This window comes from Lynx canadensis, chromosome X, assembly GCF_007474595.2.
Source record: "Lynx canadensis isolate LIC74 chromosome X, mLynCan4.pri.v2, whole genome shotgun sequence".
Taxonomy (NCBI): Eukaryota; Metazoa; Chordata; class Mammalia; order Carnivora; family Felidae; genus Lynx; species Lynx canadensis.
This window is the reverse complement of record NC_044321.2, coordinates 78,890,061-78,951,008: the sequence shown is the minus strand read 5'-3', so window position 1 is coordinate 78,951,008 and position 60,948 is coordinate 78,890,061. Positions and strand designations below refer to the sequence as shown.

At 39.9% G+C, this 60,948-nt stretch overlaps 1 protein-coding gene across 1 annotated transcript; it reads right to left on the bottom strand.

Annotated features, from left to right (window-relative positions):
• Positions 1–1,899: 1,899 nt before the first annotated feature.
• Positions 1,900–15,564, bottom strand: ARL13A (ADP ribosylation factor like GTPase 13A). The gene is given in 8 exon segments (XM_030306145.1): positions 1,900–1,935; positions 5,418–5,508; positions 6,166–6,353; positions 6,891–6,996; positions 7,872–7,905; positions 7,908–8,117; positions 14,960–15,030; positions 15,412–15,564. Coding segments are annotated over 8 exon segments (795 nt in total). The 5' UTR covers positions 15,471–15,564.
• Positions 15,565–60,948: the final 45,384 nt, after the last annotated feature.

Sequence of the window (60,948 nt, the reverse complement as noted above, 5' to 3'; positions counted from 1 at the left end):
ATGCTGACTGTATTGAGGGGATATTCTTTAAATAACTTTGTGATTGATAGACTGTGTATAGGAAAATTTAGTTGACACCCAGGAACACATACGTTATACAAGGGGAAGTGTGCCAATATACTGAAACTGAGATTTATCAGGTTGTTTCAACCTAAATTCTCCAACTTGCCCACATTTATAGGTAGCGCTCCCACCCCCTTTTAACCACACTTCCCTTTTGGCTGAGAAATTATGCCCGTCTCATAAATATACATGCCAGAAAGGCAAATGTAGATGATTCACTTTTCTTAAGAACACTGGTTTGTTGAATTACATTTTCTGTCTGATAAAACCCTTCTTCAGTAGAAATAGTTGAAGAATCCCTGAGTGAGAATGATTGTCAACATAATTCTTGAGTGACGTTTATTAGGCAAATTGGAGGAAAGTAGGTGGGTCAGGAGTGGCCAGAGAAGATCCAAGGAGGAAGCAGTACTTTTGGACAGGAAAGATAGAGTACTGGCTTGGGCACACAGGATATTTGGATTTTAAGAGTATCTCTGTCAGTAATTAGCTTTACAATCTTTGCACTTAACCTCTCTGTACCCCAAACTCCTTCATCTGTTTAACAACTGAGGTTGGATTAGAGGCTCTGTCTCAGAACCCTGTCAAAAACCCACAAGGTGCCTGGGGTAGTTCTTTTGGAAACAAGGCCATGTATAATGCATAATAGCAAATGATGCAATCTTAGTGTCATACCCTCTAGATGGGGTAGTAAGACCGATCATTCTGTGCAAGGTTTCTATCCTTCAGAAACAAGTATGGACTAGTAGGCTTAGAAGTTAAGAGCATGAGTTATGGAGTTGGACCATAGTTTGAAAACCAGTTATGCCACTTCCTAATGGGTGCCCTGGAACAAATGATTTCACATCCCTGAACATCAGTTTCTCCTTCTGTAAGATGATGTAATAAATAGTACCAACCTCATAGGCTTGTGAAGATGAAAGGCAATAGTATGTAAAGCATTTAGCCCAGCACCTGGCAAAATAGAAGTACTCAGTCATCCATGTCTGCTACAACTATTGTCATGCTTATTTCTATCAATGTAATTCTCTTGACTTGGGCATGGCTAGATTTCTGCACTTTTCTGGATATAGCTTTCTCTTTCTGCATGGAATTTGAGAAAAGCATAAGTAGATCTTTCTGACCTAATGCCAACTCTAGAGTCAGACCTGGATTCAAATCCCTGCTCTGCTTCTTACAGAGTGTGGGACCTTGGGCAAATTGTTTAACTTTTCTGCTCCTTAGTTCCCTAATATGTAAAATGCAGGCAGGTGTACTGCCTACCCCTAAAGGTTGTTGTGAATAAGATCATGAATGTGAAGAACTTAGGCCTGTGCCTAAGGCCTGACATCCAGAAGGCTCTCAATAAATGTTGGCTGTGATACTGATGGTGAAAGTAATAGTTGTAATAATAGTAAATACTACCACTACCCTCCATGGGATGGAAGACTGATTGTGTTCAAGTTTGTACAGTTTTTGCATACCTAACCAAAGTGTTGGGAGAGGCAGTAATTGTTCTTCCTGGCGGGATAGCAAGGGAATTGCTGCCAGGCTTCACAGACCATGGCAGGGAGCTTAAAAAAGACTTGTTCAGGTGCATGACTGAAAATGATTCAGCAGGGCATAATTCTCAGCAGAAAAGTTCTATTTATTTCTGCCAGTCCTCTTACACCCAAGAACCTTAGGGGAAAAAATGTAATCACAAAATGACCTTCCACTTCTAAGACTCGATTTCAGTTGGTCACCCATAGCATGTTGTTCATAGGCTTCATGAGGAACATTTGGGTGCAAAGACCTAAAGCCTCTGTTCGTCTTTGCCAAGGTCATCTTCATTCTCAAACGGATGCCACCTAACTTTTCTTAAGCCTCTCCGCAGGTATAAGCTTCATTTGACGGCTAGAACATAGATGTACAGGAACAATGGGAATCCTCAGGGATATGATGTTAGATAGGTGGACTTGTAGGGGGACTTTAGAGGTATTAGTAAGTAGAAGTGAAAAAAACTGAGCAATACTAACGATTCTAGAGATGAGCCCATTTGCTGAGGGAGGGATATGAGATTTTTTTTTTTTTTGATTTCCCTCCAGTTTTCTCTTTAATACCCTGCTAAAAGTCTAATAAGAGAAAGAAAACAGCCAGTCAGTGCAAATGAAGCTAAACACCAGATTTCCTGTCATTCCCAGATCACTCCTGGTTGGGAGGGTGTTGGCCCTTATGCACAAGAGGGTGTAAGACTGCTCCCCTCCAGGCACCTGCCCTCTGCCCCTGGCCCCATACTTTCTCTCAGTCTTGCTGTCTCCCCTCTCCCCTTCATATAAGGAATACTAACCACAGGATCCAGAGGAAGCTTCACAGGGATTTTCCAGTAACATCTCCTCTGTGTCCCAGGTATCCAGTTTTTTTTCCCCCCTGGGTTCTGAGGTTATAGAAATGAAAAATGGATTTCAATTTTAGACCGAGATTTAGGGGTAGTTTCTGACATCTCAAAAAACACTTCCTCTGCTCTTCTACAAGATTTCTCCCACTCAACTCTCATCCTCACCCCTCATCCCCAGAGCAGTGCCTCTCTCCTCCTCAATGGGTCTGGCCAAGTCTAGGCCCCTCCATATAGGTATAACAACCCAAGGCTCTGGGGTGGCTTGAAGGGCTAGATACTTTGGAGAGCAGAGGCGACATAATATTGACAGTTGACCATCATTGAAAATGGGGTCCCAAGGAACATTGAGAAGGAGTGGCCATTAACAACAATGGGCCTAACAGACACATGAAAAGATGCTCAACGTCACTCCTCATCAGGGAAATACAAATCAAAACCACACTGAGATACCACCTCATGCCAGTCAGAGTGGCCAAAATGAACAAATCAGGAGACTATAGATGCTGGAGAGGATGTGGAGAAACGGGAACCCTCTTGCACTGTTGGTGGGAATGCAAACTGGTGCAGCCACTCTGGAAAGCAGTGTGGAGGTTCCTCAGAAAATTAAAAATAGACCTACCCTATGACCCAGCAATAGCACTGCTAGGAATTTACCCAAGGGATACAGGAGTGCTGATGCATAGGGGCACTTGTACCCCAATGTTTATAGCAGCACTTTCAACAATAGCCAAATTATGGAAAGAGCCTAAATGTCCATCAACTGACGAATGGATAAAGAAGATGTGGTTTATATACACAATGGAATACTACTTGGCAATGAGAAAGAATGGAATGTGGCCATTTGTAGCAACATGGATGGAACTGGAGGGTATTATGCTAAGTGACATAAGTCAGGGAGAGGAAGACAGATACCATGTTTTCACTCTTATGTGGATCCTGAGAAACTTAACAGAAGACCATGGGGGAGGGGAAGGAGGAAAAAAAGTTACAGAGAGGGAGGGAGGCAAACCATAAGAGACTCCTAAATACTTAGAACAAACTGAGGGTTGATGGGGGGTGGGGGAGAGGGGAAAGTGGGTAATGGGCATTGAGGAGGGCACCTGTTGGGATGAGCACTGGGTGTTGTATGGAAACCAATTTGACAATAAATTATATTTAATATTAAAAAAACTCTTGTGATTCAGGCAACAACATGGATGACTCTTAAGTACATTGTTCTGAATAAAATAGGCAGACCCCCCCCCCCAAAAAAAAAACAACAACAATGGGCCTTCAAGGCCTCATAGCTTTTTTAAATGCCTTTATTGTTTTGGGAGACATTGTAAATGCTTATTATAAAACCTGGAATTTCCAAAAAAGCAAAAATCCAAAGAAAGTCACCTAGGCCTTTTACTTCTCAAAATCACCTAGTATTTTACCCCTAGAGAAAACCACTGCTGGTGTTTTGGTGATTTCCCTCCAGATATTCTGTGCATGTATACACATCATTCTAAACATGCTAGACTCTGATTTACCATATTCTCTAACAAAATATCAGGTTGTGGAAAACTTTCCATGTCAGTAAATATAAGTCAACATTATCCCTTTTAATGTCTACATCATATTCCATTGTATGAATGCACATTTATTTAGCCATTCCCTATTGTTAGCCCTTTGCTTGTTTTCAACTTTTAGCTATTGCACACAATGTTGGGTTTCCACATTTTTAAAGTTCTTAATATGTATATATACATATTGAGAGAGGGAGAGCAGAAGAGAGACACACAACCAAACTACTCACCATAAAGTAGTGAGTAGTACATAAAGGTTGTACTAATTTGTACTTACACCACTGGAAATCATAACCTTTAAGATAACCTGATAGCTGTGCAAACAAAAATCTTGTGTCACCCACTCAGTGCTGGGGCATCATACTGGGCTGCCAGATGATGGTCCCCAAGCACTCTCCCTGTACTTCATTAACTTCTTCTAACTACTAACCATAGTATGAGAAAAGAGCTTCAGACTCAAAATAGGAATATTCTTGTATAAATCATGAGAGAAGGCCTATATATCTTTCCTGACTAACCAATGGTCCAGCATTACCTTTAAAAGGATCATCTTCAATGCAAATTGGTGCAGCCACTCTGGAAAACAGTGTGGAGGTTCCTCAGAAAATTAAAAATAGACCTACCCTATGACCCAGCAATAGCACTGCTAGGAATTTACCCAAGGGATACAGGAGTACTGATGCATAGGGGCACTTGTACCCCAATGTTTATAGCAGCACTCTTAACAATAGCCAAGTTGTGGAAAGAGCCTAAATGTCCATCAACTGATGAATGGATAAAGAAATTGTGGTTTATATACACAATGGAGTACTACAGGGCAATGAGAAAGAACGAAATATGGCCCTTTGTAGCAACGTGGATGGAACTGGAGAGTGTGATGCTAAGTGAAATAAGCCATACAGAGAAAGACAGATACCATATGTTTTCACTCTTATGTGGATCCTGAAAAACTTAACAGAAACCCACGGGGGGGGGTAGGAAAAAAAAAGAGGTTAGAGTGGGAGAGAGCCAAAGCATAAGAGACTGTTAAAAACTGAGAACAAACTGAGGGTTGATGGGGGGTGGGAGGGAGGGGAGGGTGGGTGATGGGTATTGAGGAGGGCACCTTTTGGGATGAGCACTGGGTGTTGTATGGAAACCATTTTGACAATAAATTTCATATATTGAAAATAAAATAAAATAAAAGGATCATCTTCAATGCGTGGAGCTGGGGGCTGCAAGTCATCACTTCGATTGTCACAAAGCTCAGTAGTGTTCCAAGTTCTGTTTCCCCCAGAACATTCACCTTCCTCCATAGGTTCATCTAAAGCAAATGTTACTGATATGTTCTTTGTAGGCCTTAATCTTAAACCTTCTTTCTGTACAACAAGAAAATGGAGAAAAAAGTCAGTTGGTGCTCTGATAGTTCAGTGATTGGTCCCTTGGACAGTAACATTTAAAGAGCCATTTACCTGTAGGATTGGCTTTAGGGGCCTAGCTTCCATCGAGCATTGTCCTAGATGCTGTCTTTTTTCTTTTGACATTCCCATCCTGGTAGTGTGGCTGGGGAAGACAGGAGAGAAAAAGCAATAGTGCAAACAGACACACTTCAAGTTCCTTAATTGAATGCAGCTATTTCCCCATCCCTGCCATATGCCTTTGGACATTGAAAGGAGGAAAGGACAGAGCAAGAGGACATTTAGACCTTTTATTCCTCAAAACCTTAATCAACTCCTGTTTTCTTTTTTTCCTTTGTGTTCTTCTTTTCCATATTCCTGTTCTCTCTCATCTTTTCTTATTATCAGGAGGATCAGAGAACTGAAAGCAAAGAATGTGGGGTGGCTCCAAGACTTTCAGCCATAGAAGGTTTCCAATAAATTTCTTAAGTGGTTCCTGCTCCTTTTCTCCTCTGTGTGGCCCAATGAAACAACAGAAACCCTGTTTTGGAGAAGGGCTAATAGGCTAATCCTAATAGACTGGCTTTACCTTTATACAACTCATCCCACTAACATGACCACTCAAGTTGTGCTGAAGGGAGGGTATACCTCACAGTGTTGGAATGTTTGTGGTCATTGCCCTAGCCCCATTTGGGCCAGTGGATCTTGAGACATTGCTCAGCACTGCACAGAATCCAAACACTACCCAGAAGTTCCTGCATATGTTGAATATGGACTCCTGCATCTGTTCTTATCAGTACACCTAATAGAGGCAGCTCAGTACCTGTCTGATGAGGGTCTTTCCCCAGAGCTTCTGGTGCCCTTGGAGGTTGGGATGCTTGAGGGGAGTGGCTGTCGGCGAGTACACAGCTCTTCATATTTATCCCCAATGGCAGCTAATAGCCAGTGCAGCCCTTCAATTATGGGCTGATGGTTCCCTCTTTGGAGGTTTTTGATGACTGAAGAGGGTTCCTATGATAAAAAAGAGAAGAGAAGGCTGTAACCCAGGAGCCTGGGACCCCGGAGGTCCAAAGTCCTAATTATTATCAGCCAAGAACAGAGGTACACTTAAGCTCTGCTCTGTCTAGAGAGGCTCTAAGACTTCCTAGGAGAGACTTAGCACTCACTCCTGAGAAAGTAAATGAAAGACAAATGTTAAGGTCTTTTAATAAGTTGTGGTGTAATGTCCTGGATGTCTGACCTTGGGCAAGTCACTCATAATCTCTGAGCCTTAGCCTCTTTATCCATAAAATGAAGTATCCAATACTGAAACTTCTAACTGTAAAGAGCTATTTTGAAGTCCTAATGAGAAAACAGATGTGAAGGTGTTATAAGAATGTGTTATTTACTGTCAGTGTCGAGTCAAAAATCATCACTGTAGATGTTGCCTGCGGGGGAGGCTTTGCCTGAGACCTGGCATATGTGGCTGATTATGGAATGGGCCCAGGGATGCATCAACTGGGCTCAAGAGGGTAAGGGAGGGGATGAGGGGGGTGGGTAGATACTTACCACTCGGCACAGGGACTTGTTATCATTCACTAGCCTTTCTAGGAATAGATATTCAATAATATCACAGGGTAGGAGGGCATCCTTCTTGTCCTGTTTGTTTGCCATGCTAGAGCAGGGCATAGGAGAGAAGGAGGAAACAGAAGAGGAAGAGTGTAACAGAAATAGAGTCCAAGGGCAAGCAAAGAAGGGAAAGAGGAGGAGAACCAATTCTAGTACAACTACTACATATCCAGGAACTAGCTTCAAAGACATAACCAATGAGATGAGTCAGAAATTTTTCCAGCCAACTCTCAGTGGAGGAAAGAAGAGCACAAATAATTTTAATTCAAGATAATTCCCAGGCTTCATCTCTCACTTCCTCTACACTATGCCACAAAATTTTAATTAGAATTGCTAACCAGGATATGAACAGATTTGGAGTTTTTACGCACTCTCCCAACCTTTGTTCATGCTTGAGTTAGGGGTGCTAATGAGGAATGAAAAAGGCAAAAATAGAGTGGGGGAAGAGTGAGGATTGATGGGCCACCGGAATTATCACCTTGGAATGAGTGCTAGTTACATAACTCTTGGGTAGTTAGCCAAAGGAGGAGTCCTTTGGCATCAATTATACAAAATAAGGATTGTTTTCTGCTATCTTCTCAGGGCTAGAAACTGAAGCCAGAAAAGAAAAAAATTCAGGAAGGCAGACTTCCAGAAGAGTTGAGGGAAGGGGTGGAAGATCCAGATATTACTCTCCATTTCCCTTTGATGCTTGCCTTCAGAATTACCTTTCTATAGGTAGGTAACATGTTCCCCCATGGCAATATGTGATAGAAAGTGGCTCTTAAAAACAGCCCCCAGAGGACTGGCCCACTTCCCTTCACTGAGCCCAAGGGAGGAGAAGGTCAAGCTGGGTATGACAAAGGGACCACCCTTCCTCCATCTACTCTTCTGAAGGTACAAAATGGGAAGGGGAAATTGGTCACAAAAGCAGAGTCTTACAGTAGGATAGGTTTCCCTGCCACTCTTTTATCAGCAGACGCGTTAAGATGATCTTCACTTCCTGCATGCGTCCCAAGTCACTGGAATCCAGGACAAAAACAAGTCCGTGTGCCTGTGCATAGTAGTTCGGTCAGGTTTCTTGGCCCTTCATGTCTCCACTCAAGTCATAGATGGAAACTTCATACTCATGCAGTAGGAGTGTAGTCAATTCAGATTTCAGACAATTGTTCATCCTACTTGGAAGTACTATGCATAGGGGAAGAGAGGCGAAGCAACCACAAAGCAGGGGAATTGAGTTAGATGTGAGAATTTGTTAAGCAGTGATTTGAAGCTTGACCAGAGCCTTTCCTGAGGAATCCCACTGAGGCATCCTGCCATCCTGCTCACACTCACAGATTCATCTTCCTAAACCAGCACTTGGTCATGCTACCCTTTCCTGGCTCAGTAACCTTTGGTGAGTGCCCACTGCTCCCAGGATAGAATACACACTCCTTTGCCACCTAACCTCCCAGACCTGACTGGTGTCCACAGTGCTCCTGGTACACACCCAGTTTCTTCCCCTTTCTGCTCCTTGGCTCATGTTCTACCCACCCCCCCCACCCCCTCCCTGGCCATTCCACAAGAATGTCATGCTTTGTCTTGTTCTGGGCCTTCAGAAGATGCTATTCCCACTGCTTAGAACACTCTTCCATTACTCTTTATTTGGCTAATGCCTTTTAAAAAATATATCAATTTAGGGGCACTTGGGTGGCTCAGTTAATTAAGCCTCCCACATTGGCTCAGGTCATGATCTCACAGTTCATGGGTTCGAGCCCTGCATCAGGCTCTGTGCTGACAGCTCAGAGCCTGGAGCCTGCTTCATATTCTGTGTCTCCGTCTCTCTCTGCCCTTCCCCCACTCATGCTGTGTCTCTCTGTCAAAAAATAAACATTAAATAACTTTTTATAAATAAATAAATAAATAAATAAATAAATAAATAAATAATAAAATATCAGTTTAGGGACACCTAGGTGGTTCAGTTGGTTATGCATCTGACTTGAGCTCAGGTCATCATCTGACAGTTTATGAGTTCAAGCCCCGCATCGAGCTCTCTGCTGTCAGCAGGGATCCTGCTTTGGGTCCCCTGTCTCCCTCTCTCTCTCTGCCCCTGCCCTGCTTGCACTCTGTCTCTCTCAAAATAAATAAATAAACCTAGTTTTTTTTTCCTTTTATATCAATTTAGATCTTGTTTTCTCTAGAAAGTTTTCCCTAACTTACACCACCATCCCCTAGTCTAGACAGGTGTCTTTCTTCTGGGCTTAACCACTCTCACAGCACATATTAGTGTTAGAAATTTTATGATTTTGTTATGTGAGTTATAAACTACAACAGGACAGGAACCCTTTCAGTTTCATTCACTATTATACTCATGATGCTGAGCACAGAAGGTGGCATACAGCTAGCACAAATGAATATTTGTTCAATGGATTTTGATGAATGAATGAATGAATGAATGAGTGAGTGAATGAACAAGCGGCCCTTCTCTCCCACCCATTCTTCAAGGCCCAGCTCAAGTAGCACTTTCTTTAGGAAGCCTCTCTGACCTATCCAGCTCTCACTTCTCTCGTTGAGCACGTGGTATATTAAACTTGTTGTTAACCTCATTCTGTGCACGTCCTATGTTCCCAACTAAAATATGAGCTCTGTCATGGCGGGGCTCTGCATTACCTTACATACAGTAGGTGTTCAACAAATGTTTATGGTGCCTGTTACTGTGGATACAAGTATGAAGTTCTCTTCCTCATGTCTCCTCCAAGAAACCATCCTAACTCAGATACATTTACCATTTCAAGACTATTGCCAGAGCATAGTATCCCATAGGGCATTCCATACCTCTTACAGCTCTCATAGAAATGCAGTTCAAAATGACAATCTTTATACACATTTCAGTCTTTTGAACTGACAGTCCTGGCCTAGCTCTCTCCCCACATTAGTACTAAAGTGATTTTATAGATTCTATACACTCATACCTGGAAGTTCTCACACCAACATTGGTAGCTTATTTACATATAGTCTTAGACCTACCTGTGACATTTTTCCATGGCATTGCAAGAATGAGTCATTTAGCTGAGAAGTTAGTAAGATGCTTTCAGATCTTTGGAAATGTATGATTACACACACATTTACATGTATGTGTGTATGTGTGTGTGTGTATTATTATCATTACATTTTAATGTGATCTTATAATTCCTGTTTTCATGTCAGTCAATCATCTTTTTTTTTAAAGTTTATTTATTTTTGACAGAGAGAGAGACAGAGAGAGAGAGAGAGAGAGAGAGAGAGAGAGAGAGAGAGAGAGAGAACGAGTGGGGGAGGGGCAGAGGGAGACACAGAATCTGAAGCAGGCTCCAGGCTCCGAGCTGTCAGCACAGAGCCCAACGTGGGGCTCAAACTCATGGACTGCAAGATCATGACCTGAGCCAAAGTCGGATGCTCAACCAACTGAGCCACCCAAGTGCCCCTCACCTTTTTAATTATAGTTTTCAGATAACATAGTTTTCAGTTACAACTTTGGTGTGATATTTGCTATGTCTGTATTAGACTACTTAAAAATAATGAGTGAAACTAAAGGTAATTTTCAAATCTTGTTTCCTGCATCCAAGCAAGCTTTATATTATTTTTTCCCTGTCAGAGCAAATCATTTCCCCTAGATTTTTTTCCCTTTTACTTGAAAACTTACCAATTCCTTCAGTAATGCAATGTATTGTTGGTGAACCTTAGAAGCCATGAGAAGTTGTTCCCTGATAATTTACATTTCTCTTATTTTCTCTATTAATTTATAAACTCCCTGAATACAAGTGCTGAGTGTAATTCATCTCTGTATCCCTAGAAGAGTATTTCATAAAGGATATTCTTGGGACTGTCTGCTTCAGAGTTACATGGGGGTGATTGTTAAGTTCTACTTTATACCAAATGAATCAGAACCTCTGTGTTTGGGACACTGGCATTTGTATGTTTAACAAACTCCTTTAGTTAAGAAAATCCCCAGGTGATTTTTCTGCACTTCAAAGCTTGAGACTCACTGCCCTAGAAAGCAGTGAAACTCATGCCTGTTGTGTCTCAGCATCATCTGGTGCACTTGTTAAGATTTTGAATCTGTGGGTCCACCCAGACCAAAGTAACTGAACCTCCAGGCACCTGGATCAGTAGGTATGAAATCTCTCCAGGTACTTCTGAATTTTGGCTCTCTGTACTCACTATGCTCCATGATCACCTGTGGAGCTTTTAAAACCTAAGACGCTAGGCCTCATTCTTTGAAGGTTTGATGCCATAGATCTGGGGTGGGGCTTAAGCATCCTTTTTTTTTTTTTAAGCTCCCCAGGTGACTGAATGTATAGCCGATTTGAGAGGCACTGCTCTAAATGCCCTCATCTAGGGCATCTGCTTGTGCTTATGTTGGGGGTTTCTTGCCCCACGTGACTATGCCAGACAAAAAGTTATAGTGAATGGTATCCTTGATAATAATGGCTTATGTCCCAAAATATTTTATAGCTGGAATCATCAAATGTTCACACAAGTTATGACTTGTAGAATGGAATTTCTTTCCTAGGCTGTTGTCTGTTCTTAACAATCATAAACATTTGCAGGAGCAGGTGAGGTGATCTATTGTATTTGGGTACAGAGCAACCTACTAGATTGACTCTGGTTGTCCTGCATGGACAGAGATGGCCTGAGACATTCTTCACAATGTGAAATCAGTAGCACTTTGCTTCTTGACCATTAAAAACTATTCTTTGAATGAAGTTACAACCATAAGCCTATTGGTTTATGAATCAGCCCCCAAGTTAGTCACCAGCCACAAGGCAAGTTATACAGTAACACATTAAATAGACTACAGGCTTTTTCCTCTAGGAATTAGAATGAAAAGCAGGTATATTCTCACAGACAAAATGGTACATGGCTAATTGCAGATGAATGCTTCCCAAAGCTGGCTGGCCATCAGAAACACCTGGGGAGTTTTTAAAAAATAGATTCCCAGGCCTCACCCAGAGTGGATGGGAATCTAGGGGTGGGGCTGAGTTGGGGCTCTGAAAATTATCCCCACTTTTATCAGTTATCTTGTGATTTATCTTGGCTCCTTGATTTTCCTGCTACTGTTTACGTTTCATTTTTCTGCCTATCAGAAAGTTGGGAGAGACAGTGAATCCATTTTGCTGCCTATTAGGGGAAAGGATGGGGAATGGAGAAGTTGTAAAGAGGCAATATGTTGCCTGAGGAGAATGGTGGAATGGGGGAGAACATTCATTCCACAAATACTTTTTGAGTGCCTGCCTGACGGTACTAAAAGTACAGACTAAAGATACAGAGCTGAAAAGATCCATTACTTCTCAAGGGGCTCACAGTCTAGGGGATGGATTTGCTGTTGTACAGTGATGTGTCTTAAGTGCATGATAGAGGGAGGCACAGAATAGAGTGGGATCTAGGAAGGAGGTGCTGAGCATTAGGGGTAGCCCAGGTCACACTGGGGTCAAGCTTAAGCTTGTGACTCAGGGCATTTGATTAAGCAGTTAGGTATTGGAGCGAATGAAATGCTAGGTAATGAGATAGCATGTACAGAGTGTGTGCATGTGAACTAGAATGGTATGATCACAGAAGAATGGCAAATAATTTGTTTTGGCTCTATCAGGGAGCATATGCAGAGAGCATGGGAAATGAAATTGGAGGAGAAGTCAGGGGCCAAATCGTGGAGGACCTTGTATATTGCTAACGAATTTAAGTTTTGTTTTGATAACATTGGAGAGGAATTGAATGGTTTTGAATAAGGAAGCTCCATGATCAGGGTTTTGCATTAGGTCTTTCAGGCAACCATGTGGATTGAATACTGGGGGTGGAGGACAACTAGAGATGGCAAAATCAGCCAGCAGGCAGTTACTGTGGTTCAAGGAAATTGATGCAGACTTCAAGTAGACTAGTAGAGGAGTCAAGTTAGCCCTTTCCTGTATCTTGCTGAGAGCCCAGGTTATATAAAGTTCAGCCACATCATCATGCCCCTTCTTTTATTTAATAAACATTAATGGAGGGCATCCTATGCTGGGATCCCTGATTGACTGGTTAGCAGTTAGATGGGTCTTCACAACTAGAATAGTAGCTTCCTGAAATTCTGTGTAACTTCTTCTTGAAGTGTCAGGGTATTAAACTGGAGATCTGGTATTAAAGTTGCATGTCTCTGAACTGACAACATTTCTCAAGCTCCAACCCTCTATATTAACTGTCACAAAGAGTTTCATGTTATTAAACTTCTTCATCATCCCACACTTGTCTCTCTTATCTAGACCAAATTCCACTTTAATTGAATTCTGAAACTAGACACTGTTTCAAACATGCTATCCTTTATAATTTTTTTTTCTACTTTCTAAATTTTATTTATTTTTTTATATATATATGAAATTTATTGACAAATTGGTTTCCATACAACACCCAGTGCTCATCCCAAAAGGTGCCCTCCTCAATACCCATCACCCACCCTCCCCTCCCTCCCACCCCCCATCAACCCTCAGTTTGTTCTCAGTTTTTAACAGTCTCTTATGCTTTGGCTCTCTCCCACTCTAACCTCTTTTTTTTTTTTTCCTTCCCCTCCCCCGTGGGTTTCTGTTAAGTTTCTCAGGATCCACATAAGAGTGAAACCATATGGTATCTGTCTTTCTCTGTATGGCTTATTTCACTTAGCATTACACTCTCCAGTTCCATCCACGTTGCTACAAAAGGCCATATTTCATTTTTTCTCATTGCCACGTAGTATTCCATTGTGTATATATACCACAATTTCTTTATCCATTCATCAGTTGATGGACATTTAGGCTCTTTCCATAATTTGGCTATTGTTGAGAGTGCTGCTATGAACATTGGGGTACAAGTGCCCCTATGCATCAGTACTCCTGTATCCCTTGGATAAATTCCTAGCAGTGCTATTGCTGGGTCATAGGGTAGGTCTATTTTTAATTTTCTGAGGAACCTCCACACTGCTTTCCAGAGCGGCTGCACCAATTTGCATTCCCACCAACATTGCAAGAGGGTTCCTGTTTCTCCACATCCTCTCCAGCATCTATAGGCTCCTGATTTGTTCATTTTGGCCACTCTGACTGGCGTGAGGTGATACCTGAGTGTGGTTTTGATTTGTATTTCCCTGATAAGGAGCGATGCTGAACATCTTTTCATGTGCCTGTTGGCCATCTGGATGTCTTCTTTAGAGAAGTGTCTATTCATGTTTTCTGCCCATTTCTTCACTGGGTTATTTGTTTTTTGGGTGTGGAGTTTGGTGAGCTCTTTATAGATTTTAGATACTAGCCCTTTGTCCGATATGTCATTTGCAAATATCTTTTCCCATTCCGTTGGTTGCCTTTTAGTTTTGTTGTTTCCTTTGCTGTGCAGAAACTTTTTATCTTCATAAGGTCCCAGTAATTCACTTTTGCTTTTAATTCCCTTGCCTTTGGGGATGTGTCGAGTAAGAGATTGCTACGGCTGAGGTCAGAGAGGTCTTTTCCTGCTTTCTCCTCTAAGGTTTTGATGGTTTCCTGTCTCACATTTAGGTCCTTTATCCATTTTGAGTTTATTTTTGTGAATGGTGTGAGAAAGTGGTCTAGTTTCAACCTTCTGCATGTTGCTGTCCAGTTCTCCCAGCACCATTTGTTAAAGAGACTGTCTTTTTTCCATTGGATGTTCTTTCCTGCTTTGTCAAAGATGAGTTGGCCATACATTTGTGGGTCTAGTTCTGGGGTTTCTATTCTATTCCATTGGTCTGTGTGTCTGTTTTTGCGCCAGCCTTCCTTTATAATTGACTGCAGTACTTAACATAGTTTGAGCTCATTCACACTACACTATGAGAGGACCTTCAATTAGGATATCTTATAAAGGGAGAGGTGACAGACATTACCTAAACAGGCTGATAATACCCAATGAGAGGAGTGTGTGTGTGGGAAGTGTTTATCTTCAAAAGAGCAAAAGAAGGAACCTGAGGGCCATGAAATACAGCTGGGAAGGAATGGTTATTTCATTGGTCTCTGGGGCCCATGGGAGACCTAAACTAGTATCTAATGCTCTTAATTCCTAACGTCTTTGGAAAGCCTCCACAAGAATGGTTTTGCCTGAGTTGTCTAATCCAATGATAATGATGGTCACATTCCTGGAAATGGAAAAGAAAAATGAGCCAAGGCCTTAAAAAGCACTGTTCGTTCTCAGGAGAAACAAAGAATTCTACTTTTCCTTGATTGATTGAGGCTCTGCCTGTCGTAGTCCCAATGCATGTACCATAAAGAGCACACCCAAGGCGGTATAAAGTGGTATGGGAACCCCTTCCCAAAACCTCTAAGGATACTTTTCTTCCCTGATTTACTTGCCTTGTAGAATTGGCCATCCTCCCCCAAACTTGTCTCCAGTCTTGCAGATGTTGCTTAATCACTTTCCTTCATAATATATATCATGAAGATTTGTCCCCTGAGGGACTGTGGAAAGATATGTTGGAGGAAATGGTGGAATAGGTCTAGAGAAATAACTGCAAAATTACCTTTGTGTCTCTTCAGCTGTCTTTAGCTGAGACCAGCAGGATGTCAATAGCCGGAACATGATTCAGCTTGGTTCTTTAATATTAAGTGAAACAAGTAAATGAAAAATAAGCCCCATTATTAGCACTGAACCTGTCAGCTTATGAGTACACAGGTGCCGATAAACAACAGAAGTCCGTAACTTCATTCTATCCAATCTTGTCTATAAATGTCATAGAGGGAGAAACTGGTTATTCTCAACTCCACTGATAGGTACCTGCAAAGTGGGGGATTTCTTATCAAAGCAACCCACCATGGGCATGATAACATCAGGTGTGGCCTATTTCTTCAGTCATAGTTCATGTCTGTTAGGAATATCTTCATTCAATCCTGGATGGGGACAGGGTATGTGCTGATGACTTGGAAAAGAATCACATTAGATTTCAAGTAGGACCTATTGGGAGACCTAGTCTAAGTAACAACAGTACATTGGGCTTGGTTCTCTTATTGTTTCTGCTTCAAAAATGTGGGTGTTGGTGACCCAGTCTCATAGATTTCATACAATTTCTAGTGCTTTAAGAGACCTTGGAAATCGGGACACCTGGATGGCTCAGTCGGTTAAGTGACCAACTCTTGATTCGGCTCAGGACATGATCTCATAGTCGTAGGGTCAAGCCCCACATCAGGCTCTGTACTGAGGGTAGAGCCTGCTTGGGATTCCCTCTTTCCCCCTCTCTCTGCCCCTCCCCTGCTCATGCTCTCTCTCTCAAAATAAATGAATAAGCTGAAAAAAAAGAGACTTTAGAGATTACCTAGTCTAATAGATTTCAAACATCAGTCCATGTGCCTCACTCTCAAAGATTCCAGAGAGCTGCGTAAGCTCCCCAGGTGATTTCAAAGTGCATCCATATTTGGAAGTCATTGCCTAAGTAAAAAGGGCAATTTAGACAATCACTTCAAGGTTTATCCATGTTGTAGCATATATTAGTATTTTGTTCCTTTTTGTGGTTGAATAATATTCCATTGTGTGGATATACTACATTTTGTTTATCCATTCATCAGTTGATATTGCTTCTACTTTTTGGCTCATAGGAATAATGCTGCTGTAAACATTTGTGTACAAGCTTCTGTATGGGCATATGTTTTCAGCTCTCTTGGGTATATACCTAGGAATGCAATTACTGAATCATATGATAACTTTATGTTTAACCTTTTGAGGCAGTGCCAGACTGTTTTCCAAAGTGGCTGCAGTATTTTACACTCCCACCAGCACTACGGGAGGGTTCCAATTTCTCCACATCTTCACCAACACTTGTTGTCTTTTTGTTTATAGCTATCCTAGAGGGTGTGAAGTGGTATCTAATTGTGGTTTTGATTTACATTTTCATAATCACTAATTACATTGGAGCCTGGAGCTGGGGGAAGTGCTGCTTGGGTTAGCAAATACTTCAGATGGGATTTGCTTAGCTATCTAATGAGCACAGTGCATGTCCAACTTATCAATGGATAACTCAGCAGGGTTCTGCAGAATCATTCACTATTTTGGAGAATTGCTATCCCCAAATAGAGACTCACACTTCATGGCATTACTGAGAGTACAATTTATTCCCTAGGAAAATCACTTGCCTCCCCATAAGGACCCCCTGGAGAATGGCTGGCTTATGCCAAATGAAAGGGAAACCTTATATATGGTCTATGATCAAATCCAGCCTTACTCCTGCTTTGCTTATGAAGCTGATAAGACCTAGAGCCTGAAACACCAGAGCCTGATTGCCTGGGTTCCTTGATCGCTATCTCCCTTTGAGATGAGGCCAGTAGCAGCTTCATGTCTAGTTCCTGATAATTGGCAGAGCTTCCTAGCTTGATCTCAGGCTCTGTGTATTTGTTAGTGCCACCAAGAAAGGTAAAACTGACATCACACAAGTTTTTCCTCAAGGACTCATTCTAAAGAAGGATAAATAAATAGGATAACTGAGGAAGAAAACAATTAGACTAAGGGTTCCCAGTCCTTTCTTTCATTTCCAGTATCTCTCCTATGTATCCTGGGATGAAATCACCTAAATTAAATGTTCAGATCTCTTATCTGTAGAATGGAGATAATGATATATTTTGCTTACCTTGAGGTGGTTAATTATTTATCTGATTACAAGTTGGTTCTTTTTGTATGAAAGACATAAGATGTGTAGAGTAATAGGAAGGTGTATTTAGCTTCATAGCTTTCTTGCCAGATTAATACAGCTCAGTTGCCTGCTTATGAGGGGTAAGGCAATGGCCTAACAATGGCTGTCAAGGTTCTGACATATCTATGGCAACCACTGCCTGGTTCATAGCAACCAAACCCACATCTTCCTATCTTGTATGATTACAGCTTATTACTAAATTAACTTTTAGTCATCATGGGGTTTTTTTTAGTTTACAAAGTATTTATGTATAGTATACAAAGTATATATTTATTTATATAGAACTTAGTATGTGCCAGCACTCATTTAAGCACATTATACATATTAACTCATTTAATCCTCATTACAACATTGACAAAAAGTAGGGGCTATTGTTCTTACTTTTTGGAGATGAGGTTCACAAAGAATTTATTTTCCCAAGATTACCCAGATAGTAAGTGGTAAAGCCAGAATTCACACCCAGATGTTCTGGCTTCAGGGTCTGTATCTTAGGTTAAAGGTCTCCACAGGCTGTGTGAGTGAGATGATCTCAGGTACCAGAGAAACCGCCTCTGCTCTGGGCCTATCTCTTCTGGTCAAACTATATCTTATTCATTTTTTTAGTGAAGTTTTTAAAAATAAACTTCAGGAGAGGGAATTAAGATGGTGGAAAAGTAGGGGGACCGGGATTTTCCTCGTCCCCCAAATACAGCTGTATTGAGGTCAGATCACTTGAAACACTCAGGAAATTGATCTGATGAGTGGCAGAAGGAGCTGCACAGGTGGGGGGAGGCAGCTTGTTAGGATTGAGGTGCATGTATGTGAATTGGGAGAGATAAAACGGCATAGGAATAGAGGAAAGGGAACACTTTCTGTGGAGAGACAAAAGGGAGAGAAAGAGGGGTTGTGAAAGGGCGGCATTGAGTTAGCACAAGAGGAAAACCTCTCTGGACCATGGACTGGGAAGCAAGAAATATAGAGAGTGCCAGTTTCTTTTTTGCAAACAGCCTTAGGAGCTGAAACTCAGAGGTTTGGAAGTACATGACTTTCTCCTGAGCAAAGCTGGGAGCCTTGGCTCATGCTTCTGGGGAGTAGGGAGCTAGCCTGGAGTGCATAGCACGGTGTGTATCGATCTCAGGGGTGCACAGGGAGAGAACATCCCCCTTCCTGAAGTATGCTTAGGAAAGTGTTAATTGCCCCCCCCCCCCAAGGACAAAAGATCCTGCAGGTGCCAGCCAAAGGCTTTGTATCAGCAGGAAACAGTGGCTCTACTCTGGAAAAGGGGAAAGGAGCCCCACTGAGCTGGGTCCTTTAAGACTTTGGGTTTTGAATCCCAGCTGAGTGCCTAGAAGGCACTGTGGAGTGGGGTAAACTGACCGCTCTTGCGGCTCTGTGAGGCCTGCCTGAACAGTGTGGTTTGAGACGCTGTAACTCTCCTCCAGTCCAGGGAGGAGAGATTGGGGTGTCACCATTTTTCTCAGCAACAACAACATAGTGGGACTTCAGAGAGCAGCACAGTGGCCCCAAGTGGAGGCTGGACCCACTTACACCAAACTCCTCCCCTCCATGCCTGGCAACAGCTTATCTACTAGAGCAAGACTGACCCAACACAGCCTGCCTTTCCTCCAGATCAGCACAGCCATGGGTCCCAGGTACCAACAGACAACTGTTTTTTTGTCTTTTCTTTTCTTTTCTTTTCTTTTCTTTCCTTATTCTTTCTACCCTCTTCTTTTTTTACATTTGGAATCAGGCTCATAGTTTCTGATTTGATTTTGGTCAATTCTTATTATATATATAAATTTTGTTTGTTTGACCAGGCATTTTTATTCTATTCTTTTCCAACCTCTCTCTTTCTTCATATTCTTTATTTTCCACTACCTTTCTGTGGATTTAGCTGTATAGTTTTTTTTTTTTTTATTCTGTTTGGTCTTCTTTTCTCCCCTTTCAGTTTTCTCTTATTATGGGATCAGGCTTCCCCCTACGCTTTTCCTTTTTTCCCCAGGGTTACTTCAATAAACAAATCAAAGCACACCTGGTGGAGGGTCTAAAAACTCCACCACTATAATCAAGGAGAAGCTCTGCACAGGACTGACCAGTAGGATAACATAGCCAAATTACAACAACAGAGTGTGCACAACATACACCAAAAACACTTCCTGAAGTTCCAGGCCCTGGATAGTGTATGACCCCTTTTAAATATAGTAGTATTCTTAGATGCAGGATACATAACAAAATTTTAAAACACACAAAAGACAGAAATTGAGCCAAAATGACAAAATGGAGGAATTCTCCCCAAAAGAAAGTTCAAAGAAGAAATCACAGCCAGAGAATTGCTCAAAACAGATATAAACAACATATCTGAACAAGAATTTAGAATAACAGTCATAAGACTAATAGCTAGGCTTGAAAAAAGCCAAGACACCAAAGAAACACTTGCTGCAGAGATTAAAGACCTAAGAACTAGTCATAATGAATTAAAAAAATGCTATAACTGAGATACAAAATAAACTAAATACAGTGACAGTGAGGATGGAAGAAGCAGAGAAGAGAATAGGTGAAATAGAAGATAAAATTATGGAAAATAATGAAGCTGAAAAAAAGAGGGAAATTACTAGATCATGAGGGGAGAATTAGAGAACTAAGTGATTCCATGAAATGAAACAATATCTGTATCATAGGAGTCCCAGAAGAAGAAGAGGGAGAGAAAGGGGCAGAAGGTATATTTGACCAAATTATAGCTGAGAACTTCCCTAATCTGGGAAAAGAAACAGGCATCCAAGTCCAAGAGAGACAGAGAACTCCATTCAAAATCAACAAAAACAGGTCAACACCACAACATATCATAGTGAAACTGGCAAAATACAAAGATAAAGAGATAATTCTGAAAGCAGCTAGGGACAAATGGGCCTTAGCCTACAAGGGTAGACACATAAGGGTAGTAGCAGACCTGTCCACTGAAAGTTGGAAGGCCATAAGGGGGTGGCAGGAAATATTCCATGTGCTGAACAGGACAAATATGCAGCCAAGAATCCTTTACCCAGAAAGGCTGTCATTCAGAATAGAAGGAGAGATAAAGGCTTCCCCAGACAAACAAAAGCTAAGGGAGTTCGTGATCACTAAACCAGCCCTGAAAGAGATCCTAAGGGGAGCTCTGTGAGTGGAAAGCTGCAAAGACTACAAAGGATGAGAGAATATCATTACAAGCATGAAATCTATAGATAACACAATGGCACTAAATTCTTATCTTTCAATAATCACTCTGAATGTAAATGGACTAAATGCCCCAATCAAAAGACATAGGGTATCAGAATGGATAAAAAAACATGATCCATCTATATGCTGCCTACAAGAGACTCATTTTAGACCGGAAGACACCTGTAGATTGAAAGTGAGGGGATAGACAACCATCTTTGATGCTACTGGACATCAAAAGAAAACCAGAGTAGTCATACTTAGACAAACTAGATTTGAAACCAAAGACTGTAACAAGAGATGAAGAAGGGCATTATATCATAATTAAGGGGTCTCTCCATCAAGAAGGGCTAATAATTATAAATATTTATGCCCCCAACATGAAAGAACCCAAATATATAAATCAGTCGCAAACATAAGCAAGCTTTGGGATAATAATACCATAATTGTAGGAGACTTTAATACTCCACTTACAACAATGGACAGATAATCTGGGCAGAAAATCAATAAGGAAATAACAGTTCTGAATGACACATTGGACCAAATGGAACTAACAGATATATTCAGAACATTTCCTCCTAAAGCAGCAGAATACACATTCTTCTCAAGTGTACATGGAACATTCTCCAAAATAGATAACATGTTGGGTCACAAAACAGCCCTCAACAGGTATAAAAAGATTGAGATCACACCATGTATATTTTCAGATCACAATGCTATGAAACTTGAAATCAACCACAAGAAAAAATTTTGAAAGTCCCCAAATACATGGAGGTTAAAGTACATTCTACTAAGGAATGAATGAGTTAAGCATGAAATTAAAGAAGAAGAAATAAAAAAATACATGGAAGCAAATGAAAATGAATGCAGCAAAGGCAGTTCTAAGAGGAAAATACACTGCAATTCATCAGGCCCATCTCAAGAAGCAAGAAAGGTCCCAAATACACAACCCAACCTTACACCTAAAGGAGCTAGAAAAGGAGCAGCAAATAAAGCCCAAAGCCAGCAGAAGAAGGGAAATAATACAGAGCAGAAATAAATGATATAGAATCCAGAAAAACAATAGAACATATCAATAAAATCAAGAGCTGGTTTTTTTTTTTTTTTGGAAGTATGAACAAAATTGATAAATCCCTAGTTAGACTTCTCAAAAAGAAAAGAGAGAGGGAGGTGCCTGGGTGGCTCAATTGGTTAAGTGGCCAACTCTTGACGTCAGCCCAGGTCATGATCTTGTGGTTCCTGAATTTGAGCCCCACATTGGTCTCTGTGCTGACAGTGTGGAGCCTGCTTCGGATTATCTCTCCCTTTCTTTCTGCCTCTCCCCCACTTGCTCTCTAGCTCTCTCTCAAAATAAATAAAAATAAACTTAAAAAAATTCCTTCTTAAAAAAAAAAAAGAAAGAAAAGAGAGAGGACCCACATAGATAAAAGCATGAATGAAAGAGGAGAGATCAAAACCAACACCACAGAAATAAAAACAATTATAATCTCTTATAATAATGAAAAATTATATGCCAACAAACTGGGCAATCTGGAAGAAGTGGAAAAATTCCTAGACACTCACACAGTACCAAAACTCAAATGGAAGAAACAGAAAATTTGAACAGACACAAAACCAGCAAAGAAATTGAATCAGTTATCAAAATTCTCCCCAAAAATAAGAGTCCTGGGCCAGATGGCTTCCCAGGGGAATTCTACCAAGCATTTACAACAGAGTTAATACCTATTCTTCTCAAACTGTTCCAAAAAATAGAAATGGAAGGAAAGCTTCAAAACTCACTTTATGAAGCCATCATTACCTTGATTTCCAAACCAAAGACCCCACTAAAAAGGAGAATTATAGGCTAATATTCCTGATGAACATGGATGCAAAAATTCTCAAAAAGATACTATCAAATAAAATTCAACAGTACATTAAAAGAATATTCACCATGATCAAGTGAGATTCATTCCTGGACTGCAGGACTGGTTCAATATTCACAAATCAATCAACATGGTACATCATATTAACAGAAGAAAGGATAAGAACCATATGATCCTGTCAATAGATGCAGAAAAAGCACTTGACAAAATACAGCATCCTTTCTTTATAAAAACCCTCAAGAAAGCTAGGATAGAATGAACATACCTTAACAATATAAAAGCAATATATGAAATGCCCACAGCTAATATCATTCTCAATGCAGAAAAACTGAGAGCTTTCCCCCTGAGGTCAGGAACACGACAGAGATGTCCACTCTCATCACTGTTGTTCAACATAGTGTTAGAATCCTATCCTCAGGAATCAGACAACAAAATGAAATAAAAGGCATCTAAATTGGGAAAGAAGAAGTCAAAATTTCACTCTGCAGATGACATGATACTCTATATGGAAAACCTGAAAGACTCCACCAAAAACTTCTATAGCTGATACATGACTTTAGCAAAGTTGCAGGATATGAAATCAATGTACAGAAGTTGGTTGCATTTCTTTACACCAGTGATGAAGCAACAGAAAGAGATATCAAGGAATTTATCCCATTTATAATTGCACCAAAACCCATAAAATACCTAGGAATAAACCTAACCAAAGAGGTAAAAATCTGTACACTGATAACTACAGAATTCTTATGAAAGAAATTGAAGAAGACACAAAGAAATCTCAAGGATTGGAAGAAAAAATGTTACAATGTAGATACTACCCAAAGCAATCTACACATCCAATGCAATCCCTATCAAAATAACACCAGCATTCTTCACAGAGATAGAACAGTCCTAAAATTTGTATGGAACCAAAAAGACCTCGAATAGCCAAAGTAAGTAATGTTGAAAAAGAAAACCAAAACTGGAGGCATCACAATCCTGGACTTTAACCCATATTACAAAGCTGTAATCAAAGAGTATGGTATTGGCACAAAAGCAGACACATAGATCAATGGAAGAGAATAGAGAACCCAGAAATGGACCCACAAATATATGGCTAACTAATCTTCAACAAAGCAGGAAAGAGTATCCAATGGAAAAAAGACAGTCTCTTTAGCAAATGGTGCTGGGAGAACTGGACAGCAACATGCTGAATAATGAAACTGGACCACTTTCTTACACCATACCAAAAAATAAATTCAAAATGGATGAAAGGCCTAAATGTGAGACGGAAAAACATCAAAATCCTATAAGAGGAAATAGGCAGAAACCTCTTTGACCTCTGCTACAGCAATTTCTCACTTGACATGTTTCTAGTGGCAAGGGAAATAAAAGCAAAATGAACTATTGAGATCCCATCAAGATAAAAAGCTTCTGCACAGCAAAGGAAACAATCAACAAAACCAAAAGGCAACCTAGGAGTGGGAGAAGATATTTGCAAATGACATATCGGATAAAGGGTTAGTATCCAAAATCTGTAAAGAACTTGCCAAACTCAACACTCAAAAAACAAATAATCCAGTGAAGAAATCGGCAGAAGACATGAATAGATACTCTTCCAAAGAAGACATCCAGGTAGCAAACAGACATATGAAAAGATGCTTAACATCACTTCTCATCAGGGAAATACAAATCAAAACCACAATGAGATACCACCTCATACTTGTCAGAATGGCTAACATTAACAACTCAAGCAACAACAGATGTTGGTGAGGATGTGGAGAAAGGAGAACACTTTTGCACTGCTGATGGGAATGCAGACTGGTGCAGCCACTCTGGAAAATGGTATGGAGGTTCCTAAAAAAATTAAAAATAGCAGTACCTTATAGCCCAGCATTTCCACTACTAAGAATTTATCCAAAGGATACAAAAATGCTGATATGAAGGGGCACACGCACCCCTATGTTTATAGCAGCATTATCAACAATAGCCAAATTATGGAAAGTGCCCAAATGTCCATCGATGGATGAATGGATAAAGAAGTGGTGTATATATATAATGGAATCCTACTTGGTAACAAGAAAAGAATTAAATCTTGCCATTTTCTTTTTTTAAAAATTTTTTTTCAACGTTTATTTATTTTTGGGACAGAGAGAGACAGAGCATGAACGGGGGAGGGGCAGAGAGAGAGGGAGACACAGAATCGGAAACAGGCTCCAGGCTCTGAGCCGTCAGCCCAGAGCCTGACCCGGGGCTCGAACTCACGGACCGTGAGATCGTGACCTGGCCGAAGTCGGACGCTCAACCGACTGCGCCACCCAGGCGCCCCTTTTTTTTTTTTTTTAATTTTTTTTTTCAAAAATCTTGCCATTTTCAACAAAGTGGATGGAACTGGAGGGTATTATGCTAAGCAAAATAAGTCAGATAACGACAGATATCATATAGTTTCACTCATATGTGGAATTTGAGAAACTCAGTAGATGATCATTGGGGAAGGGATGGAAAAATAAGATAAAAACGGAGAGGGATGCAAACCATAAGAGACTCTTAAATACAGAGAACAAACTGAGGGTTGCTGGAGGTGGGGTAAGTTGGGGGGTTGGGTTAAATGGGTGATGGGCATTAAGGAAGGCACTTTTTGGGATGAGCACTGGGTGTCATTTGTAAGAGATGAATCTCTGGGTTCTACTCCAGAAACCAAGATAACACTGTATGTTAACTAGAAAATAAAGTTTAAAAATAATAAAATAAATACAGTCCTAAAAAACATAAAATAAAAAATAAGCTTCATTTTTAGGATGATTTTAGATAAACAGAAAAATCGCAAAGTTACTACACCTGTTTCCCATATACCCTGCACCCAGTTTCCCCTATTTTTAGCATCTTACCTTAGTATGGTGCATTTTTTGCAGTTAATGAACCAGTATTCTTTATTGTTCTTTTTCTGTTTCAAGATCTTATCTAGAATACCACAGTACATTTAGTTGTCAATTCTCCTTAAGCTCCTCTTGGCTGTGACAGTTGCTCATATTTTGCTTTTGATGACCTACACAAGATCTAGGGCAGGTTATTTTGTAGAATGTTCTTCATTTGGTGTTTGATATTTTTCTCATGAGTAGATGGAGTTATGTGTTCTTGACAGGAAAACCACACAGGCAAAGACCTTTCTTATCATAATATTATGACTACATGCTATCAACATGACTTATTAATGATGATGTTGACTTTGAGGTGGTGGTTGTCAGGTCTCTCCACTGTAAAGTTACTCTATTCTCCCCTTTCCGTACGTGACTCTTTGGAAGAAAGTCACTATGTGTAGGCCACACTTAAGGAATGGGGAGTTATGCTCCACCTCCTTGAAAGTGGAGTATCTACATAAATTACATAAATTATTTGGGATTCTTCTGTATAGGAGGTTTGTCTATTTTCACCCATTTATAAAATCATTTATTAATACAATATGGACTCATGGGTATTCATTTTACACTTTGAGTTATGATCCAATACTACTTTATTTTCTTGCTCATATTGTTCCAACTTTGGCACTGGGATTTCTTTCAATAGATTCCTCTATCCCTTTGAAATATCTCTATCATTGTGTTTTTGTTTGTTTGTTTGTTTGTTTGTTTTGAGAACTTTCTTACTTTCTGGCACTATAAGATGCTTCTGGCTCATCTTCTGTATACCCTGCCCTCATTACAGAATTAGCCATTTCTTCAAAGAGCCCTGGATATTTCATTAGAGAATGGTCTTAGAAACTAAGATCTAGGTAGTAGATGTGCTTATTGCTATTTAAGTGCCATTGCTTCTAGGCCCTCTCAGATGACAGAGCAAGGAAATATATGTGTGTATACTAACTTGTGTATATATCTATAAATATTTATGTGACAATGTTTATGTATATTGAACTAAACATGAGATCATACTGATGTCTTCAACTCTAACCCATCACCAGGTAGATCATTCCCGCCTTCTTCCTTTGCTCATCTGTAATCTCCTACTCCAACAAGGAGAAACCCAGCTTCCACCATCTATGGTCTATTTACTTGATTTTTCAAGTCCCATATAAATATATAGCAGTATTAGAATTAGAATTGTTAGAACTTGATTAGCTAGAATGTAATCTTGTGTGCATTTTCCTTTTGCCTTTGCTGTTACAGGTTCCACTTATTTCGAAAGTTTTTTGGGTCAGTACTTATCCTACTTCAGTGAAGTTGTTTCATATGTTTGTAATACACATACCATGATAAGTTAATTTTATGTGTCAACTTGAGTGAGCCACGGGGTGCCCAGATATTTGGTCAGACATTCTTTTCAGTGTTTCTGTGAGAGTGTTTTTGGATGAGATTAACATTTAACTGAGTAAGGTAAATTGTGCTCCCTAATATGTAGGCCTCATCCAATCAATTGAAGGCCTGAATAGAACAAAAAGGCTGGGGACTCTTATAGAAAGATGGCGGCATAGGAGGACGCTGGGCTCACCGCGTCCTGCTGATCACTTAGATTCCACCTACACCTGCCTAAATAACCCAGAAAACTGCCAGAAGACTAGCAGAGTGGATTATCTGGAGCCAAGCACAGATGAGAGGCCCACAGAAGAGGGTAGGAAGGGCGGAGAGGCGGTGCACGCTACACAGACTGGCGGGAGGGAGCCAGGGCAGAGGGGCAGCCCGCCGGCCAAGCAGAGGCCCCAAGTCTGGCTTGCAAAAGCAGAGGGACTGGACAGAGTGTGTTCTGACAGCAAGTGGGACTTAACATCTGGAAGGTTATAAGTTAACAGCTCTGCCCGGATAGTGGGAGGGCTAGAGGACAATAGGAGGGAGAGTTGTTGAGCCCCGGATGACAGAGCTCAGCTTGGCAGGGAAAAAAGGCACTTGCCAGTTCCATCTCCCTCACCCATCCCCCAGCCAAAATCCCAAAGAGAACCAGTTCCTGCCAGGGAACTTGCTTACACCACGCAAACACCCAATGCTGTGCTCCTGCGGATCCATCCCCACCCCCCCCCCCCGGCGGCCAGTCTGACTCCCTCCGGCTGCCACAGGGCCCCTCCTGAAGTGGATCACCTAAGGAGGAGCGAGCTAAGCCTGCCCCTCCTGCCCCCGTGCACCTTGCCTACCCACCCCAGCTAATACGCCAGATTCCCAGCACCACAAGCCTGGCAGTGTGCAAGTAGCCCAGATGGGCCATGCCACACCACAGAGAATCCCACCCCTAGGAGAGGGAAAGAGAAGGTACACACCAGTCTGACTGTGGCCACAGCGGTGGGGTGGGGGCAGACATCAGGTCTGAATGCGGCCCCACCCACCAATGCAAGTTATTCAAGACAGCACAGGGGAAGTGCCCTGCAGTTCCACACCACTCCAGGGACTATCCAAAATGATGAAATGGAAGAATTCCCCTCAAAAGAATCTCCAGGAAATAGTGACAGCTAACAAACTGATCAAAAACAATTTAAACAATATAACAGAAAGTGAATTTAGAATAATAGTCATAAAATTAATCGCTGGGCTTGAAAACAGTATAAAGGACAACAGAGAATCTATTGCTACAGAGATCAAGGGACTAAGGAACAGCCAGGAGGAGCTAAAAAATGCTATTAATGAACTGCAAAATAAAATGGAGACAACCATGGCTTGGATTGAAGAGGCAGAGGAGAGAATAGGTGAACTAGAAGATAATATTATGGGAAAAGAGGAAGCTGAGAGAAAGAGATAAAAAAATCCAGGTGTATGAGGGGAAAATTAGAGAACTAAGTGATGCACTAAAGAGAAATAATCTACGTATAATTGGTATTCCAGAAGAGGAACAGAGAGGGAAAGGTGCTGAAGGTGTACTTGAAGAAATCATAGCTGAGAACTTCCCTGATCTGGGGAAGGAAAAAGGCATTGAAATTCAAGAGGCACAGAGAACTCCCTTCAGACATAACTTGAATTGATCTTCTGCACGACATATCATAGTGAAACTGGCAAAATACAAGGATAAAGAGAAAATTCTGAAAGCAGCTAGAGATAAACGTGCTCTAACATATAAAGGGAGACCTATAAGACTCGTGATGGATCTCTCTACTGAAACTTGGCAGGCGAGAAAGGAATGGCAGGAAATCTTCAATGTGCTGAACAGAAAAAATATGCAGCCGAGAATCCTTTATCCAGCAAGTCTGTCATTTAGAATAGAAGGAGAGATAAAGGTCTTCCCAAACAAACAAAAACTGAAGGAATTTGTCACCACTAAACCAGCCCTACAAGAGATCCTAAGGGGGATCCTGTGAGACAAAGTACCAGAGACAAAGTATCATCACTACAAGCATGAAAACTACAGACATCACAATGACTCTAAACCCACACCTTTTTATAAAAACAATGAACATAAATGGACTAAATGCGCCAACCAAAAGACATAGGGTATCAGAATGGATGAAAAAAAACAAGACCCATCTGTTTGCTCTCTACAAGAGACTCATTTTAGACCTGAGGACACCTTCACATTGAAAGTGAGGGGATGGATAACTATTTATCATGCCACTGTAAGTCAAAAGAAAGCTGGACTTATATCAGACAAACTACACTTTAAATTAAAGGCTGGAACAAGAGACGAAGAAGGGCATTATATAATAATTACAGGGTCTATCCATCAGGAAGAGCTAACAATTATAAATGTCTATGTGCCAAATACGGTAGCCCCCAAATATATAAAACAATTTAATCACAAACATAAGCAACCTTATTGATAAGAATGTGGTCATTGCAGGGGACTTTAATACCCCACTTACAGCAATGGATAGATCATCTAGACACACGGTCAATAAAGAAACAAGGGCCCTGAATGACACATTGGATCAGATGGACTTGACAGATGTATTTAGAACTCTGCATCCCAAAGCAACAGAATATACTTTCTTCTCGAGTGCACATCGAACATTCTCCAAGATAGATCACATACTGGATCACAAAACAGCCCTTCATAAGTATACAAGAATTGAAATTATACCATGCATACTTTCAGACAACAATGCTATGAAGCTTGAAATCAACCACAGGAAAAAGTCTGGAAAACCTCCAAAAGCGTGGAGGTTAAAGAACACCCTGCTAAAGAATGAGTGGGTTAACCAGGCAATTAGAGAAGATATTAAAAAATATATGGAAACAAACGAAAATGAAAATACAACAATCCAAACGCCTTGGGATGCAGTAAAGGCAGTCATGAGAGGAAAATACATTGCAATCCAGGCTTATCTCAAGAAACAAGAAAAATCCCAAATACAAAATCTCACAGCACACCTAAAGGAAATAGAAGCAGAGCAGCAAAAACAGCCTAAACCCAGCAGAAGAAGAGAAATAATAAAGATCAGAGCAGAAATAAACAATATAGAATCTCAAAAAACTGTAGAGCAGATCAATGAAACCAAGAGTTGGTTTCTTGAAAAAATAAACAAAATTGACAAATCTCTAGCCAGGCTTCTCAAAAAGAAAAGGAAGATGACCCAAATAGGTAAAATCATGAATGAAAATGGAATCATTACAACTAATCCCTCAGAGATACAAGCCATTATCAGGGAATACTATGAAAAATTACATGTCAACAAATTGGACAACCTGGAAGAAATGGACAAATTCCTAAACACACACACACTTCCAAACTCAATCAGGAGGAAATAGAAAGCTAGAACAGACCCATAATCAGTGAAGAAATTGAATCAGTTATCAAAAATCTCCCAACAAATAAGAGTCCAGGACCAGATGGCTTCCCAGGGGAGTTCTATCAGATGTTTAAAGCAGAGATAATACCTATCCTTCTCAAGCTATTCCAAAAAATAGAAAGGAAGGAAAACTTCCAGACTCATTCTATCAAGCCAGCATTACTTTGATTCCTAAACCAGACAGAGACCCAGTAAAAAAAGAGAACTACAGGCCAATATCCCTGATGAATATGGATGCAAAAATTCTCAATAAGATACTAGCAAATCAAATTCAACACCATATAAAAGGAATTATTCACCATGATCAAGTGGGATTCATTCTTGGGATGCAGGGCTGGTTCAACATTCAAAAATCAATCAACGTGATACATCACATTAATAAAAGAAAAGATAAGAACCACAGGATCCTGTCAATCGATGCAGAAAAAGCATTTGACAAAATTCAGCATCTTTCTTAATAAAAACCCTCGAGAAAGTCGGGATAGAAGGAACATGCTTAAAGATCATAAAAGCCATTTATGAAATGCCCACAGCTATCATCATCCTCAATGGGGAAAAACTGAGAGCTTTTTCCCTGAGATCAGGAACAGGACAGGAATGTCCAGTCTCACCACTGTTGTTAACATAGTGTTGGAAGTTCTAGCATAAGCAATCAGACAACAAAAGGAAATCAAAGGCATTGCAATTTGCACATATGGAGTCAAGCTTTCACTTTTTGCAGATGACATGATATTATACATGGAAAATCCGATAGACTCCACCAAAAGTCTGCTAGAACTGATACATGAATTCAGCAAAGTTGCAGGATACAAAATCAATGTACAGAAATCAGTTGCATTCTTATACACTAACAATGAAGCAACAGAAAGACAAAGAAAGAAACTGAACCCATTCACAATTGCACCAAGAAGCATAAAATACCTAGGAATAAATCTAATCAAAGATGTAAAGGATCTGTATGCTGAAAACTATAGAAAGCTTAAGAAGGAAATTGAAGAAGATATAAAGAAATGGAAAAACATTCCGTGCTCATGGGTTGGAAGAATAAATATTGTCAAAATGTCAATACTACCCAAAGCCATCTACACATTCAATGCAATCCCAGTCAAAATTGCACCAGCATTCTCCTCAAAACTAGAACAAGCAATCCTAAAATTCATATGGAAACACAATAAGGCCCCGAATAGCCAAAGGAATTTTGAAGAAGAAGACCAAAGCAGGAGGCATCACAATCCCAGAATTTAGCCTCTACTACAAAGCTGTCATCATCAAGACAGCATGGTATTGGCACAAAAACAGACACATAGACCAATGGAAGAGAATAGAAACCCCAGAACTAGACCCACAAAAGTATGGCCAACTAATCTTTGACAAAGCAGGAAAGAATATCCAATGGAAAAAAGACAGTTTCTTTAACAAATGGTGCTGGGAGAACTGGACAGCAACATGCAGAAGGTTGAAACTAGACCACTTTCTCACACCATTCACAAAAATAAACTCAAAATGGATAAAGGACCTGAATGTGAGACAAGAAACCATCAAAACCCTAGAGGAGAAAGCAGGAAAAGACCTCTCTGACCTCAGCTGTAGCAAATTCTTACTTGACACATCCCCAAAGGCAAGGGAATTAAAAGCAAAAATGAATTACTGGGACCTCATGAAGATAAAAAGGTTCCGCACAGCAAAGGAAATAACCAACAAAACTAAAAGGCAACCAACGGAATGGGAAAAGATATTTGCAAATGACATATCAGACAAAGGGCTAGTATCCAAAATCTATGAAGAGCTCACCAAACTCCTCACCCGGAAAACAAATAACCCAGTGAAGAAATGGGCAGAAAACATGAGTAGACACTTCTCTAAAGAAGGTATCCCAATGGCCAACAGGCACACGAAAGGATGCTCAACGTCGCTCCTCATCAGGGAAATACAAATCAAAAGCACACTCAGATATCACCTCATGCCAGTCAGAGTGGCCAAAATGAACAAATCAGGAGACTATAGATTTGCTGGAGAGGATGTGGAGAAACGGGAACCCTCTTGCACTGTTGGTGGGAATGCAAACTGGTGCAGCCACTCCGGAAAACAGTGTGAAGTTTCCTCAAAAAGTTAAAAATAGACCTACCCTATGACCCAGCAATAGCACTGCTAGGAATTTACCCAAGGGATACAGGAGTACTGATGCATAGGGGCACTTGTACCCCAATGTTTATAGCAGCACTCTCAACAATAGCCAAATTATGGAAAGAGCCTAAATGTCCATCAACTGATGAGTGGATAAAGAAATTGTGGTTTATATACACGATGGAGTACTACGTGGCAATGAGAAAGAATGAAATATGGTCCTTTGTAGCAACGTGGATGGAACTGGAGAGTGTGATGCTAAGTGAAATAAGCCATACAGAGAAAGACAGATACCATATGGTTTCACTCTTATGTGGATCCTGAGAAACTTAACAGAAACCCATGGGGGAGGGGAAGGAAAAAAAAAAAAAGGTTAGAGTGGGAGAAAGCCAAAGCATGAGAGACTGTTAAAAACTGAGAACAAACTGAGGGTTGATGAGGGGTGGGAGGGAGGGGAGGGTGGGTGATGGGTATTGAAGAGGGCATCTTTTGTTATGAGCACTGGGTGTTGTATGGAAACCAATTTGACAATAAATTTCATATATTGAAAAAAAAAAAAGGACAAAAAGTCTGACCCTCCCCCAAGTAAGAGAAGATTCTTTCTACTTGACAGCATTGAGATTTTTTTAGTGATTGCCATGAATACCCTAAATTTATGGCAATCTAGTTTATTTATTTTTAAAGCCTTGCCTGTAATAGATACAAATTTTCTTTTTTAAAAGAATTTATAATGTTTATTATTTTAAAAAATTTTTAATGTTTACTTATTTTTGAGAAAGAGCATAAGTGGGGGAGGGGCAGAGAGAGACGGAGACCCAGAATCTGAAGCAGGCTCCAGGCTCTGAGCTGTCAGCACAGAGCCTGACTCAGGGCTCCAACTCACGAACTGTGAGATCATGACCTGAGCCGAAGTCAGTTGCTTTATCGACTGAGCCACCCAGGTACCCCTAATGTTTATTTATTTTTGAGGGAGAGAGAGAGAGAGAACACAAGCGGGGTAGAGGCAGAGAGAGAGGGAGACGCAGAATCTGAAGCAGGCTCCAGGCTCTGAGCTGTCAGTAGAGAGCCCTATAAGGCCTGAACCCATGAACTGTGAGATCATGACCTGAGCCGAAGTCATGACCTGAGCTGAAGTTGGACTCTTAATCAGCTGAGCCACCCAGGTGCCCCATGACAATCTAGTTTAAATTGATAACCAACTTAGCTTCAATAGCATGCAAAAATTCTGCTTCTTTATAACTCAACCCTAACTTTGTTGTCCGAACTTAGTTTGTATATCATGTGCCCAATAATAATAATTTAAAATTATTCTATGCATTTTTTTAAAATTTATTTTTGAGGGGGGGGTGCAAGTGAGCGAGGGGCAGAGAGAGAATCCCACACAGGCTCCACACTTGTCAGCGCGGAGCCCAAAGCAGGGCTCCAACTCACACTCCATGAGATCATGACCTGAGCCAAAGTCGGATGCTTAACTGACTGAGCCACCCAGGTGCCCCTATGCATTTATCTTTTGAATCATATAGGAAATAAAAGTGAAGTTACAAGCCAAATATGCAATAATACTAGCTTTTATGTTTGTTTATGTATTATTTTTATGTTATTTACCTGGAGATCTTTATTTCTTTTTGTTGTTGTTGATGATCTTTATTTCTGTGTATGGTTTTGAGTTACTATCTAGCATCCTTTTGTTTCAATTTGAAGGATGCCCTTTAGCACCTCCTGTAGGGCAGGTGTACTGGTAATGAACTTCCTCAACTTTGTTTATCTGGGAATGTCTTAATTACTCCATTTTTGAAGGACAGTTATGCCAGTTACAAGATTCTTGGTTAACAGATTTTTATTTTAGCACTTTAAATACATCATTTCACTGACTTCCAGCCTGCAAGGTTTCCAATGAGAAATTAGCTAATAATCTTACTGGGGAATCCCTTGTATGTGTTGTGTCACTTCTTTCTTGCTGCTTTTAAGAGTCTCTCTTTGCCTTTGACTTTCAATAGTTTGACACATTATGGGACTCATTATGTCTCAGTGTGGATCTCTTTGAGTATCATATTTGGAGCTCACTGGGCTTCTTGAGTGTGTAGGTTCATGTCTTTTCATCAAATGTTGGAAATTTTTAGCAATTATTTCTGCAAATATTCTCTCTGTACCTATCTCTCTCTCTTCTCCTTCTGGGACTTCTGTAATGCTCATATTAGTCCATTTGATGGTGTCCCATGGATCTCCTAGGCTCTGTTCACCATTCTTCATTCTTTTTTCTTTCTATTCCTCACACTTGATAACTTTGATGGTCCTATTTTCAAGTCAATTAATTCTTCTGCCTCCTCAAATTTGCTATTGAACCCCTCAAGTAATTTTTTTTATTTCAGCTATTGTACTTTTCAGCTCTAGAATTTCTACTTGATTCTATTTATTATTTCTGTATCTTTATTTTTATTTTTTTTTAATGTTTATTTATTTTTGAGACAGAGAGAGACAGAGCATGAACAGGGGAGGATCAGAGAGAGAGGGAGACACAGAATCCGAAGCAGGCTCCAGGCTCTGAGCTGTCAGCACAGAGCCTGACGCGGGGCTCGAACTCACGGACCGTGAGATCGTGACCTGAGCCGAAGTCGGACGCTTAACCGACTGAGCCACCCAGGTGCCCCTGTATCTTTATTAATATTCTCATCTTTTTCATACATTGTTTTCCAGGTTTTCTTTAGTTCTTTGTCCATAGTTTCCTTTCTGTCTTTGAGCATATTTAAGATAGTTAATTTAAAATATTTGTCTAATGAGTCTCATGTCTGGGCTTTCTCAGGGATGGTTTCTATCAGTTTATTTTTTTTTCCTGTGAATTAACTATACCTTCCTGTTTCTTTGTATGCCTCGTGTTTTTTTCACTGAAAACTAGATATTTAAATATAATGTGGTAACTCTGGAAATCATATTCCCTCTTTCGCAGAGTTCTCTGTTGTTTTATTGTTGAGGGCTGTGGTCATCTGTTTGTTTAGTGATGTTTTCAAACTATTTTTACAAAAACTATATTCAGTGTTATATGTTGTCACTGAAGTCCTGGTTTTTAGCTTGTATTCAACTAGTTTTGAAGAGATTTCTATGAATACAAGGAACTAAAAGAAACAAAAGAAAAATAACTCGCTTCTTCCAGTCTTTGCACACTGGCTCTGTATTGGGGGACTACTTCAATTCTTATCTGGGCTGTTTACACCTCTGCCTTAGCCTTCCCTTCCTGCTTGTACTGAACCTAGAGATGAGCCAGACGACCAAGCCTGGGGTCTTCTCAGGTCTTTTCTGAGCATACATTTTACCCTGGATATGCATGTAGCTTTCTAAATCCCCCAGAATACACAGAGACTTTTGAATGCTTGAATTTCCCAAAGGAACTTTCTTCCTGGCTTTTTCTCGCAGGCTTTAGGAGGTATATTGGTGGTATGGCTCAATGATAATCTTCGCCTCAGGCAGCTGCAGGATTTTGTTTACCTTACAATATTCTTGAGAAGTGCCCATCACTTTTCTGCCCTGAAGGAATTCTGATTTAGGGGAAACAAAGACTAGAACCTGTATCAGTGCTTCAGGTAGCCCCCAGATGGGTTAGAATAGATACACACAATCATTTGTAAGGTCTGCTCTGCCATCTCTGGAATCAGGGACCAGAGTCCCACACTGGGAATGCAGGCTGCCATCTTCAAGACCACCACTGAGCTGGGAAAGGGGTGAGGCAAGGGTGGGTAAATATACCACAAAGCTTTATTGCCATTTTTACATTTCCTTTTTTATTTATTTATTTATTTATTTTATTTTATTTTATTTTTTTTTTCAACGTTTATTTATTTTTTGGGGGGACAGAGAGAGACAAAGCATGAACAGGGGAGGGGCAGAGAGAGAGGGAGACACAGAATCGGAAACAGGCTCCAGGCTCCGAGCCATCAGCCCAGAGCCTGATGCGGGGCTCGAACTCACGGACCGCGAGATCGTGACCTGGCTGAAGTCGGACGCTTAACCGACTGCGCCACCCAGGCGCCCCCTCCTTTTTTTTTTTTTTAAGTCACTGTTAACTTTGTTACTGGTAAACCTTTGATTTTTTTTCCAGTGTTTTGACAAAATTGATTCTGACAGTTAATGCTTGTTTTTCAGTGTTTCTGTGGTCGGATGGGAGTTTGGAGCTCCCTATTCTGCCATTAGCTGATGTCATTCCCTTACATACTGTAGTATTGCCCATTTGAGAAAACTTGATATTTTAGTATCTCATTTAATTTACAAGTTGACCCTTCATTCCTTTCTTTTGTCATTTGTTTTCTTTTTAAAAATTTTCATATTTTAAGACTTTTTATTTTTTATTTAAAAAAATTTTTAATGTTTATTTAATTTTTGAAGGAGAGACAGAGCATGACTGGTGGAGAGGCAGAGAGAGAGCGAGACACAGAATCCGAAGCAGGCTCCAGGCTCTGAGCTGTCAGCACAGAGCCCGACTCGGGGCTCGAACTCACAGACCGTGAGATCATGACCTGAGCTGAAGTTGGACACTGAACTGACTGAGCCACCCAGGCACCCCTAAAATAGGCTTTTAAAAACACATCTATCCATACAATTTTGACACAAATAGATTCATGTATCCACCACCATAATCTATATATAAAACAGTTGCATCATCCCCCCAAAAACTCCCTCTTGCTATTTCTTTATAGTTAACACCTCTCCCTCAACCCTTCCCCCTATACACTCTTAACTTCTGGCAGCTTATCATTATAATTTCATCATCTTGAGAATGTTATATAAATTGAATCATACAGTATATAACCTTTTGTAAAGTTGTGGTTGTTTGTTTTGTTTTTTAGGGAGTAAGAGAACATGAATATGGGAGAGGGACAGGAGGAGAGAGAGAAAGAGAGAGAGAGAGAGAGAGAGGAAGGGAGGGAGGGAGAGAATATCCCAAGGAGGCTCTACATTCAGTGCTGAGCCCAATACAGGGCTTGATACCACGACCCTAAGATCATGGTGTGGGCCAAAATCAAAAGTTGGACACCCAACCGAGTCACCAGGTGCCCCAGTATATAACCTTTTGAAACTGGCTTTTTAGTCTCAGTCTAATGGCTTTGAAATTCATCCAAGTTGTTGTGTGTATAAATAGTTGGTTTCTTTTTACTGCTGAGTAATATTCCATCGTATGGATGTACTACAGTGTATTTCTTTGGTCCTTGGAAGGACATTTGGATTCTTTCCAATTTTTGACAGTTATGAATGGAGCTAGAATAAGCATCCATATTCAGGATTTTTTGTTTTTGCCTTTTCTACTTTTTATTTTGAAATAATTATAGATTTACAGAAAGTTGTAAAAATAGTACAAGGAAGTTCTGTGTACTTTTCACCTGGTGTTCTCTATTAATGGTAATACCTTATATAGCTATCGTACAATATTAGAACCATGAAACCAACATTAATAAAATGTACAAACTGTACTCAGGTTTCACCAGTTTTACATGCACTCATTTGTATGTGTACAGGTCTATGAATTTTTTTCAAATAACAGCTTTATTGAGATATGATGCACAAACCAGACAATTATCCCACTTAAAATCTGCAATTCAGTGGTTATTATGTTCAAAGAGTTGTGCATCCATTACTGCAATCAATTTTAGAACATTTTTGCTTCAGCCTGTAAGTTTTGGCATGTTGTATTTCCATTTTCATTTGTCTCAAGGTATCTTTTGATTTCTTCTTTGACCCATTAGTTGTTTAGTAGTATGATGTTTAATCTCCACCTATTTGTGAATTTTCCAGTTTTTTTTTTTTCTGGTAGTTGATTTCTAGTTTTATACCATTGTGTTTGGAAAAGATGGTTGATATGATTTCAGTTTTCTTAAATTTATTAAGACTTGTTTTGTAGCCTAACATATGATACATCCTGGAGAATGTTCCATGTGCACTTGAGAAGAATGTGCATTCTGTTGCTTTTGGATGGAATGTTCTCTATGTCTGTTGAGTCCATCCAGTTTAACATGTCCTTTAAAACCAGTGTTTCCTTATTGAGTTTCTGTATGGATGATCTATCCATTAGTGAAACTGAGATACTAAAGTCCCCTACTATTATTGTGTTGCTCTCTGTTTCTCACTTCAGGTCTGTTAATATTTGCTTTATATATTTAGATGTTCTTATGTTGGTTGCATAAGTAATTTACAAATGTTATACCCTCTTGTTGGACTGATGCCTTTATCATTATGTAATGACCTTCTTTGTCTCTTATTACAGTGTTTGTCTTAAAGTCTATATTGTCTAAGTATATCTACCCCAGCTTTCTTTTGGTTGCCATTTGTATGGAACATCTTTTTCAATCCCTTTACTTTCAGTCTCTGCATGTCCTCACATCTAAAGTGAGTCTCTTGTAGCCAGCATATAGACTTTTTTTCCCCATTCAGCCTCTCTGTCTTTTGAGCATTTTGTCTTTTTACATTTAAAGAAATTATTGATAGATATGTACTTATTGCCATTGTGTTCATTGTTTTCTGGTTCATTTGTAGTTCCTCTGTTCCTTTCTTCTCTTGCTCTCTTCCTTTGTGATTTAGATGGCTCTCTGTAGTGGTATGCTTAGATTTCCTTCACTTTATCTTTTGTGTATCTTCTATAGGTTTTTACCTTGTGGTTATCATGAAGCTTACATAAAACAACATATTATCATAACAGTCTGTTTTAAGTTGATAACAACTTAAGTTTGAACACATTTTAAAGCCCTACATTTTAATTCCCTTTCAATATGTTTTTGATATCACAATTTACATATTTTTATCTTGTGTATCCATTAACAAATTATTTTTACTACTTAGTTATTTTTACTACTTCTTTTAACCTTCATATTAGCTTTATAAGTGATTAACCCACCAATTTTACATTAGATTACCCTAATTTCACTATGTATTTACCATTACCAGTGAGATTTGTACGTCCTTTTTAAAAAAAAATATTTATTTTTGAGAGAGAGAGCAAGAGAGGGGCAGAGAGAAAGAGGGACAGAGAAACTGATGTGGGCTCTGCGCTGACAGCAGAGAGCCCAGTGTGGGGCCCAAACTCACAAACCATGAGGTCATAACCTGAGCCAAAATGGGATGCTTAACCAACTGAGCCACCCAGGTACCCCAATATTTGTACTTTCATATGTTTTCGTTTCAGCTTAAAGAAATCCCTTTAATATTTCTTGTAAGACTCATCTAGTGGTGATGAACTCCTTTAGCTCTTGCTTCACTGGAAATCTCTCCTTTAATTCTGAATAATAACTTTGCTGGGTAGGGTATTCTTGGATGAAAGTCACTTGCCTTTTCTTCCCACCCCCAGCCTTAGGTAACCACAGGTTTACTCTAGTAATTTCCTAATCTAGACATTTCATATAAGTGGAATCATATAATACTCAATCTTTTGTGTTAGGCTTCTTTTTGTTTTTTGGTTTTTTTTTAATATGAAATTTATTGTCAAATTGGTTTCCATACAACACCCAGTGCTCATCCCAAAAGGTGCCCTCCTCAAACCCATCACCCACCCTCCCCTCCCTCCCACCCCCCATCAACCCTCAGTTTGTTCTCAGTTTTTAACAGTCTCTTATGCTTTGGCTCTCTCCCACTCTAACCTCTTTTTTTTTTCCTTCCCCTCCCCCATGGGTTTCTGTTAAGTTTCTGAGGATCCACATAAGAGTGAAACCATATGGTATCTGTCTTTCTCTGTATGGCTTATTTCACTTCGCATCACACTCTCCAATTCCATCCACGTTGCTACAAAGGGCCATATTTCGTTCTTTCTCATTGCCATGTAGTACTCCATTGTGTATATAAACCACAATCTCTTTATCCATTCATCAGTTGATGGACATTTAGGCTCTTTCCATAATTTGGCTATTGTTGAAAGTGCTGCTATAAACATTGGGGTACAAGTGCCCCTATGCATCAGTACTCCTGTATCCCTTGGGTAAATTCCTAGCAGTGCTATTGCCAGGTCCTAGGGTAGATCTATTTTTAATTTTCTGAGGAACCTCCACACTGTTTTCCAGAGGGGCGGCACCAGTTTGCATTCCCACCAACAGCGCAAGAGGGTTCCTGTTTCTCCACATCCTCTCCAGCATCTATAGTCTCCTGATTTGTTCATTTTGGCCACTCTGACTGGCGTGAGGTGATACCTGAGTGTGCTTTTGATTTGTATTTCCCTGATAAGGAGCGACGCTGAACATCTTTTCATGTGCCTGTTGGCCATCCGGATGTCTTCTTTAGAGAAGTGTCTATTCATATTTTCTGCCCACTTCTTCACTGGGTTATTTGTTTTCCGGGTGTGGAGTTTGGTGAGCTCTTTATAGATTTTGGATACTAGCCCTTTGTCCGATATGTCACTTGCAAATATCTTTTCCCATTCCGTTGGTTGCCTTTTAGTTTTGTTGGTTGTTTCCTTTGTTGTGCAGAAGCTTTTTATCTTCATAAGGTCCCAGTAATTCATTTTTGCTTTTAATTCCCTTGCCTTTGGGGATATGTCGAGTAAGAGATTGCTACGGCTGAGGTCAGAGAGGTCTTTTCCTGCTTTCTCCTCTAGGGTTTTGATGGTTTCTTGTCTCACATTCAGGTCCTTTATCCATTTTGAGTTTATTTTTGTGAATGGTGTGAGAAAGTGGTCTAGTTTCAACCTTCTGCATGTTGCTGTCCAGTTCTCCCAGCACCATTTGTTAAAGAGACTGTCTTTTTTCCATTGGATGTTCTTTCCTGCTTTGTCAAAGATGAGTTGGCCATACGTTTGTGGGTCTAGTTCTGGGGTTTCTATTCTCTTCCATTGGTCTATGTGTCTGTTTTTGTGCCAATACCATGCTGTCTTGATGATGACAGCTTTGTAGTAGAGGCTAAATTCTGGGATTGTGATGCCTCCTGCTTTGGTCTTCTTCAAAATTCCTTTGGCTATTCGGGGCCTTTTGTGTTTCCATATGAATTTTAGAATTGCTTGTTCTAGTTTCGAGAAGAATGCTGGTGCAATTTTGACTGGGATTGCATTGAATGTGTAGATAGCTTTGGGTAGTATTGACATTTTGACAATATTTATTCTTCCAATCCATGAGCAGGGAATGTCTTTCCATTTCTTTATATCTTCGTCAATTACCTTCATAAGCTTTCTATAGTTTTCAGCATACAGATCCTTTACATCTTTGATTAGATTTATTCCTAGGTATTTTATGCTTCTTGGTGCAATTGTGAATGGGTTCAGTTTCTTTATTTGTCTTTCTGTTGCTTCATTGTTAGTGTATAAGAATTCAACTGATTTCTGTACATTGATTTTGTATCCTGCAACTTTGCTGAATTCATGTATCAGTTCTAGCAGACTTTTGGTGGAGTCTATCGGATTTTCCATGGATAATATCATGTCATCTGCAAAAAGCGAAAGCTTGACTTCATCTTTGCCAATTTTGATGTCTTTGATTTCCTTTTGTTGTCTGATTGCTGATGCTAGCACTTCCAACACTATGTTAAACAACAGCGGTGAGAGTGGGCATCCCTGTCGTGTTCCTGATCTCAGGGAAAAAGCTTTCAGTTTTTCCCCATTGAGGATGATGTTAGCTGTGGGCTTTTCATAAATGGCTTTTATGATGTTTAAGTATGTTCCTTCTATCCCGACTTTCTCAAGGGTTTTTATTGAGAAAGGGTGCTGGATTTTGTCAAAGGCCTTTTCTGCATTGATTGACAGGATCGTATGGTTCTTCTCTTTTCTTGTATTAATGTGATGTATCACGTTGATTGATTTGCGAACGTTGAACCAGCCCTGCATCCCAGGAAGGAATCCCACTTGATCATGGTGAATAATTCTTTTTATATGCTGTTGAATTCGAATTGCTATTATCTTATTGAGAATTTTTGCATCCGTATTCATCAGGGATATTGGCCTGTAGTTCTCTTTTTTTACTGGGTCTCTGTCTGGTTTAGGAATCAAAGTAATACTGGCTTCATAGAATGAGTCTGGAAGTTTTCCTTCCCTTTCTATTTCTTGGAATAGCTTGAGAAGGATAGGTATTATCTCTGCTTTAAACGTCTGGTAGAACTCCCCTGGCAAGCCATCTGGTCCTGGACTCTTATTTGTTGGGAGATTTTTGATAACCGATTCCATTTCTTCGCTGGTTATGGGTCTGTTCAAGCTTTCTATTTCCTCCTGATTGAGTTTTGGAAGAGTGTGGGTGTTTAGGAATTTGTCCATTTCTTTCAGGTTGTCCAATTTGTTGGCATATAATTCTTCATAGTATTCCCTGATAATTGTATCTCTGAGGGATTGGTTGTCATAATTCCATTTTCATTCATGATTTTATCTATTTGGGTCATCTCCCTTTTCTTTTTGAGAAGCCTGGCTAGCGGTTTGTCAATTTTGTTTATTTTTTCAAAAAACCAACTCTTGGTTTCGTTGATCTGCTCTACAGTTTTTTTAGATTCTATATTGTTTATTTCTGCTCTGATCTTTATTATTTCTCTTCTTCTGCTGGGTTTAGGCTGCCTTTGCTCTTCTGCTTCTATTTCCTTTAGGTGTGCTGTGAGATTTTGTATTTGGGATTTTTCTTGTTTCTTGAGATAGGCCTGGATTGCAATGTATTTTCCTCTCAGGACTGCCTTCGCTGCGTCCCAAAGCGTTTGGATTCTTGTATTTTCATTTTCGTTTGTTTCCATATATTTTTTAATTTCTTCTCTAATTTCCTGGTTAACCCACTCATTCTTTAGCAGGGTGTTCTTTAATCTCCATGCTTTTGGAGGCTTTCCAGACTTTTTCCTGTGGTTGATTTCAAGCTTCATAGCATTGTGGTCTGAAAGTATGCATGGTATAATTTCAATTCTTGTATACTTATGAAGGGCTGTTTTGTGACCCAGTATATGATCTATCTTGGATCTATGTTCCATGTGCACTCGAGAAGAAAGTATATTCTGTTGCTTTGGGATGCAGAGTTCTAAATATATCTGTTAAGTCCATCTGATCCAATGTGTCATTCAGGGCCCTTGTTTCTTTATTGACCATGTGTCTAGATGATCTATCCATTTCTGTAAGTGGAGTGTTAAAGTCCCCTGCAATGACCACATTCTTATCAATAAGGTTGCTTCTGTTTGTGAGTAATAGTTTTATATATTTGGGGGCTCCGGTATTCAGCGCATAGACATTTATAATTGTTAGCTCTTCCTGATGGATAGACCCTGTAATTATTATATAATGCCCTTCTTCGTCTCTTGTTCCAGCCTTTAATTTAAAGTCTAGTTTGTCTGATATAAGTATGGCTACTCCAGCTTTCTTTTGGCTTCCAGTAGCATGATACATAGTTCTCCATCCCCTCACTCTCAATCTAAACGTGTCCTCAGATCTAAAATGAGTCTCTTGTAGACAGCAAATAGATGGGTCTTGTTTTTTTATCCATTCTGATACCCTATGTCTTTTGGTTGGCGCATTTAATCCATTTACATTCAGTGTTATTATAGAAAGATACGGGTTTAGAGTCATTGTGATGTCTGTATGTTTTATGCTAGTAGCGATGTCTCTGGTACTTTGTCTCACAGGATCCCCCTTAGGATCTCTTGTAGGGCTGGTTTAGTGGTGACAAATTCCTTCAGTCTTTGTTTGTTTGGGAAGACCTTTATCTGTCCTTCTATTCTAAATGACAGACTTGCTGGATAAAGGATTCTCGGCTGCATATTTTTTCTGTTCAACACATTGAAGATCTCATGCCAATCCTTTCTGGCCTGCCAAGTTTCAAAAGAGGGATCAGTCACGAGTCTTATAGGTCTCCCTTTATAAGTTAGGGCACGTTTATCCCTTGCTGCTTTCAGAGTTTTCTCTTTATCCTTGTATTTTGCCAGTTTCACTATGATATGTCGTGCAGAAGATCGATTCAAGTTCCGTCTGAAGGGAGTTCTCTGTGCCTCTTGGATTTCAATGCCTTTTTCCTTCCCCAGTTCAGGGAAGTTCTCAGCTATGATTTCTTCAAGTACACCTTCAGCACCTTTCCCTCTCTCTTCCTCCTCTGGGATACCAATTATGCGTATATTATTTCTTTTTAGTGTTGTCACTTAGTTCTCTAATTTTCCCCTCATACTCCTGGATTTTTTTATGTCTTTTTCTCAGCTTCCTCTTTTTCCATAACTTTATCTTCTAGTTCACCTATTCTCTCCTCTGCCTCTTCAATCCAAGCCGTCGTCGTTTCCATTTTATTTTGCATTTCGTTTAAAGCGTTTTTCAGCTCCTCCTGACTGTTCCTTAGTCCCTTGATCTCTGTAGCAAGAGATTCTCTGCTGTCCTCTATACTGTTTTCAAACCCAGCGATTAATTTTATGACTATTATTCTAAATTCACTTTCTGTTATATTATTTAAATCCTTTTTGATCTGTTCATTGGCTGTTGTTATCTCCTGGAGATTCTTTTGAGGGGAATTCTTCCATTTGGTCATTTTGGATAGTCCCTGGAGTGGTACGGAACTGCAGGGCACTTCCCCTGTGCTGTGGTGTATAACTGGAGTTGGTGGGCGGAGTCACAATCAGACCTGACGTCTGCCCCCAGCCCACCGCTGGGGCCACAGTCAGACTGGTGTGTGCCTTCTCTTCCCCTCTCCTAGGGCCGGATTCACTGTGGGGTGGTGTGGCCCATCTGGGCTACTTGCACACTGCCAGGCTTGTGGTGCTGGGGATCTGGCGTATTAGTTGGGGTGGGTAGGCACGGTGCACGGAGGGCAGGAGAGGCAGGCTTAGCTCGTTTCTCCTTAGGTGATCCACTTCAGGAGGGGCCCTGTGGCAGTGGGAGGGAGTCAGACCCGCTGCTGGAGGTTTGGCTCTGCAGAAGCACAGCGTTGGGTGTTTGTGCGGAGCAAGCAAGTTCCCTGGCAGGGACTGGTTCCCTTTGGGATTTTGGCTGGGGGATGGGCGGGGGAGATGGCGCTGGCGAGCGCCTTTGTTCCCCACCAAACTGAGCTCTGCAGTCCCAGGGCTCAGCAACTCTCCCTCCCTTTGTCCTCCAGCCTTCCCGCTTTCTGAGCAGAGCTGTTAACATATGACCTCCCAGATGCTAAGTCGCACTTGCTGTGGGAACACACTCTGTCCGGCCCCTCCGCTTTTGCAAGCCAGACTCGGGGGTTCTGCTTGGCCGGCAGGCTGACCCTCTGCCCCGGCTCCCTCCCACTAGGCCGTGCAGCGCGCACTGCCTTTCTGCCTTTCCTACCCTCTTCCGTGGGCCTCTTGTCTGCGCTTGGCTCCGGAGACTCCGTTCTGCTAGTCTTCTGGCGGTTTTCTGGGTTATTTAGGCAGGTGTAGGTGGAATCCAAGTGATCAGCAGGATGCGCGGTGAGCCCAGCGTCCTCCTAAGCCGCCATCTTCCTAATGTTTCCTGTGTTAGGCTTCTTTAACTTAGCATAATATTTTGAAGATTCATTCATGTTGTAACATGTATCAGTACTTTATTATATTTTTTGTATGTAATTTGTCAAATTGGTTTCCATGCAACACCCAGTGCTCATTCCAACAGGTGCCCTCCTCAATGCCCACCACCTACTTTCCCCTTTCCATACTTTATTTTTTAGTGTAAATAGTATTTCAATTTATTGGATACACCACATTTTGTTTATCCTTTCACCAGTTGATGGACATTTGGATGGTTTTTATTTTTTGGATATTAGGAATAATGCTGTGATGGACATTATGTACAAATTTGTGGGGGGCGGCATATCTTTTTATTTCTCTTGATTACATACCTATGTTTGGATCATATGGTAACTCCTATGGTAACTGAGTCATATGGCAACTCCATGCTCAACTTTTTGAGGAACTTCCAGATTGTTTTTTAAGCAGCCACACTTTCCAATCCTACCATCCTACCATCAGTGGAGGGAGGTTCCAGTTTTGCCACATCCTTGCCAGCCGTTTTTTATGTCCTTCTGATTATAGCCATTCTAGTAGGTGTGAAAAGGTATCTCATTGTGATTTTGATTTGCATTTCCCTGATGTCTAATGATGTTGGGGATCTTTTCATGTGCTTTTTGGCCATTTGTGTATCTTTGTTGGAGAATATCTATTCACATCTTTTGTCCATTAAAGAAAATTGGTTATTGGTCTTTTTATTATTTGGTTGTAAGAGTTACTTATATATTCTGTATTCAAGTCTTTTATTAGATATATGATTTACAAAAAATTTCTCCTGTCATATGGGTTGCATTTTCACTTTTTTTTTAAGTCTTTATTTAAATTCCAGTTAGTTAACATGCATGTAATATTAGTTTCAGGTGTACAACACAGCAACCCAAAACTTCCGTATATCACCCAGTGCTCATCACAGCAAGTGCACTCCTTAATCCCCATCACATTTTGAACCTATTTTTCCACCCACCTTGCCTCTGGTAACCATCAGTTTATTATTCTATAGCTAAGAGTCAGTTTCTTGGCTTGTCTCTCTGTCTTTCTCTTTTTCCACTATTCATTTGTTTTGTTTCTTAAATTCCACATATGAGTGAAGTCATATGGTATCTGTCTTTCTCTGCCTGATTTATTTCGCTTAGCAGAATACTCTCTAGTTCCATCCATGTCCTTGCAAATGGCAAGATTTCATTCTTTATTATGGCTGAGTAATAACCTTTTCACTTTCTTTTTTTTTAAATTTTTTCTTTTTTAGTGTTTATTTATTTTTGAGACAGAGAGAGGCAGAGCATGAACGGGGGAGGGTCAGAGAGAGAGGGAGACACAGAATCGGAAGCAGGCTCCAGGCTCTGGGCCATCATCAGCCCAGAGCCCGACGCGGGGCTCGAACTCACGGACCGTGAGATCGTGACCTGAGCTGAAGTCGGACGCTTAACCGACTGAGCCACCCAGGCGCCCCTACCTTTTCACTTTCTTGATGGCGTTCTTTGTAGCACAAATTTTAAATGTGATGAAGTCACATGGATCCTGAGAAACTTAGCAGAAGACCATGAGGGAGGGGAAGGGGAAAAAAAAAGTTACAGAGAGGGAGGGAGGCAAACCATAAGAGACTCTTAAATACTGAGAACAAACTGAGGGTGGATGGGGGGTGGGGGAGAGGGGAAAGTGGGTGATGGGCATTGAGGAGGGCACCTGTTGGGATGAGCACTGGGTGTTGTATGGAAACTAATTTGACAATAACATATTTAATAAAAAATGAAAAAAAATGTAATGAAGTCCAATTTATCTGTTTTTCCTTTTGTTGCTTGGGCTTTTGGTATCACATCTAAGAAACCACTGCCTAATCTAAGTTCATAAAGATTTATGCCTGTTTTCTTCTAAGAATTTTAAACTTTTTCCCTTATACTTAGGTCTTTCATGCATTTTAAATTATTTTTTGTTTTGTTTTTATTTAAGTAAACTCTATACCCAACATGGGGCTTGAACTTATGACCCCAAGATCAAGAGTTGCATGCTCTACCAACTGGGCCAGCCAGACACCCCTAAATTAATTTTTACATTATGGTATGAGATAGGGTTCCAACTGTATTTGTTTGCAGGTGGATATGTAGTTGTCCCAAAATTCTGTGCAATTTTAACATATGCATAGATTCACATAACTACCATCATAATAAAGACTTAGAACTGTTCTGTAACCAAGGTGCCTGGTTGGCTCAAGCATTCAACTCTTGACCCCTATCCTTGATGATTTTCTAATAGTTCTAGCAATTGTTGAGAAAGGGATGTTGAAGTTTCTAAGTATAATTGTGGATTTGTTTGTCTTTTCATTTCTATTAGTTTTAGCTTAATGTATTTTGCAGCTGTGTTGTTTGGTGCCTACACATTTAGATTTGCTATGTCTTCTTGTGGAATTGACTCTTTAATCATCATGCCATGTCTTCCTCTGTCTCTGATAATTTTCTTTAGATAAGTCTACCTTATCCTTTCACTCTTTTTATATGATACATCTTTTTACATTCTCTTATTTTCAATCTATCTGTATCATTATGTTTCAAGTGGATATCTCATAGACAGTATATTTGGGTCATGTTTTTTAAAGCATTCTGCCAGTCAGGGCACCTGGGTGGCTCATTCGGTTAAGCATCCGACTCTTGGTTTCAGCTTGGGTCATGATCTCGTGGTTCATGAGTTTGAACCCCGCATTGAGCTCTGTGTTGGCAGTATGGAGCCTGTTTGGTATTCTCTCTCTCCCTCTCTCTGCCCCTCCCCCACTCACACTGTGTCGGTCTCTCTCAAAATAAAGAAATAAATGTAAAAAAAGCATTCTGCCAATCTTGTTTTTTAACTGGTTTGCTTAGGCCATTTATATTTCATGTAATTGTTGGTATGTTAAAGCTTAAGTTTGCTGTTTTATTTTTTGTTTTCTGTTTGTTCTCTCTGTTTTGTGTTCCCTCTCTTCATTTTTCCTGCCTTGCTTTGTGGTACTTGAACCTTTTTTAAGAATTCCATTTTGGTTAATCTATATATTTTTGTGTAGATTATTTTAGTGGTTGTTCTAATTATTACATTATATATAAGTAACTTATCACAGTCCATTAATGCCAACATTTTAGCCTTTGGAAGGCTTTCAGCCATTATTTCTTCAAATACTTTTTCAGCCCCATAGTCTTTCTTCTCTTTTTCTAAGACTCCCATAATATGAATGTTCTGTCCTTTTTTTTCATTTTCTCACAAGTCCTCATGCTTGGTTCATTTCTTTCTAGTTACTGCTGGGAGGGGTTAGGAGTTCAGCACCCTGCTAGGTCCCTCCCACATCAGGTGGGAAAATGGGCGATGGAGGTTCGACTCTTATCAACTCATTGCTGCCAGGTGGGGGTGACTCTATTTGCTACCATGGACACTACAGGGAAGGGGCAGTTTTTCCTTTGGTGTTTGGCTAGAGTAGGGTGGTTATTATCAAAAAGGTTTTCTGTTCTGCTAGGTCTCCCTTTCCCTGATTATTTAACTGAGGGAAACAAACTTGCCTTAGGGCCTTTTTATTGGCCCCCAATAAAAAGGTTTATTGGCAGTTTCAGGTTGAAGGCTTCTCCAGTGCCCCATCTGCAATATATAGGAGGCAAAAAGAGCCCCCCAGACAACTTACTATTGTAGTGTTCCTTACATCCTAAATTCCCTAGAAAGTCCACTTTCTCCTTTCTACTTTTCAGGTTCTTCCTGTGATTGATTGTTATTTTATCCAGGGTTTGTTGTTGTTGTTGTTGTTGTTGTAGGAGGGAGGACTGTTGAAAAATGGACCATTAATTTTGAAAAAAAATATTTATTCTTTCCTTCTGCCCTCCTTGGGTATATTTAGTTGTTATTTATCTGTATTCTTGAGTTGACTATTTAGTTCATTTATTGTCAGCTGAAATAGTTCATATTATCAGTTGAAATATATTTGACTATATTGGAATAAAAAAATGAATTTAATGCTACCACTTTCTTATAAGTACCACTTTAGCTGCATATCATGGGTTATGATGGATGTTGATTTTCCTATAATCATTTATGAACAGTTTATAATTTCTGTTTTGGTTCTGTGTTTAACCCAAGGGTTACTTAGAAGAGTGTTTTTATTTTATCTTATTTTTTATTATTTAAAAAAATTTTTATGTTTATTTATTTTTGAGAGAGAGAGAGACAGAGTGTGAATGGGGAAGGGCAGAGAGAGAGGGAGGCACAGAATCTGAAGCAGGCTCCAGGCTCTGAGCTGTCAGCACAGAGCCCAAGGCAAGGCTTGAACTCACAGACCATAAGATCATGACCTGAGCCGAAGTCAGACCCTTAACCGACTGAGCCACCCAGGCGCCCCTAGGAGAGTGGTTTTAAAATGCCAAGTGGATAGATGGGAGGCAGAGCTGTCCTTTATGCCTGCATATGTCTACACAAGGCCAGGCAAGTCCTCAGAGAGTCAGACTTTTTCTGAGACACTCTAATGGAAAAATGAGATTTGAAATTTGGTCCCCCGCTGTTCTTTCCTAGTTTTTCATTCTTTACGTGTTTATTCTGTACTTATATTCAATAAATCTCAAGATGCTTGGCCTTGACAAATAGAAGAAAATAAAGTTAAGATGTAGTTCCTGACTTCAAGAAGTATAGTATCTAGTGGGGATGTTGGTATGTATACCCAGATCAGTTAAATACAGTGCCTCACAGTAGTGATTAATTTACTGGTAATGGGGGTTCAGAGGAAAGGGAAATCAGTGTAGGCTAAAGTAGTTGAGGGAAGACCTTTTAGAGGAGGGGGTATTTGAGTTAGACCTTAAAGGAGAGGGACAATTTAAATATGCAGAGAGGAAATGGAAACATGTTTCATGCTGAGAGATTGACATATCACAGGCTACAATTCATGGAAATGGGAAAGTTGAGTTGTGGTGGTAGAGGAAGATGAATTCACTTTTAGATGTGTTGAGTTTTGGATGATTATAGGATATCCAAGAGGGAAATATCCTGGAAGTTATTGATCCTCATTCAGTGATAAACTAATTGAGTTTAGCTTTGTCTAAAACAGTAGTCTATTCTCTTGGCTTGGTCAGAGGAATACAGTGTTCTGGTTTGGATAGTATTTTGGTTGAGTATATGTGTTATAGATAGTATACCAGTTATGTTCTGCTTATCCCTCCAGATCCACTCTGCACCTGCTCTTTGCCCTGCGAGACTAACCTATATGGATTATATTAATGAGTTTCCATCCCTGCTTGGCTTCTGGTAGGGTTTAGGCAGTGGAGATCCCTGGCCTGACATCAAAGGGAGGGAAGAAACTAAGGTTAGGGTGTTTATTTCTGGCTTCTGCCTTGTAGGATTGCTGTAGGCTGGCTGCTGTCTCTTAACTAAAGCTCACAGTTTCTCTAAAGGGGACCCTTTCTGTGAAACATTCTCCTTTTTTCTGGTATCTGTTCCCTCCCCTAATCCTTTTGGGCATATGGGTGGTAACAGCCCCAAGGTACTGTACTCTGTATCCCTCTTGGTTTTTCTATACCCTGCCCATACCTTTGTAGATAGTCCTTTTGTTAAAATTTCCATAATTATGCTAATTTAGAGTGTGCCATCTGTTTCCTGCTGGGACCCTGACTGATACAGATGAAGTCTCAATTTTCAAAGACTTAGAATACAATAAAATAAGCCTAACATAAAATATGACTAAATATGATTCAATCTGTCTTTCTCTGATTAATCTAGGCTCTTGCAATGCTTCCAGATAATCATTCTAAACCCACAGTCTGCAGAGTATCATTGGTGTGTAAAAATACCAGTTCATGGAATATTAACAATAGCTAGCATTTTTTAATTCTTTCCATTCTTTCCATATATTGTGGCTAAACATGTTTTACATGCATTATTTCATTTAACCTCCTCAGCAACCCTGTGAAGTAGATAATGCTTTTTTAAAAATGTTTTCATAGGCGAAGAAACAAAAGCACAGAGAGATTGAATAGCTTGTCAGAGATTTCACAGCTAAGAAAGCAGATCTGGGCTATAACATCAGGTCTGTGTGACTTCATAGTTCATGTTCTAAACTCAAAGTGTGGTCCTCAGATCAGCAGCATCTGAGAGCTTGTTAGAAATGCAGAATCTCAGGCTTCACCTCATGACTCTTGAATCATAATTTGCATTTTAACAAAACCCCCAGAGGATTCACATGCACATGAAAGTTTGAGAAATGGCCTTCTAAACCATGTCACTCTGCAGTCTGACTACTGTAGAAAGTTGTATTTGACTGGTGCCAGGTAAAAAGAACATTTACCCCAAAAAAGTAACTATATGCAGTGATAGATATGTTAATTATCTTAGTTGTAGTGATCATTTCACAATGTATATCAAAACATCAGGATATACACCTTAAATACATATAATTTAATTTTGTCAAACATGCTTCAATAAAGCTGGAGAAAAAAGAATGTTTACCATTCTGTCCTCTTTAACATTGGCATCATATGACCTTCTGGCTGGAATCTGCAAAGCCAGTGCTATCATTTCTGAGACAAGAGCATTGAGAGTAAATTAGGAACCTAACCTACTGAGAGATGTCAAGAAGTCACTGGAACTGTTGCTGTTATAGAAAGGAGAACTTGGACACAGGTTGCTGCCAGGATTTTTTTTAATGTTTATTTATTTTTGAAAGAGAGAGAAAAAGAGACAGCGCAAGCAGGGGAGGGCCAGAGAGAGAGGGAAGCACAGAATCCAAAGCAGGCTCCAGGTTCTGAGCTGTCAGCACAGAACCCAACTCAGGGCTCAAAGTCACGAACTGTGAGATCATAACCTGAGCTAAAGTCAGCCACTTAACCAACTGAGCCACCCAGGCATCCCTGCCAGGATTTTTTAAATATTTATTTATTTATTTTGAGAGCGGGTGGGGGGAGAGGCAGAGAGAGAGAGAGAGAGAGAGAGAGAGAGAGAATCCCAAGCAGGCTTTGAGATGTCAGCACAGAGCCTGACTTGGGGCTCAATCTCATGACTGTGAGATCGGGACCTGAGCCGAAATCAAGAGTTGGACACTTAACTGAGCCACTCCGGTGCCACACTGCCAGGATTTTTTAATGGTTAGATTTCAAACCTGTTGTATGTACATTTTTACGTGCACCTTTACAGCACCTGTAGCTGCTGCTCTTAAGACACTCTCAAATTTGTGTATACCGGCTAGTCCTCAGAAAAACAGGTCCGCTCAGAAAGTTTGATTTAATGCCCTTAGGGCCTCCTTTCCACAGTGTTTGCTTCCCACCCCCATCCCTTAGGTACTCTATGTCCTTCTTCTTACCCCTTTCTTGTCCCTGTCAATATCTGCTTTAAGAAAGTATATCAGGGGGCACCTTGGTGACTCAGTCAGTTAAGCATCCAACTCTTGGTTTCGTCCAGGGTCATGATTTCATGGTTCATGGGTTTGAGCCCTGCATTGGGCTCTGTGCTGGCAGTGCGGAGCCTGTTTAGGATTCTCTCTCTTTCCCACTCTCTCTACTCCTTCCCTGCTTTCTCTTTCTCTCAAAATAAATAAGTAAACTTATGAAAGATTATTAAATGTTTTTCAAATATTTTATTTTAAAAATCTTTACCATCATTTAAAAAAATCTAGATACATTTCAAAACATTTTCTAATGTTTATTTATTTGGAGAGAGAGAGAGAAAGAACATGCACCTGAGTTGGGGAGGGGCAGGGAGAGATGGAGAAAGAGAATCCCAAGCAGTCTCCATGCTCAGCGTGAAGCCCAAAGTGGGGCTTAATCCCATGACCCTGGGATTATGACTTGAGCCAAAATCAAGAGTCTGATGCTCAACCAACTGAGCCACCCAGGCACCCTTCAAAACTTTTTTAATTGCAGTAACTAAAGAAAGGATTTTACCATTTTGCCTTAGTACTGATACAGACTGTCAGCAACAAAAGTCCTGTGGTTCACACATGGATTTTTAATCACAAGAAACTCTCCCACGTGTGCACATGCATATGCAGATGTCCCTTGAAGAATTTTATTTGTGATAGTAAAAAATGGAAAACTAAGTGACCATCAACAGAATGAATATATAAATTATGGTGCATTCATCTAATGGAATTCCATAAAGCAGTTAAAATGAATTATAAATATAGGTAGCAACATAGAACTTGAGCAAAATGTATTGAAAACATACTGTTGAGGAAAAATTTGCATAAAATTCCACATAATTATATTTATATACAATATAAGAACACAAAACAATATCCTATAGTGTTTATGGTACATACAGAGATAATAAAAGGAAAAAAGTTTTCACTGAATATTTGCATGTGTACCCCCCCCCCCCGCCACACACACACACACACTCACATAGAGACAGTTAGTTGTAGAAGCCAGGACCAGAAGCCAGTATTCCTTCTTGTTTTTTTTTTTTTATTAAGACCTTATTTTTTAGAGTAGTTTAAAGTTCACAGTAAAATAAAGGGAAGATACAGAGATATACCATATTCCTTATTCTTTCTTAACCTAAGTAATGGATGCCTCAAACTCCAAAGGATCTGTACAATCATTAACCAAGCTCCCTGTCTCCAGTAGCTAAGCTTTGTGTACCTGAGAATACATTATGGGAGCCTGGTGAGTTTGGGAGATCAACAGGGTTGATGGTCTCTTAACCATGAAGTCAGGTGGCTAGGTTTCTATAAGCTTTTTCTTCTACATCTTCACCCTCTGTCTACTGGCCAGGAATGCTGCTTAAGTGTATCAGTAAACAACGTAATGTGAAACACTAATAAGCAGGTGACTGTTCCAACCTCAAGCCAAACTCCTCCAGCACTTCACGGTCTTATTTGACTAGTTCTGGCAGCAGCTACTGTACACAAAGCCCAGCCTAGAGAACAGAAAAGCTATAAATGCTCTCCAGTATAATTAAAATGGACTATTGGCAGAATACTCAAAACAAAATTGCAAGTCCTGAACAACACAGATTTTAATGTTAAGGGCCTACAGGGTATTTAGGAGAAAACAGAATTTTTGAAAGCAAAAGGCAGTACCTGGTCCCTGCTCTCCCTGACCTACTATGGTTACTTTTTTCTCGATTACTTAGTAATTGGCTTTAAATTCCCCAGGCTGTTAAGACCTCGACAATCTACCAGAGTGGCATGTGACACAGAATAAGATAAAGCTTTAGAAAGGCAGGCAAAAAAGAAAAGAGGAGACTCTTGAATGGGTTACTTCTGTTTTTCGATGTTGGAATTGATGGTCTTCCTCTTTGATCTTTGATTTAATAATGACTTTTTTTTAAAAAAATGTTTATTTATTTATTTTGAGAGAGAGAGAGAGAGAGCAGGGGAGGGGCAGAGAGAGGCAGAGAGAATCCCAAGCAGGGATCCATCTCACAAATTGTGAGATCATTACTTGAGCCAAAATCAAGAGGTGGACACTTAATCGACTGAGCCACCCAGGGACCCCTACTGATGATTCTTAAGAAGAGCCTTAAAAGAGATGTTTGGGTTCTGTTCTGAGCACCACCACTTACTAGCTTTGTGTCCTTGAGCAAATTAATATTCTTCAAACTTCAGATACCTCATCTATAAAATGGCAATTATAATACTATTTACTTAATGTGGTTGTTGAAGTATATAAAGTACTTAGCATGGCAAATGGTAAGAGCTCAATAAATTAATGATGATCATTCCTGTTATTACAATGTCATGGAAGCAAAGGAGGAGAGCATTTCTAGTAGGAGAGGGAAATCTGCTCTATGTAATGCCAAATATAGCAGAGAGGTCAAGGAGAAAGAGAATTGAGAAAAGCCAAAAATTTTGAAACTCGATTAGAAATACAGAATGATATTTACATTTGAGACTTAACTCCTGAGCTCCATTTACTGGAAATGGGAATCAGTTTAAAGGGAAAAATCTATCACTTTTTGTGGTCAGGATACATATTTACTTTAGCTTTAGAGTATGTAAAAAGGCAGCCGTGACAGCAATAAGCTGACTCTTGCCATGCTGTCCATTAGAACTTTCTGTGATGTGGAAATGTTTTCCATGGCTATTGAGCACTTGAAATGTGGCAAGTATGACTGAGGAACCAAAATTTTAATTTTATTTAATCTTAATTAGTTTAAATAGGCACATGTAGGTAGTGGCAGCCATCAGTCTAGTTGAGGAAGCAAGGCATATACTCTTGAAACCAGTTAAATGCCAAAAGGATTGGGGTCAGACAGTAGAGACTTAATTGTTCAGAAAAAGAATGATACCTTTATGGGATGGATAATTTAAGGAGAGACGTGTAGAGCAGGTGAAACTGGGGCTTCACCTTGAAGGATATAGAGTGTTTGAATAGTAGGATAGAAGGCAGAAGGTCATTGCAGATGGGTTGGAGGGGGTAGGAAAAGATTTAGAATTAGAAATACCTCCTATATGAGAAGTTTGAGGACAATAGGCATTCTAGAATAGAGCATTTATATTAGCATTTAGGTGGTTTTGGGTCAGGTCATGGACAACCTTGAATGCTAGAACAAAATATTAGGGCTTTGTCCATATAAGCCAGTGTTTTTGCAAGGCTTGCTTAAAACACAGATTCCCAGGACCCACCCTGACCTACTAAATCAAATTTTGGGGGTTGCAGCTTAGGAAATCAGTATTTTAAGCAAACTCCTCAGGTGTGTATGATGCACATTCAGGTCTGAGATATATTAGATAGGCAGAAGGGAGCCCTTGGAAGCTTTGGGTCAAAGGAGTGACATGATGATAGAGGTATCACAGGAAGCTAGATAATGTGGGAAAGTGTAGCATATAGAAACTAGGTAAAGAAACCAGCCAGGTGACTGTTAAAACAGTTCAGATATGAATTTCACAAATGCAGGTCTTATTTCTGGCTGGTGTCCTTCAAATTATCAAATTGATTCCTAATATTTCCTATATTTCAATTTATCACACAATTTTTTTCTGCTGTTTGAAATGACTAGGGCCCAGGCACTAGAGCCTGCTTCCTGGGTTCAAACCCTAGCCCGACTATCTAAACTGTTTTAGCTTAGAGAAGCCACTTAACTTTTCTGTGCTCCAGTGTCCTTATTCATAAGCTGGAGATGATCCTAGCTCCTATCTCCTAAGGACATTGTGAGTATTAAATGAGATCATAAGCAGCTTACAACTGTACTTGGCATATAGTAGACACTCAGTGTTGTTGTTAATATTATTTAAACTAAAAAGCTCTTTTAGTTTATTCTAACTTGTATAATAAAGTTGAGCAGTTGAATTTCAAAAAAAGTGTTAAAATTTCCCACTTACAATATTAAAACCAGGCCCTAGACTTTTTGCTTATTGAGTTATATTTCAAAGCTTAATTCTTCACGTAATTTAACATATGGGTATCCTTCATAAATTAAATCTCGATAGAGGACAGATTGTTCTTCTCACTGAATGTATTAACCTATGGTTAAGTTACTGGCTATGAATTTCATCTTTTTAAACTTTGTATTTTTTATACTGTTACTAACTTTCAATAAATGCTGTTTATGATATTTATTTGAGAAACAAGAATGACTTCTTTTTGTTCTTCTAGGGGACTGATAATTAAAATTGAATTCAGTTTCTCGTCTGGGTATTGGTATGGTATATGTCCTGCTATTAGTGACCCCATGATATACCATGGCATCAGCCACAGCTTTTTCAAGGAATGAGAAACTCCTGTGTACCTCACTTGGGAGTTTGTGAACTCCTGGTCACTGTGAACTTCTGTCTTCACTCTTCTTTCCAGGCCTCACCCAAACAGAACCTTCTCCTAGCCTCTCCAGTTTCCTTTGTCAGTTAGCTGCCTGAAGCAACTCTCAAGATACACCTTCAAGCCTTGAGGGCAGAGAACGAGGGAAATAGCTAGAGACCTGGGATGGCCACATACATACTTCTGAGATAGGCTGAGCAAGAACATTGCCTTAGACTCTTCTTTCAACTTCCAAAAACAAAATCACTCCTAACTTTGTTCACTTAAATTCTATTAGATAGTTGAAAAAGATGGGTCTGTTACATGGTTGGTTAAAGTTCTTCTTAAATTTTCTTTTAATGTTTACTTATTTTTGAGAGAGAGAGAGAGAGAGAGAGCGAGCATGAGCAGGGGCGGGTGCGGGGGTCAAAGAGAGGGAGATATAGAATCTGAAGCAGGCTCCAGGCTCTGAGCTGTCAGCACAGAGCCCGACATAGGTCTCCAACTCACGAACTGTGAGATCATGACCTGAGCCAAAGTCAGATGCTTAACCAGCAGAGCCACCCAGGCACCCCAGGTTAAGGTTCTGTTTTGAACAGATGAATACCTATTTTCCCTGCTGTCTCCCTAGTTGTCCATTTCCCTTCCCTGGAGTCAGTCACTGTTAACCAGAGTTTGTGCGTGTGTGTATCCTCCCAGAGATACTGTATGTATATTTGTATATATACACCCTTAATTTTTATACAAATTGTGGCATACCATAAATACTATTCTGCACCTTGCTTTTTTTTTCACTTAATCTATAGACTACTGTTTCATATCAGTACTTAAAGATACTTGCGTATCTTTATGGCTGCATGGCTGCACAGTATTGCATCCTTCTTGTAGATGAGCAGAATGTATTTAAGCAGTCCTTTGTTGGTGGATATTTAGCTTTCATCCAGTCTTTGGCTATTATAAACATGTTTATATATATTATATTTCACATGTGACAATATATCTCTAGGACTCTAGGAGAAATTGGTAAGGGCTCTTTGGTCATTGGCTTGTTTTTGGTTGCTTGATAGCTATAAAACCACAGTATTATGCATGAAATCAGAGATTCTAGGATGTCTAGCCATACCTAACTACACAGATGTCACAGGATATTAGGCTAGAAGGCATCTTAGAGATTCCAGAGAGGGCCAAGGACACACAGAGGTTTAGAAGCAGATCCAGATTTAAAACCCACAGTTTTTTACTCCAGTCCATAATGCGACTCTTTTTACTACACACTGCTACTGTCAGAGAGATTTGGCACAGCCTGATTTCTGTCCTGATAGGCATGACTGTGTATTATCTGGCCCACTGTGATCTCACTAGCCTGTGTTTACCTGATTTCTCTTTCCAGGGTCTGACGTTTCCAACCTAATTTACCCTACTTTTCCTGCTGCTCTGACTTCTCCCAGTAATAAAAACTCCATCTTTAAATTTTTTTAATTAGAGCTGAAGTTTTTTTATGGTTTGGGGACCCTTTAGTAGTGAAGACAAGTAGGAGAGGCAGGAGTACCAGGCAGGTAATTTGGTAATGGCACAAGATTCATGATCTTAACTGTTGCTTTCTACTCTTAACTCATTCATTGACTCATCATGTACTCTAGGGGGAGTCTCTTTCTCCTCTTGGCCCTGCTGGAATATCTCCTTTCCTTGGCCATAAGGTTGAATACCTCAAGGTCCAATGAGTGCATAATGTGTCCAATAAGAAAGAATATGAAAGTGTATGCAGACAGTTTAATTCTTACTGAATTATACTAGGAAGCAAACTACAGGTGACTTTTTGTTTACATGTAGTTATCATATGATCCAGCATTTTATCTGTAGATATATACCTATGTGAATTGAAAACATGTTTATGCAAAAAGGTGTATATGAATATTCCTAAGTGTACTATTCATACTAGCCAAAAAAGTGAAAATGACCCTATGATGGTTAATTTTATGTGTCAACTTGGCTAGGCCTTGGTGCCCAGTTGTTTGGTCAAACAGCAGTCTAGATGTACTGTGAAAGTATTTTTTTTGGATGTGATCAACATCTAAATCAGTAGACCTTGAGTAAAATCTCTTACCCTCCATAATGTGCCTGGACCTCATCCAATCAGTTGAAGACCTTAGGAGTCTGTCTTCAGACTGCAACACAGAAATTCTGCCTGTTTCTTTGAATGACACACTGGACCAGATGTATTTAAGAGATATATTCAGAACATTCTATCTTAATACAGCAGAATACATATTCTTTTCAAATGCACATGGAACATTTCCAGAACATACCACATTAGCCATAAAACAAGCCTCAACAAATATTGTATATATGTATTATATGTACAATGGAATATTATACAGCCATAAAAAATAATGGAATCTTACCATTTGCAACAACATGGATGGAGCTAGAGAGTATAATGCTAAGCGAAATAAATTAGAGAAAGACAAATACCATATGATTTCACTCATATGTGGAACTTAAGAAACAAAACAAATGAACATAGGGAGAAAAAAAAAAGAGAGGCAAACCAAGAAACAGACCCTTTTTTATCTAAATTTTAGTTAGTGTACAGTGCAATATTGGTTTCAGGAGAATTCAGTGATTCATCACTTAACATACAATACCCAGTGCCCATCACACGTGCCCTTCTTAATACCCATCACCCATCTAGCCCATCTTCCACCCACCTCCTTCCATCAACCCTCACTTTGTTCTCTATCTTTAAGAGTCTCTGTGGTTTGTTTCCCTCTCTTCTTATTTTCCTCCCCTTCCCATATGTTCACATCTGTTTACGAAACAGACTCTTAACAATAGAGAACAAACTGATAGTTACCAGAGGGCAGGTGGGTGAGGCAGAATGGGTGAAATAGGTGAAGGGAATTAAGGAGTGTACATTTGTCCTGATGAGTGCTGAGTAATGTATGGAATTGTTGAATCACTATATCATACACCTGAAACTAATATAACACTCTATGTTAATAATACTGGAATTTAAATTAAAAGCTTAATTAAAAAAAGTTCCGTTTGCAGCCTTTGTACTCAAGACTGCAACATCAACTCTTTCCTGAATTTGCATCCTGCTTGCCTGCCCTGCAAAGCAGCCCTCATAATGGTGTGAGCCAATTCTTTAAACTATCTCCCTGCCCTGCCCTACCCTCCTGTTCTGTTTCTCTGGAAAACCCTAATACAAACCCTGATGTCCGTAAACTTATAAATGGATAAACAAAATGTGATGTATTCATATAATGGAATATTATTCACCATAAAAAGAAATGAAATGCTAATACATTCTACAACGTGGATGAATTTTGATAACATTATGCTAAGTGAAAGAAGCCAGACACACAAAAGGCCGTATATTGTATGATTCAATTTATTTGAAATGTCCAGAATAGATAAATCCATAGAGATGGAAAGTAGATTACTGGTTGTCTAGGGCTGGGTGGGGGAGCGGAATGGGTAGCAAGGGCTTAATGGGTATGGG